The sequence below is a fragment of the Haliotis rubra genome, unplaced genomic scaffold, assembly GCF_003918875.1.
Source record: "Haliotis rubra isolate DU_JTF1 unplaced genomic scaffold, ASM391887v1 Scf379, whole genome shotgun sequence".
NCBI lineage: Eukaryota > Metazoa > Mollusca > Gastropoda > Lepetellida > Haliotidae > Haliotis > Haliotis rubra.
The window spans coordinates 916,186-988,274 of NW_025767056.1; the positions used below are offsets into that span (position 1 = coordinate 916,186).

A 72,089-nucleotide genomic window follows, 5' to 3' on the forward strand; every position below is an offset into this window, starting at 1 on the left:
TATTCTAAAAGTGTTAAAAAAATGTTATGTTGGAAGTTGTTGAGCACTAATTTGTTGTTATGAAAAAGCCATTGTGATATTTTCTCCCAAAACATTAATATGTTGTACACACTGAGTGATGCTATCCACAAAATGTTATGGGAATTAGATAAATCATTCGATATTCTTGCAGGAATTCATTTGTATCCTTGCTGATCCTAAAATGCTTTGCCTCTCAAGTACCATTTCATGAAGGTTTTATTCTAAAGCCATTTATTTGATACTTTACCAATCTAATCTCGGTTCACACAGTTACCACTGCAGAGTTCTTCGTATTTAGATTGGCTACACCAGAGCAGTGTGTGAAGTAGCCACTGGCCTGCTAGCCCATGGCTAGTAAAAATCCAGTCGGGCCAGTGAATCCATGCTGTTACTGGCCCAACTGGCTAGTGAAGTTTGGGGGTCTTTTTTAAATATATCACTCTCTCTCTGACTTGTTAAGTTATAATACACTTTTAAATCATGCATGATTATGGCCTGATAAAAATGTTCATCATATTGGCAGCTTAATGATGAAATCTGTGTCGTGCCGACAATATCTTATTCTCACTTATTTTTGTAATATTTTGCTTAGTTTCTACATTCAAATTTCGGGCCAGTGAATTATTTTGTGGGCTAGTAACTTTCAGGCATAGCTAGCCCGACTGGCTAGCAAAATTTGGAAACTATTTTGCACACTGTACCAGAGTAACCGTAACAGGATCTGTTGCGCCTCGAAAACAAGGCATGCAACTCTTGAGCTACCATCTTTAAAAGACTAAGGGAAACAACCCTGGTTCTGTTACCTCTGAGAAGAGAAGTAACGTTGGATGTATTTTCCTCCGCAATACCTGGGGGAATAACTCTGTATCTGTTGCCCCTCAAACACAAGGCACGTAATTCGGGATCTGATTATTTTTTTACACTGGGGAATAAGAAACAACCCTGGATCTGTTACCTGAAAATACCAAGGGAAGAAACTCTGGACCTGTGTGTTAGTTCAGCAGATCCTTCTGAGAGAGTGTGTACAATGTTGACATTTGTGTCTGGCATTAAGATATCGAGCATTTTGTACAAGATATTTCCGTCCAATTTTAGAATGAAAGTGTTTCTTAGAAGAAGTATTATAGATTTTGTTCTAAAGCTATAATCAAATGAATACTTATATATATTTTGTCATCTCTGAAGTAAAACTGGTTTTGAAAAATGTGTTTTGTTAGTTATTTGCCTGTACATATCATTGGCAAATATCCTTCAGCTAAATTTCTTATTTATGCTGAATCACATTTTCTTCCTACGAAGATATGACAAGTAACCTCTGTGGGAAGAGAAGCTGAATTCTAGAATTTGGATCATTTTGATCACATTTAGCTGATATGCATTGATATACAACCAGGAATGCTATCAAAACAGCATTGCACTAAACACAGTATTCATGCTATGATCAGCATAGTTACCAGGGGCGTAGCTAGCTACCATTATCAAAAAACAGGTTTTGCTGTACAAGCCCACAAAACTATCTAAACATAAAGCTTTGCAACCTATCGGGCTTACACGAAATAAATGGCTTGCTACGCGCCTGGTTACGTCCCTTTGCTTGGGCAGTATCTGCTGGTCATCGGAGAATCCCTGAAACACTTTTGTTCAGGTATGGCTATAAGTGTTTATTTCTTGATCCCGGGATATTGTTATAGGGCGATAGGGTAGCCTAGTGGTTAAAGCGTCCACTCCTCACGTCAAAGACCGGGGTTCGATTCCATGAGTCTAGGTCAAAAGCCCCTCGACCAAAAGCCCCTCTGGGCAAAACCCCACGAAAAATGACCAAAAGCCGCTATCTTAATGTATTAATGGGTTACTAAGATTAAAGATGAGACATGATTAATGGAGTGAAAACAAGGAAATATTTATTGCTTCATAATAATGACCCTAAATATTACAGAGCTACAGATAACTTTTGGGGTCATTGAGTTATGTACTCACTTGTGTTCATCTCAATTGGGTATCCTAATTTTTCTTTGAGTAACCAAATAAATTGTACTCAGCTCACTTAAACTCAATTGGTTTTTTTGCCATTTTCCATTAAATTTGAAAATATAGTGAAGTTTAAAAGTTATTTTTTGTTATTTATATTTGATCTGTAATATGAGAAACGATAAGATAGGATGCAAGTTGTCAAGTTCATGTCCTAAAATAGAACCTCTCAATATACCTGAGTTATTTTATCTATCCACCGGTACACAAGCTAAGATTTGACATCTTTGTGTGCAGGCATGTAAGATAACATTTATTGAGTATTTACAAAAATTCAAGCGTACTTGTACGCAATAGACTGAATAGAAAATGAGTTTTCACATAAATATTTGCGTAATTTACGCAGATACGCAGCTTATCTGTACCTCTGATAGTATATAAGTTCAAGTGTAATTAGCAAATAATTTTAGTGAATAAGAAATAAATATAATGAAACAAATGATAACAAATCAACACGGAATGATTGATGACATAAACAATTGTATTTCATCATAATTAATGTTTAAACAAATCAACACAACCTGAATGCTCTATACTGTCGTACAGTATGCCAACGGGGGGCAGTGGGGTAGCCTAGTGGTTAAAGCGTTGGCTCGTCACGCCGAAGACCCGGGTTCGATTCCCCACATGGGCACAATTAATGTGTGAAGGCTATTTCTGGTGTCCCCCGCCGTGATATTGCTGGAATATTGCTAAAAGCGGCGTAAAACTCAACTCAGTCAGTCAGTCAGTACCAACGGTACAGGCAAGAACGATGCCAGTACTGGCCCAGTTATGTGATGTTAGCTCGTAATGACCCTAAATAATATATAAATTCAAATTTAATTATCAAGTAATTTTAGTGAAAAAGAAATAAATATTATCAAACAAATCAACAAGAAATGATTAATGGCATAAAAAATTGTATTGCATCATAATTAATTATTAAACAAAGACCACAACCTAATGAATGTTGGTTTTGCAAAATACCAATTGCATTTATAGGTTTCAGACCTTCCGAGTAAGAAATTATCACATTTTCTCCATTTCCTTTACATTGATACAAAAAATACTTAAATTTGTTTATAAAATATAAAAGAGAAATGAGAAAAGTTATCATACTTTATAAAATACTTTTTCCTCAAAATACTGTATAAAATATTTAAGAGCAATGAGAAATGTTAATTCTTTTATGAAATACTTGAATCGAGGGGAATAGTAAGGATTACCACGTTCAGAGATGATTGGACAAAACCTATTTTAGATAAATCAGATTGGTTTCCCGTCCAGGGTGTGGTAAGACTTAACGGTTTGGTTAGAACGTATTGATTGGCTATTCTCGGTGCACAGACACTTTCGAGTATTATAGGTCAGGGGACGGCTTTCGAAGCGCAGAAAGCACATTTTGACAGGGGTGTTCAAAATTAGCGAGGGGCTTTTAGTCGGTACTCGATTCCATTCATGGGTACAATATGTGAAGCCCATTTCTGGTGTGCCCTGCCGTGAGATTACTGAAATAGTGCTTGGAGCGGCGTAAATCTAAACTCACTCGTTCTTTTTATGTTCATGAAATAGGTCTGACTGTTTCTGCTAGTGGACTGAAATCACCCAGAGCTTCGTCATAGTCTCAGGCTTTGTCTGTGTTGAGTCACCAACGAATGAAATGTTTGGACCGAGCAAATAAACTTCCTTCTCTGGCCCCTACCCTAACTACACACATTGTTTTGCGAAACCAAGGTATATTTCAAATATTCATCTTTATTTACAGACAGCAGAACCGGCACACTTGTACACTTGATACGTAATTCAAAATTAACGTGGCGTTTTTGTTCCTTTCAACAACATCGGTATATACACTAAAGTGTCGGTGTGCTTTCTGGTCTGAAAATCACTTGATTATGTGCTTCGTTTTCAGCACGGCGTGGCATGGCTGAGGTGTCGGGCAAGACTTAATTAGTGAGGTGTCGGGCAAGACTTTAGTGAGGTGTCGGGCAAGGCTTAATTAGTGAGATGTCGGGCAAGGCTTAATTAGTGAGGTGTCGGGCAAGGCTTTAGTGAGGTGTCGGGCAAGGCTTAATTAGTGAGGTGTCGGGCAAGGCTTTAGTGAGGTGTCGGGCAAGGCTTAGTTAGTGAGGTGTTGGGCAAGGCTTTAGTGAGGTGTCGGACAAGGCTTTACTGAGGTAATGAGGTAACTGCCAGTTCACCTGATGAAGGGACCTGGAATGGTCTCGAAACGTCGTGAGAAAAATTAAAAAGAAGTTTAATCCATAAAAATATTTTCGACATCAATGTACAACTTCTAAATGCCACTGAAAGACAGCATGAGCATCGATCTGCGCAATTGGGAATCGATGACATGTGTCAACCAGGTCAGCGAGCCTGACCACCCGATCCCGTTAGTCGCCTCTTACGACAAGCATAGTCGCCTTTTGTGGCAAGTATGGGTTGCTGAAGACCTATTCTACCCCGAATCCTCACGGGTCTCGTTCAACCTGTAGTACAGTCCGTTTGAGTCAGAAACAGACCGATGAATTGCAAATTTTATCATTGTACAAAATTGCCACATAAATATAAATAGTACACATGTTTATCATTTACTAATACCCAACAGCTTCCTTATATTTGAAAATTTTCCGGACTCCACCAAAAAAGTTGTTTAAAGGTCACATGCAACGTAAAACACAACTTTGCAGATTCTGATACCTTTCGGTATGGACATACCGAAACAAATCGTCAAAAATGCAAATTCAACTTATAAAGTTGAAAAATAACGCGATGAAAAAAACCGCGCGAAATCGGAGTTCAAACGTTTCACTAATTTTCCCCAGACTTTTCTGGGGAAAACGGGTTTCAACAGCTGGGCTGCGCTCATAGCACGTATGCAAGTAAATAGGTTCGCGCAGCTTGGAAGCGGGTTGTCGGGTGAACACTCGGTGAAGGCTTTGGTGTGAGCTATTTTTCTAATGTTTTGTTGATATCTCACAGGCGCGAGCTTTTTATATTTTAAAATTAACTGTTTATATAATTTCATGTGTCTATTTCACCACACGTTCTTCTTACCGAGACACTTTCTCAGTTCGATACTTAAAAGCAATGTCATTATTTAGCGTTGACAGAATTTCTAACTGTGATATAGATATGTCGTTGTCACAGACAAAACTCAATGTCTTGTTTTATTGACACCTGTGTGTCTGATTGCCTGTCTGCTAATGGCAATATTCAATACACAGCTGCTATCACTGACCACATGCAATTTGAACTTAACACCAATCAGGCTATACACCATAAACAAAATGCATTGATTTATGGCCCGAGTTCGGTCTCTGTCACATTATGTAATTACACAGACAGGCAGGTGTGATACTTGAACACATGACATGTTATGATGTCTGTTGATTGCAAAATGTTATACACAAAAATTAGCATGTATTTACAAAACCCAACATCTCTCTATATATATACACACAATTAGCCGTGAAGGCATCTGCAAATGAACCAGCCGTTACACTTGAGTGCACACCCACCCGCTCTGACTGGGTTCGGTATCCCGGCTGCTTCGTTTCTTGGGAAGTAAACCGAAGTACACAATTTTGCACTTTCGATTTGCGATTGTACGCTTATAATTTTGTTTATATATTTTTTCGTAACCAGCAATGTATATTATATGTCATGAATAAGTGATAATTGTGTTTTAATTATGTTTGATTTTTTGGTTGCATGAGACCTTTATGAAACTATCATCATTGAAAACGCAAAAGTTGTTATCTGTCGCGGCGGGGTGAAACCGCAGAAACGGAACAGCCAGTCATGGCGGGGGGGGGGGGCATCTCAAAAGCTATTCCGGGAGACCTGTCTGTTCCTCGTCTGTCGTGTGAATTACGATTTTACGTCAAGACGATAAAGTAGTTCCTCTTCTGGTTGAGCAGCAGGCTTAGCGATACTCGTACATATAGAACCCGGTGTTTCAAAGTGTCTGCGACAACAATCAAGAAAGAAGTTTTTTCTGGATATATGTACACATTAGCACTAATTACCAACCCTCTGAATCTAAAGGCAATATTTATATGTGGGTCAAAAAGGTGGTCATACCCAGCATACTGGAATGCTGATGTAAAGCACCTGCATCACACAATATATCATGCTATGTTTTGCATGTTACCGTACTGAATGGGATCCCAGCACACTGACATACACATTATACAATTACAATATGTGCACTACAGGTATCGATATTGGTTTAAAGGCGACAGCACTACAAATGAACTTTTCTAGACATCGCAAGACGTAGATGTTCAGGAAATACACGATAGCAAATTACTGGCATGCCTGACACAGGATGGATACATGGATGAGCAACTTCGGTATAACAGTGCATCCACATATGGGGCGGTGGGGTAAACTAGTGGTTAACGCGTTCGCTTGTCACGCCGAAGACCCGGGTTCGATTCCCCACATGGGTACAATGTGTGAAGCCCATTTTTGGTGTCCCCCGCCGTGATATTGCTGGGATATTGCTAAAAGCGGCGTAAAACCATACTCACTCACTCACTCAACGGTATCATTGTTGATACAAATCCTCCATGCATATTACCTTATCCAAAGATAATTGGTGCTCCAGATTCTAAATACTCACTCACTCAAACAATCCTTGGTGCTCCAGATTCTAAATGCCTGATTGAGTGAGTGAGTTGTGAGTTTAGTTTTACGCCGCACTGAGCAATATTCCAGCTATATGGCGGCGGTCTGTAAATGATCGAGTCTGGACCAGACAATCCAGTGATCAACAGCATGAGATCTGAACAACTGGGAACCGATGACGTGTGTCAACTAATTCATCGAGCCTGACCACCTTACCCATTAGTCGCCTCGTACGACAAGCATGGGTTACTGAAGATCAGTTCTAACCCGGATCCTCACTGGTCTCAAACAAGTAATGACACAGGATGTCCTGTGTTAACCAAGGAAGACCGAGGAAGATCAGTGCCCATGATGGTCAAATTCTAATTGGTATGGCAAGACGCCATCAAATAACCCATCATGAAGAACCGTACCGGCAATGAAGACTAGGAGTCCGACTCCCCACTGGTGTCAGACGGCGGCTGCGGGCTGCTGGTCTTAGGGTAGGTTGGTTGGTTTGTTGTTTAACGCCATACTCAGCAATATTCCAGGATTTCCAGCTATATGGCGGCGATCAGTAAATAATCGGGCCTGGACCAGACAATCCAGTGATCAAAAGCATGAGTATCGATCTACGAAACTGGGATGACATGTGTCAACCAAGTCAGCGAGCCTGACCACCCGATCCCGTTAGTCTCCTCGTACGACAAGCATGGGTTACTGAAGATCAATTCTTACCCGGATCTTCACGGGTTTAGTCTTAGGAAACTTGTCCCCCTCCTCACATAGAGGCACAGGTACGGGCTCCGAGAAAACCGCAACTTGAGGAGACGGCATAGAGTTCACTGGTTTGATGAAAGTTGTTATCTTGTGGCCCATTATCGACGGTCACTGTCGCGTATGGAGACGTCACAGCGAAGCATTTTACCAGGATATAATCCGTGGTGGTGGCTCAGTGGTGGTGTCGGGTTGCGTATCGTATGACCACATGTTTGATCTCAGTGTAGTATCATGGGCACTCAGTGGTCAACGTTGCCAACTAGAAGTACTGGACTCCACCGTCGTGCCACATTTTGGTAACCATCCGTTTTTCAGTCCGTTGTCATCCATAAGGATGACAATGTCAGATCTCACCTATCTCGAGCCGTCATCGCCCATTTGCAGAACAGCGCCATCGGAAGATTACCATCACCCGCAAGTGGTCTCGATATGAACCCTTCTAACCCTGACTATCAAGGACGCTATGCTCGACATAGAGGTCGTCCTGTTCAAATTATCTGCAGTAACTGGCACTCCACGAGGAAAGGCAGAGGATTCCGATGTTAAAAGTCAACGCTTAACGTGTGAGGATGAGACTAGCAGATGTTATCTGTGATGCGGTTGCAAGTGTTGTTTCCTACAATCACAACAATCATAAAATCACAACATTCAACAATCACAACAATCATGCAATCACAACAATCATACAATCACAACATTTAACAATCATACAATCACAACAATCATACAATCACAACAATCATACAATCACAACAATCATACAATCATACAATCACAACAATCATACAATCACAACAATCATACAATCACAACAATCATACAATCACAACAATCATACAATCACAACAATCACAACAATCATACAATCACACAATCAATCATACAACAATCAACAATCATACAATCACAACAATCATACAATCACAACAATCATACAATCACAACAATCATACAATCACAACAATCATACAATCACAACAATCATACAATCACAATCACAACAATCATACAATCAAACAATCAACAATCATACAATCACAACAATCATACAATCACAACAATAACAATCACGACAATCACAATCACAACAATCATACAATCACAACAATCATACAATCACAATACAATCAATCAATAACAATCATACAATCACAACATACAATCACAAACAATCATACAATCACAACAATCATACAATCACAACAATCATACAATCACAACAATCATCACAACAATCACTAACAATCATACAATCACAACAATCAACAATCATACAATCACAACAATATACAATCACAACAATCATACAATCACAACAATCATACAATCACAATCATACTAATCACACAATCATCAACACAACAATCATACAATCACAACATTCACAACAATCACAACAAATCACAACAATCATACAATCACAATCAACAATCACAACAATCACACAACAATCAACAATACAACATACAATCACAACATCATATCGTAATCACAACAATCATACATCATCACAACAATCACAACAATCATACAATCACAACAATCATACAATCACAACAATCATACAATCACAACAATCATACAATCACAAACAATCATACAATCATACAATCACATTCAACAATCACAACCATCATACAATCACAACAATCATACAATCACAACAATCATATTAATCACAACAATCAAACAATCACAAACAATCATACAACGCCAAATAAATCAATCACAACAATCATACAATCATACAATCACAACAATCAATACAATCACACAAACAATCAATACAATCACAACAATCATACAACAATCACAACAATCATACAATCAACAACAAATAATCATACAATCACAACTACCATTATTTGAGAACTGCGGGACAATCAGATTGATTGCGTTGACATAGTGACCATACATTCCAGCATTGTTGGTATTAACGTTTTGTACATTCCTATCAGATTCCAAGTAATTGTTACCAGTTTAGTTTAATTGTTTAACACCGCTGTCAGCAATATTCCAGCTATATGGCGACGGTCTGTAATTAATCGCATCTGGACCAGACAATCCAGTGATAAACAGCATGAGGATCGGTCTATGCAATTGGGATACGATGACATGTGTCAACCAAGTCAGCGAGCCTGACCAACCGATCCCGTTAGTCTCCACTTGCGACAAGCATGGGATGCTAGAAACCAATTCTACCACATTTCAATTTCAGTTTTGTTGGTTATGACGAGTGTAAAATGTGTTATTTACCGTTTTAAAAGGAAAAGTTTGGTGTCCAAGCACATATCAGCAACATGTAGTGTGTTCGTACTTGATTAATAGACATGTGTATGTACTGGCTGTGATGAGGGGTGGTGGGGTAGCCTAGTGGTTAGGTCCTGCACTCATCACGCCGAAGACCCGGGTTCGATTACCCCACATATGGACAATGTGTGAAGCCCGTTTTTGGTGTTCCACGCCATGGGAATGCTGAAATATTGCTGAAAGCGGCGTAAAACTAAACTCACTTACTGCTGTGATCCAGTCATCATGTAATACTGTTTCAGCTAGGTTTTTATTGTGAATTGCACCATTGTGTCAGAGTATGAATTAGAATGAAGACAACAATAACTGCTGACTTTTCTAAAAAAATGTACTTATTTGTACTTTAAAAACCTGATTCGATAATGGAAGAAATGAAATACAAGAGCTCTTACCTAAAGGATCTATAATTCCTGTCTGTGAAGAGGGCCATACCACAGTGTGTCATGCTCCGTAAATCTGCCAGGGTATGTCATGCAGGGGTATTGTCTTGTCAAACTTTATATAGCGTGTTTTATAGCGGTAATTAAATGGTGGTTGAAAATAGTAGCCGCGCTGTTTGTCTGAGACTTCAAACAGGCAATATATCTGTAAAGTCACGTTTGCTTATTAGGGCGAACCGTGAAGATCCGGGTTAGAATTCGAATTCAAATGCCCATGCATGTTGTAGTAGGTGACTAACGGGACCGGGTGGTCAGGCTCGCTGACCTGGTTGACATGTATCATCTGATCACAGTTGCTTAGATTGATACTCCTGATGTCAATCTTGATTGTCTGGTCCTCTGACTCGCTTATTTGCAGACCGCCGTCAAATAGCTGGAAAATTGCTTTACGCTATTAGATTGTGCATGATGAAGCGTTTAATGTTCGACGTTTCTCATCGTCATAACACTGAAGTTTACAGTAAAAATAACTGTTTTGCCGGGTTTCCTAGCTGAAACAGTAAATTAACCAGATACCTGTCCGTAAAAGACATTACCGTGAAACCAGCAAACAGAGAAATGGCGTACAATTAACGGCGGTATTGTAAGATTAATTGTATCCTTTAGGTTTTCACATCAATACGGGGCGGTGGGGTAGTCTAGTGGTTAAAGCGTTGGCTCGTCACGCCGAAGACCCGGGTTCGAATCCCCACATGGGTACAATTATTGAAGCCCATTTCTGGTGTCCCCCGCCGTGATATTGCTGGAATATTGCTAAAAGCGGGGTAAAACCAAACTCAGTCAGTCAGTCAGTCCACACCAATACACACTACTACAAAGGAATTACATTAAACATAACAAAATAGAGTGGCAGTACAAATATAATGGAGATATCAAGTTAAAGCAGAGATTGTATTCATCAAGTTGCAACAGGGTCAAAATTCCAGAAGTTTTTTTCTGGAATATTCTGTAACACTCATCTCTCATCGTAGTTGATTTCCGCCATTAACTTTATTTATTGTTTTGTTTGGTTGTTGTTTTACGCCGCACTCAGCAATATTCCAGCTATATGACGGCGGTCTGTAAATAATCCAGTCTGTACCAGACAATCCAGTGATCAACAGCATGAGCATCCATCTACGCAACTGGGATACGATGATATGTGTCAACCAAATCAGCGAGCCTGACCACCCGATCCCGTTAGTCGCCTCGGTCGACAAGCATAGGTTGCTGAAAACCAATTCTACCACATTTCAATTTCAGTTTTGTTGGTTATGACGAGTGTAAAATGTGTTATTTACCGTTTTAAAAGGAAAAGTTTGGTGTCCAAGCACATATCAGCAACATGTAGTGTGTTCGTACTTGATTAATAGACATGTGTATGTACTGGCTGTGATGAGGGGTGGTGGGGTAGCCTAGTGGTTAGGTCCTGCACTCATCACGCCGAAGACCCGGGTTCGATTCCCCACATATGGACAATGTGTGAAGCCCGTTTTTGGTGTTCCACGCCTTGGGAATGCTGAAATATTGCTGAAAGCGGCGTAAAACTAAACTCACTTACTGCTGTGATCCAGTCATCATGTAATACTGTTTCAGCTAGGTTTTATTGTGAATTGCACCATTGTGTCAGAGTATGAATTAGAATGAAGACAACAATAACTGCTGACTTTTCTAAAAAAATGTACTTATTTGTACTTTAAAAACCTGATTCGATAATGGAAGAAATGAAATACAAAGAGCTCTTACCTAAAGGATCTATAATTCCTGTCTGTGAAGAGGGCCATACCACAGTGTGTCATGCTCCGTAAATCTGCCAGGGTATGTCATGCAGGGGTATTGTCTTGTCAAACTTTATATAGCGTGTTTTATAGCGGTAATTAAATGGTGGTTGAAAATAGAAGCCGCGCTGTTTGTCTGAGACTTCAAACAGGCAATATATCTGTAAAGTCAGGTTTGCTTATTAGGGCGAACCGTGAAGATCCGGGTTAGAATTCGAATTCAAATGCCCATGCTTGTTGCAGGAGGTGACTAACGGGACCGGGTGGTCAGGCTCGCTGACCTGGTTGACATGTATCATCTGATCACAGTTGCTTAGATTGATACTCCTGATGTCAATCTTGATTGTCTGGTCCTCTGACTCGCTTATTTGCAGACCGCCGTCAAATAGCTGGAAAATTGCTTTACGCTATTAGATTGTGCATGATGAAGCGTTTAATGTTCGACGTTTCTCATCGTCATAACACTGAAGTTTACAGTAAAAATAACTGTTTTGCCGGGTTTCCTAGCTGAAACAGTAAATTAACCAGATACCTGTCCGTAAAAGACATTTGAAACCAGCAAACGAAACTACAACCAGCAAATCCTTTAGGTTTTCACATCAAATGGCGTACTAGTGGTTAAACGTCACGCCGGACCCTGGTTGAATACAGTACAATTATTAATTGGTATCCCTGCCGTGATATTGCCGGAAGGTGTAACACCAAACTTGCAGTCAGTCACATCAATACACACTACTACAAAGGAATTACATTGAAAATAACAAAATAGAGTGGCAGTACAAATATAATGGAGATATCAAGTTAAAGCAGAGATTGTATTCATCAAGTTGCAACAGTGGTCAAACTTCCAGAAGGATTTTTCTGGAATATTCTGTAACACTCATCTCTCATCGTAGTTGATTTCCGCCATTAACTTTATTTATTGTTTTGTTTGGTTGTTGTTTTACGCCGCACTCAGCAATATTCCAGCTATATGACGGCGGTCTGTAAATAATCCAGTCTGTACCAGACAATCCAGTGATCAACAGCATGAGCATCCATCTACGCAACTGGGATACGATGATATGTGTCAACCAAATCAGCGAGCCTGACCACCCGATCCTGTTTGTCGCCTCGGTCGACAAGCATAGGTTGCTGAAGATCAATTCTAACCCTGATCTTCACGGTTGAACGCTCTTCAGAGACCTCAGCTCACTCACGCTCCCTGCGTGACGGGTGCGTGCAGTATGCTAAACTGATGCAAATAACAGTACACACCTGGTGTTTTGGGATTATTTGAAAAGTGTTGTGATTTTGACTGTGGTGTTTTGTCAACATCTTAGGAAAGTCTGTAACTTATATATCACTGTAAAACTCTTTTCACATTTACGTTCTTTTTGGAAAGTAATCCATAGCTCCAGGTGTGTAACGTCAAGTTTATGAATAGATTTTTAACAGATCTTATTCTCATGACAATTTGAAATTTAACCCATATTTTCGCATACAGTTAAACACCTTATGTCGAACTTGAAGTGAATATTTCAACTTATCCGAAGTTCGACACAACTGAAAAGCAATAATAAATACTGATTACGAAAGGATTGTGTTGCTGAAACCGTCTTGCATTATATGTGTCTAAACCTAAGATAAGACTGACTGACCGACTGAGTTTAGTTTTACGCCGCTTTTAGCAATATTCCAGCAATATCACGGCGGGGGACACCAGAAATGGGCTTAACACATTGTGCCCATGTGGGAAATCGAACCCGAGTCTTCGGCGTGACGAGCCAACGCTTTAACCACTAGGCTACCCCACCGCCCCCCTAAGATAAGACATGCACATGCTATTCCGAGCTGGTACATTATGAGTGCGGCGTTCCATTCCCTCTAATGTATGGTGTCTTTTGACATAATATTGTCATGATGCATTAAAACCAGCGTAAAATTAATCACATATACCAACTCACTTTGTAATGTGAAAAGTAGGCAGTCGAAACATGTCATTATAATCCACTTGATACACGACCTAGTGAAATACTTGAAAAAGGTCACGTCCATATTCCAGTCCAAATTTTTCTACGTACTTCAGCATGGCCTTATTATGGTCGTAGCGTTCAGCATCGTGGTGTGTGTGTGATTTGTGGTCGTTAATGACATGTATAAACAACATATAAATAGCATACAGTTGGCGTGCTTGACCGTGAGTGGAAATCTTGAGGTCACGCGACGTGTCACATTTGGCATACCTGTCAAAGGTTAACCGTGCAGTGCACATATGTTATTAACTGTAACCTCGTTGGTGTGGCCCCTGGTAATCTGGATCCTGTTGGTCAGGACCTCGTTAGTGTAGATACCGGTAATCTGGATTCTTTTGGTCGGGACTTCGTTAGTGTAGACCCCGGTAATCTGGATCCTGCTGGTGAGGACCTCGTTAGTGTGAACCCCGGTAATCTGGATCATGTTGGTCAGGACTTCGATGGTGTAGATCCCGGTAATCTGGATTCCGTTGGTCAGGACCTCGTTAGTGTGAACCGCGGTAATCTGGATCCTGTTAGTCAGGACCTCGTTAGTGTAGACCCCGGCAATCTGGATCATGTTGGTCAGGACCTCGTTAGTGTAGACCCCTGTAATCTGGATCATTTGGTCAGGACCTCGTTAGTGTAGACCCCGGTAATCTGGATTCTTTTGGTCAGGACCTCGTTAGTGTAGACCCCTGTAATCTGGATTCTTTTGGTCAGGACCTCGTTAGTGTAGACCCCGGTAATCTGGATCCTGTTGGTCAGGACTTCGCTGGTGTAGACCCCGGTAATCTGGATCATGTTGGTCAGGACCTCGTTAGTGTAGACCCCGGTAATCTGGATCCTGTTGGTCAGGACCTCGTTAGTGTGAACCCCGGTAATCTGGATCATGTTGGTCAGGACCTCGTTAGTGTAGACCCCGGTAATCTGGATTCTTTTGGTCAGGACCTCGTTAGTGTAGACCCCGGTAATCTGGATTCTTTTGGTCAGGACCTCGTTAGTGTGAACCCCGGTAATCTGGATCATGTTGGTCAGGACTTCGTTGGTGTGACCCCGGTAATCTAGATCCCGTTGGTAGGACTCGCTGGTCTGGAATCTGTTGGTCAGGACCTCGTTAGTGTAGACCCGGTAATCTGGATCATGTTGGTCAGGACTTCGTTAGTGTAGACCCCGGTAATCTGGATCCTGTTGGTCAGGACCTCGTTAGTGTGAACCCCGGTAATCTGGATCATGTTGGTCAGGACCTCGTTAGTGTAGACCCCGGTAATCTGGATTCTTTTGGTCAGGACTTCGTTAGTGTAGACCCCGGTAATCTGGATCCTTTGGTCAGGACCTCGTTAGTGTGAACCCCGGTAATCTGGATCATGTTGGTCAGGACTTCGCTGGTGTAGATCCCGGTAATCTGGATTCTGTTGGTCAGGACCTCGTTAGTGTGAACCCCGGTAATCTGGATCATGTTGGTCAGGACTTCGTTAGTGTGAAACCCGGTAATCTGGATCATGTTGGTCAGGACCTCGTTGAGTGTGAGACCCTAGTAATCTGGATCCTGTTGGTCAGGACTTCGTTAGTGTAGACCCCGGTAATCTGGATCATGTTGGTCAGGACCTCGTTAGTGTAGACCCCGGTAATCTGGATTCCGTTGGTCAGGACCTCGTTAGTGTAGACCCCGGTAATCTGGATCCTGTTGGTGAGGACCTCGTTAGTGTAGACCCCGGTAATCTGGATCCTGTTGGTCAGGACCTCGTTAGTGTAGACCCCGGTAATCTGGATCATGTTGGTGAGGACCTGGTTAGTGTAGACCCCTGTAATCTGGATCCTGTTGGTCAGGACCTCGTTAGTGTAGACCCCGGTAATCTGGATCCTTATGGTCAGGACCTCGTTAGTGTGAACCCAGTAATCTGGATCATGTTGGTCAGGACCTCGTTAGTGTAGACCCCGGTAATCTGGATTCTGTTGGTCAGGACCTCGTTAGTGTAGACCCCGGTAATCTGGATTCTTTTGGTCAGGACCTCGTTAGTGTGAACCCCGGTAATCTGGATCATGTTGGTCAGGACTTCGCTGGTGTAGATCCCGGTAATCTGGATCCCGTTGGTCAGGACTTCGTTAGTGTAGACCCCGGTAATCTGTATCCTTATGGTCAGGACTTCGTTGGTGTAGACCCCGGTAATCTGTATCCATATGGTCAGGACTTCGTTGGTGTAGACCCCAGTAATCTGGATCATGTTGGTCAGGACTTCGTTAGTGTAGACCCCGGTAATCTGGATCATGTTGGTCAGGACTTCGTTAGTGTAGACCCCGGTAATCTGGATCATGTTGGTCAGGACTTCGTTGGTGTAGACCCCGGTAATCTGGATCATGTTGGTCAGGACTTCGTTGGTGTAGACCCCGGTAATCTGGATCATGTTGGTCAGGACTTCGTTGGTGTAGACCCCGGTAATCTGGATCATGTTGGTCAGGACTTCGTTGGTGTAGACCCGGTAATCTGGATCATGTTGGTCAGGACTTCGTTGGTGTAGACCCCTGTAATCTGGATCATGTTGGTCAGGACTTCGTTAGTGTAGAACCCGGTAATCTGGATCATGTTGGTCAGGACTTCGTTGGTGTAGACCCCAGTAATCTGGATCATGTTGGTCAGGACCTCGTTAGTGTAGACCCCGGTAATCTGGATCATGTTGGTCAGGACTTCGTTGGTGTAGACCCCGGTAATCTGGATCATGTTGGTCAGGACTTCGTTGGTGTAGACCCCGGTAATCTGGATCATGTTGGTCAGGACTTCGTTGGTGTAGACCCCGGTAATCTGGATCATGTTGGTCAGGACTTCGTTGGTGTAGACCCCGGTAATCTGGATCCTGTTGGTCAGGACTTCGTTAGTGTATACCCCGGTAATCTGGATCATGTTGGTCAGGACTTCGTTGGTGTAGACCCCGGTAATCTGGATCATGTTGGTCAGGACCTGGTTAGTGTGACCCCTGTAATCTGGACCCTGTTGGTCAGGACCTGGCTAGTGTAGACTCCGGTAATCTGGATTCTGTTGGTCACGACCTCGTTAGTGTAGACCCCGGTAACCTGGATCCCGTTGGTGACGTGTGAGGACCTGGTTAGTGTAGACCCCGGTGATCTGGAGTCTGTTGCTCACGACCTCGTTAGTGTAGACCCCTGTAATCTGGACTCCTGTTGGTCAGGACCTGGTTAGTGTAGACCCCTGTAATCTGGATTCTGTTGGTCACGACCTCATTAGTGTAGACCCCTGTAATCTGGATCATGTTGGTGAGGACCTGGTTAGTGTAGACCCCTGTAATATGCATCCTGTTGGTCACGACCTCGTTAGTGTAGACCCCGGTAATCTGGATTCTGGTGGTCCAGACCTCGTTAGTGTGTAGACCCCAGTAATCTGCACCCGGTTAGTCAGGACCTCGTTAGTGTGGACCCCGGTAATCTGGATTTTGTTGGTCAGGACCTCGTTAGTGTTTCCCCGGTAATCTGGATCCCTTTGGTTCGGACCTAGTTAGTGTAGACATTGTTTGCCCTTAACCCTGAAAAGGTGCAGGCCCTAAGGACCCAGAACCATATAAAGTACTGGGTCCTGATCAGAATGTCTAGGCTCTATATTTTAGCTACAATATAAGTAATTGCCAGCAAACAAAAAATGTGACAACTAACAAACTGAGTTAAACAGTTTAATTTAACTCTAGTGACTTACTAGTCTTTGCAATGCATTCGGATAACTTATTCCAAGTTAAAAGATCATGTCTCACTAATCTAAATTGCATCCTCGAAAATGATAGTCGTTTCTGACTGATCGAGATAAAAACTAGAAATTACTGAATGGTCTTTTCTGAAAAATATTGCATTTCGTTATTGCGGATGAAAAAGCTGTCGGTCATAAAGACCCGCAGAAAACAAAAGATGTGGGTCCGAGTAGTTTTCAGTTGGCTTCGGGCATAAGTACCGACGTTAATTTCGAACCCTTAGTGTAGACCCCGATCATCTGGATCCCGTTGGTCAGGACCTCGTTAGTGTAGACCCCGGTCGTCTGGATCCCGTTGGTCAGGACCTCGTTAGTGTAGACCCCAGTAATCTGGATCCCGTTGGTGAGGACCTCGTTAGTGTAGGACCCCGGTAATCTGGATCCCGTTGGTCAGGACCTTCGTTGGTGTAGACCCCGGTAATCTGGATCCCGTTGGTGAGGACCTCGTTAGTGTAGACCCCGGTAATCTGGATCCTGTTGGTCAGGACCTCGTTAGTGTGACCCCGGTAATCTGGATCCTTTGGTCAGGACCTCGTTAGGGTGATCCCCGGTAATCTGGATCCTGTTGGTCAGGACTTCGTTAGTGTGATCCACCCCGGTAATCTGGATCCTTTTGGTGAGGACCTCGTTAGTGATGATCCCCGGTAATCTGGATCCCGTTGGTCAGGACTTCGTTAGTGTGGACCCCGGTAATCTGGATCCTTTTGGTCAGGACCTCGTTAGGTGACCCCCGGTAATCTGGATCCTGTTGGTCAGGACCTCGTTAGTGTGATCCCCGGTAATCTGGATCCTGTTGGTCAGGACCTCGTTAGTGGTCCCCGGTAATCTGGATCCTGTTGGTCAGGACCTCGTTAGTGTGGTCCCCGGTAATCAGTCTGATCTACATTAGCCTGGACCGATAATTCGACTCCCGCATAGCGCACACTGTTCGTCAGTTCCTCGTTAATTTGGGTGACAATTACAAGGTTTGTCGGTTTGTTGTTTCACGCCACACTCAGCAATATTCCAGCTATATGACGGCGGTCTGTACACCATCGAGCCCGGACCAGACAATCCAGTGACCGACATCATGAGTATCGATCTACGCAACTGGGATGCAATGTCTGCCGCAGGAATGTGTCTAACAAAGCACATCATGAATATGGCTCGTTGTAATACCTTGTGGAAGTCTCTTTTGTGTCAGGAAATATTGTCAGCCTCGTGATAAACAACATTTAACAAATGTCGATGATAAATTCAGTTCCACAAACGATATGTACCTCGACAAACAGCACCCTGTAATTGTACTTCATTCTTCAAGACAAACCGAAATGATATATACTACCCATCAAAAGTTTAGGCTCGCTGGTGTAAATGTAGCCACGTACTTCAGTCAAACCCGTGAAGGTCCGGGTTAGAATATTGATCTTCAGTAACCCATGCTTGTCGTAAGAGGCAACTAACGGGATCGGGTGGTCAGGCTTGCTGACTTGGTTAACACATGTCATCGGTTCCCAATTACGTCGATCGATGCTCATGTTGTTGATCACTGGATTATCTGGTTCAGACTCGATTATTTCCAGACCGCCGCCATATAGCTGGAACATTGCTGAGTGCTGCGTAAAACTGTTCTAAACTAGATGTCGCAAAATAATCCATGCTGTTTAAAAACAGTTTACACATGAACTGGTGTATTGTTAAGCAAATTCGTAACGTTGAAAGATCATTGTCATGAGTTCAATAAATGATGAAATTCAGTGAAAATTAGCGAATTCTTAACAAAACTTTACACCAAAACGCAGCTGTTCACATGCACTATGTTTGCACATGCTTTTCAACAATTTGATGCATGATCCTCGTGCAATTCATTTGCATAAGGTTTGCAGTTGGTTACCACAAGTTAGAGGAGGAAATCGCCTTCGATGTAACCATATTTTTCTACATAACATATAGTGAGTGCTTTAAGTGAGTCTAAACGCTTGATGGATAGTATATGATACTGTAAACGTCCATTGTGAGAGACAAAGTTTCAATTCAGACAAACAAAGATCATTGCCAAATCTTGACCGCTTTTCAATATGACCTATCTCTTTTATTTCAAGGTGAACAGACTATTTGACTTTTGCACACGGCGTCAGACAAGGTATAAATGTGGAGCTCCTACCACCCCCGTTGTTGGTAGGTGATTGCTCACAGTACCGCCATGAAGTATCTCGTTCTTCTTGCCCTTTGTGGACTGGCCCTAGGGCTTCCTAGCGGCAGACTCGACGAACAGGGAGCGGAAACATTCTTGAAGTAAGAACCATTTTTTTTAATCACCTATTCCTCAGATTTGATTTTGATATAGTACAGGGTATAAAATGACATCAGACATTGTCTACATTACTTGTTTTATCTCTTGTGGGGACAAAGATTGCTACAAAGAAAACTGGAGTGAAAATTTAATGAATGGTAAAAGTACATGCCTTTTAAACAAAATTTAAGATGTGAAATACTTACCATGTGTAAACATAAGGAGCATTAGAAGTCGTTACCATAGTCTCCATCCTGCTATTATGATGTTTTGTAATAATCTTTCCTTTTAAACGTAAATTACAAACTTTGAACATTAATTTTGTAATAGTGAAAATATTGAACATGAATACCATGTCCTGTCTGTATGTGACCTTCACGAGGGAAAACGAAGCGTTAACTTTCTAAATGTCCTTCAAAATATTACTCACGAAGGAGGAAGTTCATATATTCAGTGTTGTGATACATATGTAGCAACATTAGATTTGTGAGTTTATTTAGGTCATGCTTTGATGAGTGAGTGAGTGAGTTTCGTCTTACACCGCTTTTAGCAATATTCTAGCAATATCACGGCGGGGGACACCAGAAATGGAGTTCACATATGGTACCCATATAGGGAATCGAACCTGGGTCTGTGGCGTGACGGGCGAACGCTTTGGCCACTAGGCTACCACGCCGCCCCAGTGCTTTGATGAACAGATATTGTCAGAACGTTTACGTGGAGTACTACTGTTAAGATTATTCAGTTGTTAGATAAACGATATCTGTAAAGTTCTAACTTTTTACATCAAAAAGCACCTGTCAGTTATTGCATATAACTATACTACCCATCAAAAGTTTAGACTCACTTGTGTATTAATAGTGTAGTCACGTACTTCAGTCAACTGTTCTAAATTAGATTTTGCAAAATATTCCATATTGTTTGAATCTACTGTTTATACATTAACTGATGTATTGCGAAACAGATTCGTAACGTTGAAAAGTTTATTGTCACGAATTCAATAGATGATGAAACTGAGTAAAAATTGGCGAATTCTTAACAAAACTTTTACACCAAAACGCAGCTGTTCACATGGCACGATATTTGCACATGCTTTTCAGCAGTTTGATGCATGATCCTCGTGCAGTTCATCTGCTTAAAGTTTGCAGTTGGTTCCCCCAAGTTAGTTGAGAAATTCATCTCCGATGCAACCATATATGTGTACATACTATATAGTGAGTGAGTGAGTCTAAACGTTTGATGTGTAGTATATATAACTTTGTTCATTAATCATGGCTTATTAAATAGCAAACTTGTAATGGAAACTGATACAGGAAATGACGTAACTATTGTTTACTCCTACGCAAACAAAGGGCCAAGAATAAATCAGAATAAAACGGATTAACCGATGAAATACGTGTACCTGATATGCAACCATGGAAATATAAATGCTGTATAAAATTATACAATTACCATGTCAGACTTTATTTTTGTTGCTTAACTTCGTTTGAAGAATGTATGTTGGGTTAAATAAAACGGATTAACCGATGAAATACGCAACCATGGGAATATAATCGTGCAGAAAATGCTGTATAAAATTATACAATTACCATGTCAGACTTTATTTTTGTTGCTTAACTTCATTTGAAGAATGTATGTTGGGTTAAATAAAACGGATTATTACCCATACGGGTGAGGAGATCCCGTGTAATATCTTTTTGATATTTGCACAGTGTGCAATTTAGTGATTCTCGACGTTGATTGGTTGATCGTATATTTGTACATTTTCATTGGATGCCGGAACTACTTTCACACACTACGTTCATTCATAAAGTTTCATCGATTCATTGATAAATTGACAGTAAGTAATGTAATCACACATTCCGAGATCTAAAAAAGAAAACATTTTGGTTAAAGAATATGAATATTATTTTTATTAGACGTTATTACATTGGAATAAAACTGCGTCATAAATAGTAGTCTTTTTAAATTATATAATCTTAAACCACCAAAACAATCGTTTGCATTGTTTGTAAACAAACATGGCCGCCGTTAGGCTAACCCCGATCAAGGTCACTTACCTAGTTAAAGTTGACGGTGACCAAATAGGAAGAGTGATAAGAATTTTACAGCCCTTGAATTCCCAAACCCTGTTTGTTGTTGAAACTGAATTCGGGGAAATAGAAACAGCAAGATCCCGACTAAAGATGTTATCTGAAAGTGTAACAAGTAAGTCGGACACGGAGTCCATGCCATCGAACCATAAAACAGCTCCTTTCTTACCGGAATCAGTGCTAAATGTTCTTCTTCAAGATGACTTTTTATATCCATGCATTCCTAATCAATCCGAGAGGTTGGTCCCAGTAGCCGATGCAGAGATTGACACATTTCATAGACTCTGATTCCGACTAGAGTTATCCTTCTTGGAACTGCTGTACTCCACTAAGACGAGAGTGTAACACGCCTTCCACAGAACAAAATGTTGTTTAATCTTCAAACTTGTTGAGTTTCTTGACAGAAAACTTTTTCTAGATGTATTCGTTGGATGGTTGTCTTTTAGATTTCCCGACTTTTAACCGTTGACTTTCCCAAAAATTGACAGGTTTTTGCCAGAGTGTGTTTCAACACTACAACGTCACCCGTCACTAGAAAACACGTCAGTCGTGAATGAACGATGTTCCGTCGCACTGACTTGATCGAATAAATGTTTAGCTCTTATTAAGTTCATGATACATTTAAAAGATCATTTTTATCATATTAACAAATGTTAATTAATTATTCCAGGCATAATAATTTTGTTGTATTTTAAAGCGATTTTATGATGTACTATTTCCATAGCGTAGTTATGTTATTACCGCTGGAGAAGTTAGGTTTAATACGCGCATGAATACGAATCAGCTGTTTAAGGTCACAAGTCCTGTCTCCGGGTGGTTTTTATTTCGTGGTTCTTCCTTTTAAATTACATTATGGGTAATAAATAGAATAACCAACGAGGTACGAGTGATTACGGGAAATATGCCCTCGTTAAAATAATGTTCAGTGCCTCGCCAAGGCTCGGCACTGTGAACATTATTTCAACTCGGGCATATTTCCCGTAATCACTCGTACCTCATCGTTGGTTATTCTCTAATTAACCGATGAAATACGTGTACCTGATATGCAACCATGGGAATATAAATGCTGTATAAAATTATACAATTACCATGTCAGATTTTATTTTTGTTGCTTAACTTCGTTTGAAGAATGTATGTTGGGTTAAATAAAACGGATTAACCGATGAAATACGTATACCTGATATGCAACCATGGGAATATAATCGTGCAGAAAATGCTGTATAAAATTATACAATTACCATGTCAGACTTTATTTTTGTTGCTTAACTTCGTTTGAAGAATGTATGTTGGGTTTATAATTCTTCTGTTAAAATATACGGGGCGGTAAAGCAATCTAGTTTGGTAAAGCCTGGCATGACGAAAATCCGGCATCTAATGTATGAAACCAATTTCTCAATTTCGTAATTTTGCTGGAATAGTGCTTCAAGCGGCTCACAACTCACAAACTGACTGACTCACTCATGCACTCACTCACTCACTCACTCACTCACTCATGCACTCATCCACTCCGTCGTGATATACCTGGAATAGCAAACGAACGCACGCACCCGCGGGATATGTTATCGTCGTACTGGAAGAAAGATGTTTTGTTCAGTAAATGTAACGTTGAATAAATGAGAATGGTTCGAGTTTTTGGAATGAATATCGGGGGGAAATGATACACTGCCAGAGGAATCCTATTTGGGCTGTAATATTATGTGTAAAACGACGATCTGTCTGCGATACACAAATAGAAGCGATGATGGATATTTCTAAATTCCAAGTCCAAGATGCATGGGGTAAGATAGAATTTCAGTTTGAGCATTTTCTTCCACTTGCAGCCATCGCCTCGTGGACGTGAACATCACCAATGTCGAACAGCAGAACTACATCAACGACCTCGCCAACGTTGGAAACATGGGGGTAAGAAACATACGTCGACGTCGTTGCTGATGTAGATGGTAATGGTATACACCCATGTCGTTCTTCTTTAATCCCATCTTCACGACGGTTATAACGCATGTACGATTTGATCCGTTTAGAATATTGATCTTCAGATACCCATGCTTGTCGTAAGAGGCGACTAACGGGATCGGGTGGTCAGGCTCGCTGACTTGGTTAACAAATGTCATCGGTTCCCAGTTTCGCAGATCGATGCCCATGCTGTTGATCACTGGATTGTCTGGTCCAGACTCGATTATTTACAGACCGCCGCTATATAGCTGGAATATTGCTGAGTGCGGCGTAACACTAAACTCACTCTTTATTACAACCAGAAACGACGTATAGGTTTTAACACCCTTGTTAAGCATCCGATGTACAGGGATGTGACGGGAGGAATAGATACAGAAATGATATTTTGGGGTATTTTTTTAAATTATGTTTTTGGGTGTTTTTACTTGGGCTGCCTATCAATGCGGCGTACAACTAAACTCACTCACTCACTCATGTACGATTTGGCATGAACACAACGCTCATATAACCGAAAGTCAGCATCAGTTTCCTATACGTTGATAACACACGTACGTACCACAACTCAACATCAGTTTAAACCTCATAATGACACTAGATTCCAGATTCTTTATTTCGGCATTATGGGCCAAATGGATTATTGTACAATTACAATAACATTTTTAATCACTTAGTCACGTGATTTACAGGAATTATGTATGAGGAAGACATGTTTCAAGTACAGGGCAACAAATTCAGTGGTGTTTATATTTGTGGAGTTCAAAATTGATAATAAAATTTGCTTACAGGGTTGTACATTATACAGACATGGTAGAAACTTCTCCCAGAGATGAGTATACTATGGGCAAAATATACTTGGTACTGATCTTCAATTTCAAGTAAATCACAATATTTACATACTATATGCACATTATTGCCGTCACATGGTTTTAATCTACGATATCCATTTATCTTTAAAACATGTTCATGCACATTCTTTTTCTTGTTGTACCCCTTCATGCCGAGCGCCAGGCAGGGACCAACAAGTACCATATTTTAACGTCTTTTGGTATGACGTGGTCGGGGATCGAACCCGTGACCTTCTGCTCTCCGGGTGGACGCTCTAACCACTACACCACTGAGGTGGTATATTTACTAAAAGACAGTGAGGACAGAAATATATCTAATTCAGCCCATGCAAGTGTATAATATGTGGTAGGTGAGTGAGTGAGTATGGTTTTACACATTCTTTTCCCACAGAGGTTACTTGTCATACCTTCCTACGAACCTCTGTTCTAATACGGCCCTTTCATGGTGCGAGAGTTCAGGATTCGTGATTGGTTGCAATCAGATTTAGTTGTGCAATCAGCGACGTTGTTTCAAAAGTGATCATTCGCAAGGCCTCGGTAATTTCCGTATGCTTCGGGAAAACTAATAACCTCTTCCCCTGTGCGATGCGCAAACGGTTCTTCTAGACAGAACTCGGTCATGTTATGGCGGATCAAAGGCGTCTCCATCGCCCTCGTTGACAACGGGGAGCGGTGGGGTAGCCTAGTGGTTAAAGCGTTCGCTCGTCATGCCGAAGACCCGGGTTCGAATCCCCACATGGGTACATTGTGTGAAGCTCATTTCTGGTGTCCCCCACCGTGATATTGCTGGAATATTGCTAAAAGCGGCGTAAAACCAAACTCACTCACTCACTCACTCACTCACTCGTTGACAACGGACAAGATAGCCATTAAATGTCTTGTGTGTCTCATCAACAGAAGTCCCCGGCAGAGGAGTGATATTTGTGGCCCCATATTTGCTTATGTTAGTCAAGTTGGATCTAAGTCGATGTAACACGTGTTCTGATTGGAGAGAAAGAAGGGAGATAATTCGCGTTGCGATTTTTTGCCTCTAGGGGATCATACGAGAACCGGGACATATGGCCGTATTAGAACAGAGGTTCGTAGGAAGATATGATTCCTCTGTGGAAAGAGAATGGTTCATGTAATGAAATTCTGAATTTACATAAACTTCTTCTTAAAGACTTATCACTTATGTTTAACAGGTAGTACTCTGGTTATAACACAGATTTAACACTTGCATAAACTGACAGATATTTGGATGAAGAAATATCATTATGCCAATCCTGTTCACATATATCAAAGAAACGTTGTTGTACATTATGTATGAATAGTTTTTCATTCCCAACATCTCGGAAAACTATACGAATGAGAAACCAGAATCAAACAATAAAGAGCGAATTTTCGAAACCCAGTTATGGTTACCACTTTCATCCATTGACATAATAACACTACCTCCCCGAAACCCAGTTATGGTTACCACTTTCATCCATTGACATAATGACACTACCTCCCCGAAACCCAGTTATGGTTACCACTTTCATCCATTGACATAATGACACTACCTCCCCGAAACCCAGTTATGCTAACCACTTTCATCCATTGACATATTGACACTACCTCCCACACGAGGACAGCTCAGGGCGACACTCTACGAACACAACCCTGTTAACCCATGCTTGTCATAAAAGACGACTAACGGGATCGCTGACTTGGTTGACATATGTCATCGTATCCCAATTGCGTAGATCGATGCTCATGTTGTTGATCACTGGATTGTCAGGTCCTGACGCGATTATTTAGAGATTGCCGCCTTATAGTTGGAATATTGCTGAGTGCGGCGTTAAACAACCAACCAACCGACCTACCAACCAACAAAACAGCCAGCAACCCTCATATCAGCTGAACATAAATTTGGCGGCGTAAAACTAAACTCACTCACTCAATTACAACACCCCATCAGGACATCGCAGAGTTTCATAATCAAAACAAGCAAATATTCTGATATTCCGCTTTGCAGCTTGACATCTGGCTGCACCCAACGCTGGAGAACACAGGGCGACTCAGAGTGCCTCCCGAGTCCATTGACCTGTTCATGGAGTTGATGCAGAAGTCTGGAGTCAGCGCCAAGATCAGAACTCACAATCTGAAGCAGTAGGTGGATCCCATACAGGGTACCAAACCGTGAAGATCCGGGTTAGAACTGATCTTCATTAACCCATGCTTGTCGTAAGAGGCGACTAACGGGATCGGGTGGTTGCAGGCTCGCTGACTTGGTTGACACATGTCATCACATCCTGGTTGCGTAGATCGATGTTTATGCTTTTGATCACTGGATTGTCTGATCCAGACTCGATTATGTACAAACAACCGCCACGTAGCTGTAATGTTGCCGAGCGAGGCGTTAAACAGCAATCTATGGCAAATGTGTCATGTATCCTTTCCCGGAGGTTTATGTCGGGAGAAACCTTCTCACAACGTCTATTACCAGTTCAAAGTTCTGTGCCCATTTTCTTAATTTGCCAGCTCTTTTTGTCTAAAGCGTTAGCAAAGATTGAGTTCCGATTCCCAATATATCGAAGCACTGTGCGATACCTATTTCTGGTGTCACGCGCTGTGATGTTGCTGCAATATTGCTGACAGCGGCGTAAAACTACGTTCACTCAAACTCGATGTCCAAAAGTTGACTAGTTTATTTCTGTTTACCTGGGGGCTTCACGCCGAAGACCCGAGTTCGATTCCCCACATGGGTACAATGAGTGAAGCAAATTTCTGGTGCCCCCGCCGTGCTATTGCTGGGATATCGCTAAAAGCAGCGTGAAACCATACTCACTCACTCTGCTTCCCTGCACCGACGTGACATACGTCTCCTACTACTACAGGTTGAACGAGACCCGTGAAGATCCGGGTCAGAATAGGTCTTCAGCAACCCATGCTTGCCACAAAAGGCGACTATGCTTGTCGTAAGAGGCGACTAACGGGATCGGGTGGTCAGGCTCGCTGACCTGGTTGGCACATGTCATTGGTTCCCAATTGCACAGATCGATGCTCATGCTGTTGATCACTGGATTGTCTGATCAAGACTCGATTATTTACAGACCGCTGCCATATAACTGGAATATATGCTGAGAGCGGCATAAAACTAAACTCACTCACCCACTGGATTGTGTAGTATAGACTCGATTATTTTCAATCCGCCGCCATATAGCTGGAAAATTGCTGAGTGCGGCGTAAAACTAAACTCACTCACTCACTCACTCACTCACTCACTCACTCACAGGTTGAACGACGCCGTGTACGCTATGCCATCCGAACCTGTCCAGTACGCCGATTTCATCGAGGGAGTGTTGAGGCACAATGCCTACTACAGGCTGAGCAACGTAAGTTTGGATCAGGAGAAATGGGGCTTCCATTAAAACCATCATGTTATTACGGCGACACGCGGTCTTCATTAACCCATGCTTATAAGATACGACTAACGGGATCGGGTGGTCAGGCTCGCTGACTTGGTTGACACATGTCATCGTATCCAAAAAGCTTAGATCGATGCTCATGCTGTTTATCACTGGATTGTCTACCCGTGAATGTCCGGGTTAGAATATTGATCTTCAGTAACCCATGCTTGTCGTAAGAGGCGACTAACGGGATCGGGAGGTCAGGCTCGCTGACCTGGTTGACACATGTCATCGGTTCCTAATTGCGCAGATCGATGCTCATGCTGTTGATCACTGGACTGTCTGGTCCAGACTCGATTATTTTCAATCCGCCGCCATATAGCTGGAATATTGCTGAGTGCGGCGTAAAACTAAACTCACTCAATCACTGGATTAGGTAGTATAGACTCGATTATTTTCAATCCGCCGGCATATAGCTGGAATATTGCTGAGTGCGGCGTGAAAAACAAAACAAACAAATATGGCGACGTGCATACAGATGTGCATGTGTCTCGTTGTCCATGCCCGGTCCTATACCGGTTTAATATCCCTGGACTACTCATGTAGAGCCAGATCGCCTCCATGGTGTAGTGGTTAGAGCGTCCGCCCGGAGAGTGGAAGGTCGCGGGTTCGATCCCCGGCCGCGTCATACCAAAAGACGTTAAAATATGGTACTTGTTGGTCCCTGCCTGGCGCTCGGCATTAATGGTACAACAAGGACTGGTCGGCTCGGAGTCAGTATAATGTGTCTGAGTGGCGTATTCATGCTTCACTGCGGCATGGTATCTCAGTGGGCTAGCACTATAAAACCAGCTTAAGTCTAGGCTAGTACAAGCAGCCGCACATACACATACACACGCATGCACGTCGTCATATGAGCGAAATATTCTCAAGCACGACGTTAAACCCAATTTCACCTCACCTCACCTCTTGTGGAGCCATCTTCAGTAACAACCTGATGTCGTTGGTGAAAAATGCTGATAAAATTTCAACGTAACCTAATCCGGGACTGATATTAGTATCATCTCAATGAAAACCCAATGGTTTTGGTGAAAAACGCCAATTAAGTTTGAAGGTAACTGTCGCTGGTGCTAAATGTTAGTCACGCGTCAACGTAACCAAAGGCGTTGGTGACAATAGCGTTCAATAAACCTGATGTTTATGACAACAAACAGCGTTTCAATGAAAACACGACGGCGTTGGTAAAAAACGTGATTAAGGTTTCAAGGTAAACGATGTCTTTGCTTATCACAGATCATAACCCATGGTACTTGCTGTCACGTTGTCCATGTCGCCAGCCCAAGATTGGAACTGCTTTGTAACTTGCATCCACATTGGTCAGTTCAGTTAATAGGGCTGAAAATCAAACTAATTAAAAAGAAGGGTGGCCAGTTTGAGATCCAAGTGGAAGTAAAGGTGCACCGAAATTCGAGCCTTGGCTATTTTAGATCAAGGGCGGACACTTTGAGATCCTGAGAAAGCATCCAGTGGTTAGTTAGTTACCGAATTCGAGCCCCGTAGACAAATCTGTTATAAGCTGGAATAATGCTGACTTCTGGGTTCCCTTCTTGAAGCCCATTTCTGGCGTCCCATTTCTATTGCTGGAATATTGCTAAAAGCGGCGTAAGACTCTAACTCGTTCATTCATTCTGGATGCCGTCATGGCTTGGCTGTAGAATGCTAACACTGGCACTATAAGCTGGGTTGCAAACAAGTGAAGCAAACAATTTCTCGTATGAACTTTTAATTGAATGGGTCTATTGGTGGTGTGTGATCCTGTGCATAGAGCTCAGGTCACAAATCAGTTGAAGTTTAGCAACGTTGGGCGCGGAGAGTACTTGGATGGGTGACAGTGTTTGGCAGCTAGACTCCTGAGATTTTCTTAGACTTCAGTCCTGGCGCACAACGAAGCACATGTGATACGTGTGGTCTCACCTTGGGCAAGTGAGCTTGTTCAAAATTGCCTCTATTCACCCAGCAGAAAATGGGTACCATGTGGGATTAGTCATGTGACTATACCCATCCCGCGCCTCAGAGGCAGCTTGGGTTATCCGGAGTAATAATGACCTGTCTGATATATGAACATGCTGTCGGTGTGGATTTAGCTCAATATAAATGGACTAATTATTATTATTATTATTGATGTGTTGTTGTGTTTTGACAGATCGACTCCTACACGACAAACTTCGGCTCCTTCAGCGGGGTGAGCAAGTCCTACCTCAGCAGACAAACATACGAAGGACGGACTATGCCATTCGTTGAGGTAGGAGTCAAGCCTTCATTATCTGTTTTTTTAAAAAATAACATTCACATGTTTTCGGTGGACTAATTTGTGATTACTTCAGATAATGAATTCTAGCGCGACATTGTGTGTGATACTCGATTCTGACTGGCTGAGAGCTCATCAAAACCGTACTTAAATGGCAGTTTAAGACCGCTAATTAAAGTGACCGATTCACCGCGTATGAATACAACGAACTCGTTGACCCTGTAACCAAACATGTCGGACATCGGCAATTTCTATCTCGGCAGCATCTTTGATGTTTTTGAAGTAAAAAGCGAATGGATTGAAGAAGAATTTATTAACCCTAATCCCAGTGAAGAAACTACGAAGCTGGAAAATCCGTCAGCAGCGCAAAAGCGTCAGCATATTCAAACCGGGTCCAGATCTACGTGTGTCGACGTCGACAACACACGTCGGCCCACACGTCCTAACCTGACCACTTCCGTCCCAGTCCCATGCCCAGTCCTTCCACTTCCACTGTCCATGTATCCCTGTCAGGTCTTTTCCAAATTGGGAATAGTGGGGTTGTTGTCAACAATTATTTCCGTGAATAAAGTTAGCGGCGACTAAACTTAGCGAGTTAACGGCTTGAATTTGGGCGAGTCGATTGTCATACAGTAGGGGAGATCAATAATTCGCTCCAGAAAAATCAAATAATTGTACTTGGTCACAGTATAAACTGTATTTTCTTTATTTATGTATGCTACTTGTTACAGATACAATCATACTGGTTCCTGAAATATAGCATTTATGTTGTTGAAAATGCCTTTCCAGCGATTTCCAGGAAAAAGGCCCGTTCGCGCCTTGTGTTCTTGCGCGCCAAACAGTTCGGTTTCAAAACGCTTATCAGTCGTGCTAAAATGAAGATAAAGCTACTCTGTTTTCAATTTTGCGGTCCTTTATCGTCAAAACTCACTGCAAGCACCTTGCTTATGTCTGTCCTGATTTTTAGATTACTGGTGGTTCTGGCTCAAACAAGAAGAGCATCTTCATAGAAGCGGGCATGCACGCTCGGGAGTGGGTCAGCCCTTCATCCGCGATGTACTTCATTGACAGGGTAAATATAACTATGGAAGCCTGATGGTGCCACTTTTGTAGCATCAATTATATCTTAACAGAAATGTCTCGTTATGTCAAATATTGATGAGGAGGTTTATTTGTCAAAAGCTGCATTACACTAGACTGTCATGCACGTGCAGAATAGTCAAGTCAGCATTGCGTTTATTCAAACAGTTTGTCATGCACGTGTAGACATGGTCATGACAACAGCATGTTTACTCTTGCAGCTTCTCCATCGACGTGAATCTGACAGTGACGCCAACTACCTGTACAACAACTTCAACTGGTACATTGTCCCCGTCAGCAACCCCGATGGCTATGAATACTCACATACCTCCGTAAGTTTACACCATATTACCCCGTACGTGTACTCACATACCTCCGTAAGTTTACACCATATTGCCTCGTAAGTGTACTCACATACCTCCGTAAGTGTACACCATATTACCCCGTAAGTGTACTCAAATACCTCCGTAAGTATACACCATAGTACCTCGTAAGTGTAGTCACATACCTCAGTAAGTGTACACCATATTACCCCGTACGTGTATTCACATACCTCCGTAAGTGTACACCATATTAACCCGTAAGTGTACTCACATGCCTCTGTAAGTGTCCACCGTATTACCCCGTAAGTGTACTCACATACCTCCGTAAGTGTACACCATATTACCTCGTAAGTGTACTCACATACCTCCGTAAGTGTACACCATATTGCCACGTAAGTGTAATCAGATTCTTCCGTAAGTGTACACCATATTGCCACGTAAGTGTAATCAGATTCTTCCGTAAGTGTACACCATATTGCCCCGTAAGTGTACTCAGATACTTCCGTAAGTGTACACCATATTGCCACGTAAGTGTACTCAGATACTTCCGTAAGTGTACACCATATTGCCACGTAAGTGTACTCGGATACTTCCGTAAGTGTACACCATATTGCCCCGTAAGTGTACTCAGATACTTCCGTAAGTGTACACCATATTGCCACGTAAGTGTACTCGGATACTTCCGTAAGTGTACACCATATTGCCCCGTAAGTGTACTCAGATACTTCCGTAAGTGTACACCATATTGCCACGTAAGTGTACTCAGATACTTCCGTAAGTGTACTCAGATACCTCCGTAAGTGTACACCATATTGCCCCGTAAGTGTACTCGGATACTTCCGTAAGTGTACACCATATTGCCACGTAAGTGTACTCGGATACTTCCGTAAGTGTACACCATATTGCCCCGTAAGTGTACTCGGATACTTCCGTAAGTGTACACCATATTGCCACGTAAGTGTACTCGGATACTTCCGTAAGTGTACACCACACTACAAGCGCACAGAACAGATACAACATTGATTTCCTCCCTTACAGCTGTATCTCTTGACATTCATGGGCGGTGGGGTAGCCTAGTGGTTAAAGCGCTCGTCACGCCGAAGACCCGGGTTCGATTCCCCACATGGGTACAATGTAAGAAGCCCATTTCAGGTTTCCCATGCCGTGATATTGCATGACTATTGCTAAAAGCGGTGTAAAACTAAACTCACTCACTCACTCTGTGTTGCCAGTACCGGTACTGGAGGAAGAACAGGAGGGCGGTGAGCGGGTGTGGCAGCAGCAGAGGCGTGGACCTCAACAGGAACTTCGAGTCGATGTGGGGAGGTAAATACAAAATCGACAAATCAAGTCATCAAGTGAACGTAATCAAACAGCTGAGTTACTGCATCAGAGTTGTCGTAACTGTCAACTTGTCCCAGAGGTGGCACCCATGAAGATCCGGGTTAGGATTGGTCTTCAGTAACCCAAGCTTGTCGTAAGAGGCGACTAACGAGATCGGGTGGTCAGGCCATGCCTCGTATCCCAATTGTGTAGATCGATGCTCATACTGTTGATCACTGGAATGTCTGGTCCAGAATAGATTATTTACAGACCGCCACACATTGTCGAGTGCGGCGTTAAACAACAAAACCACAGGCCGAGGCTAAGAATATCGACAGGCTCGCTCATTTTGTTGAGGGGCGGTGGGGTAGCCTAATGGTTAAAGCGTTGGCTCGTCACGCCGAAGACCCGGGTTCGAATCCCCACATGGGTACAATGTGTGAAGCCCATTTCTGGTGTCCCCCGCCGTGATGTTGCTGGAATATTGCTAAAAGCGGCGTAAAACCAAACTCAGTCAGTCAGTCATTTTGTTGATGTTTATTGTCGTATCACTGGGTTGTCTGGTCTGACTTCATTACACACACCCAGTAGTACATGTGCCAGACCTTTTTACGATGATGTAGTCATTCTGTTTTGTATTTTTTGCATCTGAATCACTTTGTTTGTTTCTGTTTGCTGTTTTACGCCGCACTCAGCAATATTCCAGCTGTATGGCGGCAGTCTGTAAATAAACGAGTCTGGACCAGACAAGTCACCTCTTACAAGCATGGGTTTCTGGAAATCAATTCTAACCCGGATCTTTACGGGTCTGATGCACTTTGAATGGGCTTGAAAGACATACGCTCAGACGTCCAATTAAGAAAACATACACTTGGATTCACACAACAATAACACAGCCCGTGCAACCACGCCTACATCATTGAATCATATCACAGAACGCCACATATGTTGAATATAATCCCAAATATAACATGTGTTGCATTGGACCACATTCTAACAGACCTGGTGTATTCATGTCGGAGAGGGTGCATTGGGGTAGCCGAGTGGTTAAAGCGTTCGCTCGTCACGCCAAAGACCCGGGTTTGATTTCCTACATGGATACAATATGTGGAGCCCATTGTGGTGTCCACCGACGCAGTATTGCTGAAATATTGCTAAAAGCGGCCTAAAACCATACTCACTCACTCATGTCGCGGAACAATGTTCTGTCAATATTGTCTGAATTTCTTCCCGATAAATATTTGTATGTAATCAGGCCCAGATTTTCGAAGCTCTCTTAGCGCTAAGATAGTCGTAAGTCCCATACATTAACATTAACTTACGACTATCTTAGTGCCAAGAGAGCTTCGAAAATCTAGGCCCAGATCAACAATGCACTGAAATCTTAAAAGCTATTTTTTGTCAGCTTCCAGCTACAGTCTCCGTCTATAGGTTATTTTGTTTACGCATTCGGTTTTCGGTCTAAAACCTTCACTATCTCACAGGTTCCGGGTCGAGTGGCTCGTGCTCTTCCGACACGTACCGTGGGCCGTCGGTGTTTTCCGAGAACGAGAGTCAGAACATCCGTGACAAGGTTCGGGAGATCCAGAATCGTGGAGAAACAATCCACGCCTACCTCTCCATTCACTCCTTCTCCCAGCTTCTCCTCACTCCATACGGCTACGCAAGGAACACGTACCCTTCCAACTACAACGACATTGTGAGTACATACAACTTGGCATTCGGATAATCTCGGTTTATTCCGATGCATTCCGTAACCTCCAAGAAGACGGTTTGTCATGGAATATCACGAGTGGGTCACGAATGCCGGAAATCGAGTAGACCGTTCGTCACCAACTCGTGTTATTCCGGAGCAAGCCGACTTCTCGGAGGTTACGGAAAGGGTCGAGTGGTGACGAGTGACAGTAGACGTGTCGTTAAATTACCACTCGCCATTCCCGGCACCGCGGCTCAAATTGTCGATATCAAAGGAAGCAGAATTCAGATTCTGGGCCTTGATTTTCGAAGCTCTCTTAGCGCTAAGATAGTCGTAAGTGCCATACATTAACATTAACTTACGACTATCTTAGCGCTAAGACAGCTTCGAAAATCTAGGCCCTGTACTAATATGCCATTTAACGTGGTGACATTTTCGACTGGTCCCAACCTCTGTTGTGCACTATACATATATAATTGGCTCCCTCAGAAATGACTAACGGGATCGGGTGGTCAGGCTCGCTGACATCCAGAATGAAGATGCTGGCATTTGTTAAGCTGAAGTCAGCATTATTCCAACCTATAACAGATTTGTCTACATTTCCATAGGACCAGGTTAGAATTAGTCTTCAGAAACCCATGCTTGTCGTAAGAGGCGACTAACGGGTGGTCAGACTCGCTGACTTGGTTGACACATGTCATCGTATCCCAATTGCGTAGATCGATGCTCATCAGTCGGTCCCTCAAGACAAATACTTTGTTATTTTAACCTGCACAGTAATTGTTTTCATAACATAGGAATATGAGGACTCTCATTTTTTCATCATTGGAAAATGTAATATTCTTGTTTTAAAAATAAAAAAGTTGTTTAACAATCTATCATTAAAATATTGACACAGTTCACTATTTGTTACGAGGGAGGAGTGCAGAGAAAGGGACAGCCAGGTGTTCGAGAACGGATGGAGACGGCACAGCACAGGTTAATGAATAAATAACTGTCTGTGAACGTGCTTCTCGAACACCTGGCTGTCCCTTTCTCTGCACTCCTCCCTCGTAACAAACAGTGAACTGTGTCAATATTTTAATGATAGTTTGTTAAATAACTTTATTATTTTTAGGACAAAAATTCTGCAAAAACCTCAGAGTGGGTATGATGTTTTGATTATGATCAGCGTTTCATTGAGTATGTTATGTTTATTAGCTTTCGAGTTAGATTGCAATTCATCGGTCCGCTTTTGAGCCAAACGGACTGTACTAACGATAATCACATGTCTTTTTCATGTGAAATAACAGGTCATATTAGCTCATGACCTTCAAAGTTAAAGTTCTCGTGCGTGGCCAGCTCACTCAGGCAATCTAAAACATCGTTGGGTTACTGGGACGTTGGGGAAACCTAGTGGTTAAAGCGTCCGCTCGTTACGCCGGGGTTTGAATCCCTACAAGGGTACAATTCGTGAATCCCATTTCCGATGTCCCCGGTTGTGATAGTGCTAGAATATTGCCAAGGGCGGCGTAAAATCGTACGCACGCAGTCATTTTGAAAGTTTGACCAATGTTGCAATTATCCTCTCACTCGCACATTGCCTTTCCCCAGCTGGACATCACTAACAAGGCAAGGACTGCCATTCTGAACTCTGACGGAAGATCATACCGTGTGGGAACTCCAGCTGATATTCTGTGTAAGTCGGATGGGGTCGCGGTTGGGAAGCAAGTGATCGTAAAATATCCGGGGTATTTTAACAATCATTGGATCAAATCAACTGATCGTAGCTTTACGATTGTTTTAACTTCCATACTTTAAGATATACGTATGACAGTCGTGGCCCTATAGATTGAAAATAGAATTGCTCACAAACGTGTTATATCTGAATTACTCACATATCAGTGTTATGTCCTCTCCCTAGACGTGTTATACCTGAATTACTCACATGTCAATGTTATGTTCTCTCCACAGACGTGTTATAACTGAATTACTGACATATCAGAGTTATGTCCTCTCCATAGACATATTATACTTGAATTGCTCACGTATCACTGTTGTGTCCTCTTCACAGACGTGTTATACCTGAATTACTGACATATCAGTGTTATGTCCTCTCCACAGACGTGTTATAACTGAATTACTGACATATCAGAGTTATGTCCTCTCCACAGACGTGTTATAACTGAATTACTCACATATCAGTGTTATGTCCTCTCCACAGACGTGTTATAACTGAATTACTGACATATCAAAGTTATGTCCTCTCCACAGACTTGTTATAACTGAATTACTGACATATCAGAGTTATGTCCTCTCCACAGACGTGTTATAACTGAATTACTGACATATCAGTGTTATGTCCTCTCCACAGACGTGTTATAACTGAATTACTCACATATCAGTGTTATGTCCTCTCCAAAGACATATTATACTTGAATTGCTCACGTATCACTGTTGTGTCCTCTCCACAGACGTGTTATAACTGAATTACTGACATATCAAAGTTATGTCCTCTCCACAGACTTGTTATAACTGAATTACTGACATATCAGAGTTATGTCCTCTCCACAGACGTGTTATAACTGAATTACTGACATATCAGTGTTATGTCCTCTCCACAGACGTGTTATAACTGAATTACTCACATATCAGTGTTATGTCCTCTCCATAGACATATTATACTTGAATTGCTCACGTATCACTGTTGTGTCCTCTCCACAGACGTGTTATACCTGAATTACTCACATATCAGTGTTATGTCCTCTCCACAGACGTGTTATAACTGAATTACTGACATATCAGAGTTATGTCCTCTCCACAGACGTGTTATAACTGAATTACTGACATATCAGTGTTATGTCCTCTCCACAGACGTGTTATAACTGAATTACTCACATATCAGTGTTATGTCCTCTCCATAGACGTGTTATAACTGAATTACTCACATATCAGTGTTATGTCCTCTCCACAGACGTGTTATAACTGAATTACTCACATATCAGAGTTATGTCCTCTCCACAGACGTGTTATAGCTGAATTACGTACATGTCAATTTTATGTTCTCTCCACAAACGTGTTATATCTGAATTACTTACATATCAGTGTTATGACCTATCCACAGACGTGTTATTACTGAATTACTGACATGTCAGTGTTATGTCCTCTCCACAGACGTGTTATAACTGAATTACTCACATATCAGTGTTATGTCCTCTCCACAGACGTGTCATAACTGAATTACTGACATATCAGTGTTATGTCCTCTCCACAGACTTGTTATAACCGAATTACTGACACATCAGTGTTATGTCCTCTCCACAGACGTGTTATAACTGAATTACTCACATGTCAATTCCATGTCCTCTCCACAGACGTGTTTTAAATGAATTACTCACATGTCAAGTCTATGTCCTCTCCACAGACGTGTTATAACTGAATTACTCACATGTCAATTGTATGTCCGCTCCACAGACGTGTTATAACTGAATTACTGACATTTCAGTATTATGACCTATCCACAGACGTGTTATAACTGAATTACTCACATATCAGTATTATGACCTATCCACAGACGTGTTATAACTGAATTACTGACATATCAGTGTTATATCCTCTCCATAGACGTGTTATAACTGAATTACTCACATATCAGTGTTATATCCTCTCCATAGACGTGTTATAACTGAATTACTCACAAACCAGTGTTATGTCCTCTCCACAGACAACGCTGACGGAGGTTCCCACGATTGGGCTCGCTTGACAGAGAACATCCAGTACGCGATAACCTATGAACTCCGACCTTCCTCTGGGGGTCTGGAGGGCTTCGTGCTGCCAGCCTCTGAGATTGCTCCTTGCAGCAAGGAAGTGTGGGATTCCATCTACGCCATCGCCAGCAACTTGTAACAAGGATCCTAATTGGCTGCAGAAAGCCACATCTTCATAATCATAAGGTGAAACATCTCTGTTTTGAGACTGGAAGCAAACACCGAAGGAAAAGGGTTACCAATGTAGAATTTAGAAGTTCCCTTTGTACAGGTCACCTTGTTCAGAATAAAATTAATAAAATGCTGACGGGAAATCATTTTGTCTGTTTTATATGGAATCCTAGAAGGGACATTGTCCGTTGTCGCATTGTCGCCCTCTCAAAAACAAGTAAAATGAGGCAAAATAAACCAAAACGCGACACGCGACCACGCGACATTTCGCCCATTTGTCGCATTGTCGCGTGTCGCGTTTTGAATAATATTTTTCTATTCCTCCAAAGGGCGACACGCGACATAGCGACAATTTTCAAGGTCAAAATATACTGAAAGCCATTAAAAATGCAATTTGACATTCATACTTTCTTTACTCACACTAATTTCAACATATATAAACCTAACTGGCAGATATGTTTTAAGTGAACATCTGTGAATAATTTCATCTGAAAATGTCCAGTCAACAGCAACATCAGTGACGCAACAACCACATCACACAAAGGAGGGGTCACTTGCAGTCAATATCGTGTGTGTCCACCGTGCGCTGCAAGACATGCTCGCAGTCTTTGGGGCATTGAAAGACACACATTTCTCAGGAACAGCTGTTGGATGGTCTGCAGCCTCTGATGGTCTGTGGTCTGATCATGACACCACCCCCTCCAAAACGATCATGTTCAAGGACACAGTTTGGCGCAAGTCTTTCTCCTCTACGTCGATAAATCTGTTGACGTCCATCTGCAAAGGATAAGTTAAACCTGGATTCATCTGAAAAAATGACATCTGGCTATGTCCTGTTGCCAAGATTGGCCCCATTTGCTGCCCATCGCTGTCTGGCAATTCTGTGGCGATGCAATAAGGTTGGACCACGGTACGGGTGACGACACCGGATGTTGAAGGCAACAAGGCGTCCTTGCACCTTTTGGGCGCTGAAATGACGTTGACTTGTCCCAATTGTCCTCCTTGCCTAATCATAAGCTGTTTGGAACCGATTTCGCAAGTGTGAAACTCGGATATTGCGGTTTTGTCGAGCTGTTATCACAGGTGGTGCACCAGGTCGCGGACGATCAGCAACAATTCCGGTAGCCCGAAAACGTTGTCTGAGTCGACTTACAGTGGATGGATGCACATTGAAGTGTCTGGCAATCATCACATCTGAAGCACCTTGGCTGACCATACCGATAACCTGATTCCTTTCGTCTTGTGTGAAGTGTGGCATTTTCTCAAAGTGATTGAGTTCCACAATTCCTTGTGCTTTTACAGGGCCTGGGTGCAGGTAATGCATGTGCACAACGTGTTTCATGAATGTGGTTGTGTTTACGAGAAACGTCAAAGGTTCAGTTTTAAGTATCAAAGTTCATGTGAGAGGAATGCTCCGGGACTCGAACTCGAAATGGGCCAGAATAACAGCATTTTATCCCTACATCCTCTGTATCGCAGGAAAAAATCTTCAATAGCACTTTTGTAAGTTTCAGGACAACAAATACCAATTGCGTTTTTAATGGCTTTCAGGATATGTCGCGTTGTCGCGTGTCGCCCTATCTAAGGTGTGTAAAAAGAAGCTGTTTTTGAGGTGCTGGATGGTTAAGTGATATTACCATCTCATTCTACCTGGTATCCATCCACTGCTGGCTGAACAGAGGCAGATGTTGGACAAATTCATCAGCGTCGGAGAGGACTATACCAAGAAACTGTCAGGAGCCAAACTGTGGAACATAGTGACCCATTCGTTGACATCATCGTTTTTTCACAACCTGTGAGCTTGATATGGGTGAAATGTGCAAAGTGATGAGTCTGTATGGTGCTGGGATTAGAACCTATGATCATAGTTTTCTGGTGTCACTAAGAGACACAACTCTGCACAGAAATTGCCCCGCCTTGAATGACAGGGCCACCGTGTGCCGTGATTACAATGAATAGTAGCGCTAATGATTTGTCTTGCTGCTAAAACACACTTGATTAGCCAAATACATTTACAATATGTACAATAATTTTCAAAGCAACAATGAAAGATTTGCATTAATTTCCAGAAAAGCAGCCCCCAGTATCATTACGCCTACTACTTCATTGTAAAAACCATTGGAGGTAACAAAAGACCACTGAAGTGTGAAATAGAGTATAACTTTTCCTGCGCATGCGTAGACTAATTGACTTTCTACGTGGGTTGCTAGAGACGAGTTGTACTTACCCAGATCTTCACGGGTAAGTGGGTTGCTAGAGACTAGTTGTAACCCCGATCTTCACGGGTAAGTGGGTTGCTAGAGACTAGTTGTAACTCAGATCTTCACGGGTAAGTGGGTTGCTGGAGACTAGGTGTAACCCTGATCTTCACGGGTAAGTGGGTTGCTGGAGACTAGTTGTAACCCTGATCTTCATGGGTAAGTGGGTTGCTGGAGACCAGTTGTAACCCAGATCTTCACGGGTAAGTGGGTTGCTGGAGACTAGGTGTAACCATGATCTTCACGGGTAAGTGGGTTGCTAAAGACTAGTTGTAAGCCAGATCTTCATGGGTAAGTGGTTTGCTAGAGACTAGTTGTAACCCTGACCTCGGGTAAGTGGGTTGCTAAAGACAAGTTGTAAGCCAGATCTTCACGGGTAAGTGGGTTGCTAGAGACTAGATGTAACCCTGATCTTCACGGGTAAGTGGGTTGCTAAAGACTAGTTGTAAGCCAGATCTTCACGGGTAAGTGGTTTGCTAGAGACCAGTTGTAAGCAAGATCTTCACGGGTAAGTGGGTTGCTAGAAACAAGTTGTAAGCAAGATCTTCACGGGTAAGTGGTTTGCTAGAGACTCGTTGTAAGCATGATCTTTATGGGTAAGTGGGTTGCTGGAGACTAGTTGTAAGCCAGATCTTCACGGGTAAGTGGGTTGCTAGAGACTAGTTGTAACCCAGATCTTCATGGGTAAGTGGGTTGCTAGAGCCTAGTTGTACGCCAGATCTTCACGGGTAAGTGGGTTGCTGGAGACCAGTTGTAACCCAGATCTTCATGGGTAAGTGGGTTGCTGGAGACTAGGTGTAACCATGATCTTCACGGGTAAGTGGGTTGCTAAAGACTAGTTGTAAGCCAGATCTTCACGGGTAAGTGGGTTGCTAGAGACTAGTTGTAACCCTGACCTCGGGTAAGTGGGTTGCTAAAGACAAGTTGTAAGCCAGATCTTCACGGGTAAGTGGTTTGCTAGAGACTAGATGTAACCCTGATCTTCACGGGTAAGTGGGTTGCTAAAGACTAATTGTAAGCCAGATCTTCACGGGTAAGTGGTTTGCTAGAGACCAGTTGTAAGCAAGATCTTTACGGGTAAGTGGGTTGCTAGAAACAAGTTGTAAGCCAGATCTTCACGGGTAAGTGGGTTGCTAGAGACTAGTTGTAACCCCGATCTTCATGGGTAAGTGGGTTGCTAGAGCCTAGTTGTACGCCAGATTCACGGGTAAGTGGGTTGCTAGAGACTAGTTGTAACCCAGATCTTCACGGGTAAGTGGGTTGCTAGAGACTAGTTGTAAGCCCGATCTTCACGGGTAAGTGGGTTGCTAGAAACTAGGTGTAACCCTGATCTTCACAGGTAAGAGGGTTCCTAGAGACTAGGTGTAACCCTGATCTTCTCGGGTAAGTGGGTTGCTAGAGACTAAACGTAACCCTGATCTTCACGGGTAAGTGGGTTGCTGGAGACTAGGTGTAACCCTGATCTTCACGGGTAAGTGGGTTGCTGGAGACTAGTTGTAACCCTGATCTTCATGGGTAAGTGGGTTGCTGGAGACCAGTTGTAACCCAGATCTTCACGGGTAAGTGGGTTGCTGGAGACTAGGTGTAACCATGATCTTCACGGGTAAGTGGGTTGCTAAAGACTAGCTGTAAGCCAGATCTTCACGGGTAAGTGGTTTGCTAGAGACTAGTTGTAACCCTGACCTCGGGTAAGTGGGTTGCTAAAGACAAGTTGTAAGCCAGATCTTCACGGGTAAGTGGGTTGCTAGAGACTAGATGTAACCCTGATCTTCACGGGTAAGTGGGTTGCTAAAGACTAGTTGTAAGCCAGATCTTCACGGGTAAGTGGTTTGCTAGAGACCAGTTGTAAGCAAGATCTTCACGGGTAAGTGGGTTGCTAGAAACAAGTTGTAAGCAAGATCTTCACGGGTAAGTGGTTTGCTAGAGACTCGTTGTAAGCATGATCTTTATGGGTAAGTGGGTTGCTGCAGACTAGTTGTAAGCCAGATCTTCACGGGTAAGTGGGTTGCTAGAGACTAGTTCTAACCCAGATCTTCATGGGTAAGTGGGTTGCTAGAGACTAGTTGTACGCCAGATCTTCACGGGTAAGTGGGTTGCTGGAGACCAGTTGTAACCCAGATCTTCATGGGTAAGTGGGTTGCTGGAGACTAGGTGTAACCATGATCTTCACGGGTAAGTGGGTTGCTAAAGACTAGTTGTAAGCCAGATCTTCACGGGTAAGTGGGTTGCTAGAGACTAGTTGTAACCCTGACCTCGGGTAAGTGGGTTGCTAAAGACAAGTTGTAAGCCAGATCTTCACGGGTAAGTGGGTTGCTAGAGACTAGATGTAACCCTGATCTTCACGGGTAAGTGGGTTGCTAAAGACTAATTGTAAGCCAGATCTTCACGGGTAAGTGGTTTGCTAGAGACCAGTTGTAAGCAAGATCTTTACGGGTAAGTGGGTTGCTAGAAACAAGTTGTAAGCCAGATCTTCACGGGTAAGTGGGTTGCTAGAGACTAGTTGTAACCCCGATCTTCATGGGTAAGTGGGTTGCTAGAGCCTAGTTGTACGCCAGATCGTCACGGGTAAGTGGGTTGCTAGAGACTAGTTGTAACCCAGATCTTCACGGGTAAGTGGGTTGCTAGAGACTAGTTGTAAGCCCGATCTTCACGGGTAAGTGGGTTGCTAGAAACTAGGTGTAACCCTGATCTTCACAGGTAAGAGGGTTCCTAGAGACTAGGTGTAACCCTGATCTTCTCGGGTAAGTGGGTTGCTAGAGACTAAACGTAACCCTGATCTTCACGGGTAAGTGCGTTGCTAGAGACTAGTTGTACGCCAGATCTTCTCGGGTAAGTGGGTTGCTAGAGACTAGTTGTAATCCAAATCTTCTCGGGTAAGTGGTGTGCTAGAGACTTAATGTAACCCTGATCTTCTCGGGTAAGTGGGTTGCTGGAGACTAGTTGTAACCCTGATCTTGTTGGGTAAGTGGGTTGCCAGAGACTAGGTGTAACCCCGATCTTCTCGGGTAAGTGGGTTGCTGGAGACTTGATGTAACCCCGATCTTCTCGGGTAAGTGGGTTCCTAGAGACTAGGTGTAACCCCGATCTTCTCGGGTAAGTGGGTTGCTGGAGACTTGATGTAACCCCAATATTCTCGGGTAAGTGGGTTCCTAGAGACTAGGTGTAACCCCGATCTTCTCAGGTAAGTGGGTTGCTGGAGACTTGATGTAACCCCGATCTTCTCGGGTAAGTGGGTTGCTTGAGACTTGATGTAACCCAGATCTTCACGGGTAAGTGGGTTGCTGGAGACTTGATGTAACCCCGATCTCCTCGGGTAAGTGGGTTCCTAGAGACTAGGTGTAACCCCGATCTTCTCGGGTAAGTGGGTTGCTGGAGACTTGATGTAACCCCGATCTTCTCGGGTAAGTGGGTTGCTTGAGACTTGATGTAACCCAGATCTTCACGGGTAAGTGGGTTGCTAGAGACTAGTTGTAAGCCAGATCTTCACGGGTAAGTGGTTTGCTAGAGACTAGTTGTAACCCTGATCTTCACAGGTAAGTGGGTTCAGCAATTTTGTACATAAAAATATGTTTAAAATTATGCTTAGAAACTATGGGAAGGGGTCATTGATTTTGTACATGACATGTAGGGGGGTCACTTATTTTGCACATAATTTTTTTTTTAGGAGGGGAGTCATTCACACTGTACATGCTTCTCCCAAAAATTCATCATCACCACTCCTAGCCATAAATTATGAACGGTCCCTAAAGTTGTTTTGTACAATGGCACCCAGGGCACATAGGCATAGCAGGTAACACAAAATCCGATGCTGCAGCTAAAGCAGCTCTTGACAAAACGTTATCTTCACTGCTGATCACGTGCAGTGAACTCAAACCCACTACCCAAAGTTAAACTCGGGACCTTATGCAATAAAAGGTGGGACACCCTGGTAGGACTGACTGACTGAGTTTAGTTTTACGCCGCTTTTAGCAATATTCCAGCAATATCACGGCGGGGGACACCAGAAATGGGCTTAACACATTGTGCCCATGTGGGGAATCGAACCCGGGTCTTCGGCGTGACGAGCCAACGCTTTAACCACTAGGCTACCCCATCGCCCCCACCCAGGTAGGAAGAAATAAACTTCACGAATTTAAACCATCAACTGGTTATACCTACACGGGTTGTCAGTCAAGACGTGATAAGGTCACTTTACGACAATGTCCTATTGGCCACAGTCGGTTTAGAGATGGACCTCCTATGTTCATCTCTTGCGATGACGTGTTCACCATTAAGCGTATTGTACTTGACTGTGTGGACTTTTCAAATCCGAGGGATTCCCATTATGAGGCAATAAACCTGAAAGATATGCTTTCCCGTGTGACCTGACATCTCGTGAACTAGTTCAGGGAAATTGTTCTGTCATAAACTTTAAATATGCAATGTGTATGACAAATTTCCTGTTTTTTAAGTTTGGCATGACGACGTTTTCTATTTGTAATAATACTATAATGAAGAACTATCTATTTTACAAAACTCCTTTCAACTTTGTGCTTCAAGTGGTCTTGTGTGTAGGCCTATATGGCTGAAATATAGCGACGTAAAAATTAACTCACTAACCCACAAACTGTGTACGCATTCTGGATCTAAATTCATTATATCATGACATTATTTGTCAAAATTATTGGATTCAAAATTATATTGTCTGACATTGTGTGAAACCAACAATAAGCATGGTGTTTAGTGTAGAGAAGTTTCTTAACAACAGGTCTCTATGCTTCCAGTCTGAACTGGTTGAACTGGCCAAATATTACGAACTTGACATCAAATCTGGTATGGTTAAGGCTGAGGTCAAGAAAATTTTGATGACATTCCTGGTTGAGGAAGAAACTGTGAAGATGCTTTGGTCTTTACTGAAGAGATGTTTTGGCTTTAAGGGAATTAGAAATTGAGAAAAAGCAAAAGTATAGAGAGAGTTTCGGATAAAGGAATAAATAATTCAAGCTGAAAGAGATATTCAGCTGTGACCAACTGATTTACAAAACCATGTCTCTGGAGTGCCTCGACAGATGATAGCTCGATTGATCATTCAAGGCAGATTAGACTTGCTCTGCCATTATTTGAGCGTGATGCTGAGTACGTTTTCTTACACATTGAGTGAGTGAGTTTAGTTTTATGCCGCACTCAGCAATATTCCAGCCACATGGCGGCGGTCTGTAAATAATCGAGTCTGGACCAGACAATTCAGTTATCAACAGCATGGGCATCGATCTGCGCAATTGGGAACCGATGACATGTGTCAACCAAGTCATCGAGTCTGACCACCCGATCCCAATATTCTAATCTTCACAATGATAATCTGAGTCGGTGATGATAATGATTGACAAATATTGTATAAGTATTTTATTACTGTAAAATATTGCTCACAAAAGCACACATCATTTGTTAAATCAGCAGGTGACACCACTGACAATTCAAAATGGTATCAGACAATTACAATCAATCACCAGAAAGTGTTGGAAACAACACGTAACAATCACATTTTACCCGGGTTTGATTCCCCACATGGGTACAAAGTGTGAAGTCTAGTTCTGATGTCCTCTGCTGTGATATTGCCGGAATATTGCTAAAAGAGGCGTAAAACCATACTCACTCACTTCTTACAAAACACCCAGATGAGCTAAATATTCATCCTCCAAAAAAGATAAAAATATTGTTGCATTACCAATTGCATTCTTTGACCACAATAATCTAATGTTTGATTTTCATCCCAATGTTTCAAAATTATTGATTGGAGATATAGAATTTTAATATATGCTGAACATCATTGAAAACGCACCACTTATAAAAGTTCAGATTATTAAAAGCACGTGTAAGGAATTGATATTTTTTGAGTGGATAATAACAGATGGACGACTGACAAAAACAACACAGAAAAGACGCTCGTTCATTGAAATGTTCCACAGTCAGAAAGGATCAAACACACGTGGGGTCAAATCGAAAAGTCAATATCGCGTGTGACCGCCATTTGCATTGACACATGCAGTTCAACGTCTCCTCTTTGAGTCAATAAGCGTCCGAATAGAGTTCTTAAGGATGGTATTCCACTTCTGCAGTAGTGCAGCCTCAAGTTCCCGGATGTTTTGCATCTGTTGTCACCGCGAAAAACTTTGACCAATTTCGTCCCACAAGTGCTCCATGAATAACCTGGATGTGTTGCTGGGCCAGATACAGCATGGGAAGTCTTGTTGCGTGTGCCCGTGCGTTGTCCTGTTGAAAAGTATGGACATCTTGGTGGTGATTGAAGACAGATACGATGTGATTCTGAAGAATCTGCTCACGGTAATAGAAGGCATTAACTCTCCCTTGACAGACATGAAGGCTGTCCTGTGATTGTAATTTATTCCACCCCAGACCATGACGCTCTCACCACCCAAAGGTCTGTCTGAACCACACACTCATCAGCATAACGTTCACCACGTCTACGCCAAACACGTAATCGGCCGTCAGCATTACGTAGGTGAAGACGTGACTCGTCAGTGACTACCAGACCATGCCATTGTTGTAACCTTTACTGAAAATGCCTGCTAGCCCATTGTATACGCTCATTACGGTGTCTGTCAGTCAGAATTGGTCCAACGTAAGGACGTCGAGCATGGAGCCCTGTAGCGTGTAGATGGCGTCGCATGGAGTCTGCGTTGATGACCCCCACGTCAACCTTGAACTATTGCAGCAGTCCTGGCAGTCGGCAGTGTTCAATCACTGATATGGACAAGGTCAATATGGCGATCCTGATGGAGCGTCGTAACGCGTTGTTGCCAAGGTCATTGAAGGTCACGGGTGCTGCCTCTCTACTGATGTCGTCTATGAAGCCTAACGATGGTGGAATGGCCAAGTTGTCGAGCAATATCCTTGCTGCCGGTGCCAACCTGAATCATGCCTAGTGCACGTTCTCTTTCGTGAGGTGTTAACCTCGGTATCTCTGTCCTCGTTTCACAATCATTAGTGAAGCAATGAGAATCGGTTCTCATACACCTGCTTTTAAAGTCACAGTCAGTATGATTTCAGAATGAAATTCGCGCTTTTTTTCATGGCGTTGCTGCATTTTGGAATTAAGAGTCATACTTTGGACAGGAATTTGTTTCTAAAGCATTTTTTCAACTGGACATTGCCCTTCGACTTCATGTTAGTTATATTCATTGATCATTGTCATGCTGAAATTCATCTTGATGAAAATATGGACAATTTTAGACTGGTGTGTTTTCAATGATGTTCAGTATATTTATAACTGTTTTCTATACAAACAGTTCGAGGCAAATGTGATTCTTAAATGTCAACATGACTCACCTCAAATATTTTCAAACGTCATCAGTTTATCGGCAACTTACAGAATGTTCTTTTTCTACCATGAAATATTCTTCCTTTCCGCTAATCATGAAAGGTTGGCACACTTGATATTTTGATAATTTCTATTTGAAGGATAAATCCGGGACAACAAAATGATATAGGAGTGAGTGAGTGAGTGAGTGAGCGAGTGAGTGTATTTTTACGCCACTTTATATGGCAGCAGGGAACACCAGTTATGGGCTTCACGAAATGATATAAGACAGAATGTTAGGTTTGTTGTTCCACCCAATACTAGAGTGACTAGTAGTCTAGACTACCAGTTGTCCGACTTCCATTTTTAATTTTTTTTGTGGAAGTCGCGGTAGCTGAGCTGGTTAGGGGTTGACTTTGTGTGCTGGCGATTAGGTTCCTGGCTCTGAGGGTGTGAGTTCGAATCCCGGATGTGGCTCAACTAAAAAAGTACTAGAATTTGTACTTTACTAAGAAAGTGTAATCCCAAATATAACATATGTTAGATTGTAAATACTTAAGTCATAGACCAGATGATCCTGTGATTTAAATTACGAACATCGAATCACCTTGGATAAAATGACATGCATCAAGCAAGCGAATGAGTGTGACCCCAAATTCCATTAGTTGCCTCTAAAGAAAAGCATGGATTAGAGAATATTAATTCTTCTTGACTTTCATAGAGTTTCAAGGGCTTAATAATAATACAGATCATTTGAAATGCGCTTGACTCCATAACACTTGGCCATGCTCTAAGCGCACACACAAGACAGTCAGAAGCGAAGAAAAGAAATGTCTTTAGATGAAATTTAAAACTTGAGAGAGTTGGAGCAGATTTAATGTCTGTAGGGAGAGAGTTCCACAGGAAAGCAGCTGCATGTTTGAGGTGAGGTGAGGTGAAATTGGGTTTAAGGTCGTGCTTGAGAATATTTCGCTCATATGAAGACGTGCATGCGTATGTGCGGCTGCTTGTACTAGCCAAGACAGAAGCTGGTTTTATAGTGCTAGCCCACTGAGATACCATGCCGCAGTGAAGCATGAATACCCCACTCAGACACATTATACTGACTCCGAGCCGACCAGTCCTTGTTGTACCCATTAATGCCGAGCACCAGGCAGGGACCAACAAGTACAATATTTTAACGCCTTTTGGTATCACGCGGTCGGGGATCGAACCCGCGACCTTCCGCTCTCTGGGCGCACGCTCTAACCACTACACCACGGAGGCGGTCCTGCATGTTTGAAGGATCTATGTCTGAAAGTTTTGAGTTTATATGGAGGCACAACAAGGAGTGATTGATCGGCAGATCTGATATTCCTCGGTGGGACGTAGGGTGAGACAAGGGCTTAGAAATAGATATGATACATGCCCCACACTGAAGCACAGTAATGTGACTCTGTTTAACCAGCAGTCAATGGGTACCCGGCAGGATAAAATGGCAATATGGGTTTAACATTCTAATGCTGCAAAGGCACCTTTGATTGCATACTCCCCAGGGAGATGAGAATGGAAGGGATGACAAATCCCTCAATCCATGACCGATCATTACTTTAAGACTTGATGAGAGAATTTCTGTCTAATCTTTCTGTCTGAATGCAACTTTGCATGCATTTCTTTTGTCACATACACACTCACAAACTTGTTGCCATGGAAACAGGACATATTATATTTTTTTAAATGCGTAAAAGTCACAACCTTAGTCCCTCATTAATCTATATCCCACGTTTCGGCCAAAAATGTTAAATAAAAGTGATACCTACCTCTGTTTCAGCAAAATACAATTTTTTTCCAAGGAAATTGTGTAAAAAATACAATATGTCACCAGCAAAAATATGTAAACACCAAAAGGTGCTTCTTGAGTATCTATATGCCAATCTTTGTTGAGATATGTTGAACAGTTTTCGGGTTGTGCTCTGGAAATGATTAAGGACGCATGAATATACAGATGAGGTGCTGACTATATCCAGGGCTCCAGATAATTTTTCAACATCACGAGTACATACTCCTTATTTGTTCAATATTGAGTACTGGAAAACCTTAAGTGTACATTTAGAGTACTGAATGGAAGCTAATGGGCTATCAGTAATCTTGTGTTTCGTTTTGTATATGCACCACAACTTTGCTACTCTTGTGTAAACAGGTCAATAAACAATAAACAATACTTTTTTTCAGATAAATACGTCTGTAAGTGATTCTAAGACCGTACACCATTGCTTGGTGCATATCTGCTACGTTTTCTAAATTATTTCCTACCGTATCGTGCATATTTTTTATCCGTACATACGCCCGCCCTTATCTGGAGCCCTGATATCCCTCACAGTATGTGCCAGGGGATTATGATGTTCAGAGCTTTACAGCATGGATTTGACACAAAATATTTATTTGCTTTTATCGTTATCATGATTATTATTATTATCTGGCTGCTTTCCACTTCCATCTTGATTCCTGTAGACAAACAGACCTATTTTGCAGCTTTCAGCTTTGTCACCAAGGTCAAATATATGTCATAATTTGACACATAGGCACAGCTTGATTGCCACGCATTCTCATCCCACAGAGGTTACTTGCCATATCTTCCTTCGAACCTCTGTTGTAATACGGCCATATTTCACGTGTCTCATAAAATCCCCTAGCGGCAAAAAATCGCAACACGAATTATCTCCCTTCTTTCTATCCAATCACAACACGTGTTACATTGACTTAGATCCAACTTGACTAATACAAGCAAATGTGGGGCCACAATTATTCCTCCTCAGCCGGGACTTGTGTTGATGTTACAAACAAGACATTTATTGGCTAGCTTGTCCGTTGTCAACGAGGGCGATGGAGACGCCATTGATCCGCCATTTACATGACTGAGTTCTGTCTTTAAGAAACATTTGCACATCGCGCAGGGGAAGAGGTTCTAGTTTTCCCGAAGTAAGGAAATTACCGAGGCCTTGCGAATGATCACTTCAAACAACGTCGCTGATTGCACAACTAAATCAGATTGCAACCAATCACGAATCATCAAAACTTGTGCCATGAAAGGGCCGTATTAGAACAGAGGTTCGTAGGAAGATATGACAAGTTACCTCTGTGGGAAGAGAATGGATTGTCAAGGTAACCTGGATTGTTTCATGACTTGCTGCAGAACAGATGTTTCACAGTAACACATCCGCCAAACTTGGTTGTCATGGAGACCTGGATGCCTTCCACTTTCAACTGGATTGTTGTTGCAGAAGAGTTGTATCATTGGAACACATCGGCTGACATGGATGCGTTCCACTGTCAATTTGATTGTTAAGCACCACATACATCAAATCTTGACACATTAACAAGGCTGGATTGTTATGGCAGCCTAGAGGGACACTGGTGTAGCCCAGTGGTTAAAGTGTCTGCTCGTCTCACTGGGTTCGATTCCCCACATGGGTACAATGCATGAAGCCCATTTCTGTGTCCCCCAGTCGTTATATTGTTGAAATATTGCTAAAAGCGGAGGAAAGCCTCACTCACTCACTATGGCAGCCTATCATTATCAAAGACGAGGCACATCACGACACATCTGGCACAACAGGGCTGTCATGACCTTGACCTTCATCGTCTGACCTCTGACAGAAGTCTTTGATCATCTTGTACACTTTGAGCGACTCGTTGATGCTTTCAGTGGTCTGAGCCATCTCCTGACTGAACTGGACGAACGCCTCGCTGCTGTCATCACTGCGCCGGATGTTGGCGTAGGCGTTCTCCGCCATCAGCATAATCTGCTGCTTTACATCTTCCAATGAACAGTTGCCTTCGTTACTTGTTGAATTCTGATTGGTCAGTGGAAACATGCTCTGATTGGTCAGTGGTGATATGTTCTGATTGGACAGTAAATGTGGCACTTGATCAGCAAACATGTTTTCCGGCAACAAGTCTTGGTGGAAAACTGTGGAATTCTGGGTTTCACTGTGGGATGGAATGTCACTGGTTGATGAATCTGTTTCTGAAGCAATCTTGCTGGTTGATGGATGTGAGATGCATCCTGACTTCTGATTGGCTGTTAACTTGTTAGGGGAGTTTTGATTGGCTGTTGGGAGTGGTGTGTTGATTGAGGGTGTCTTCAGACCGCTCCAACTGGCATCACTCGGCGGAATATTCAGCGCTGAATGAATGAATAAATAAATGAATAAATAAAAACAGAAGAAAGAAAGGGAGGAATGGTATAGATCAAAGAAAACATTTCTTAAGAAAACAGAAAGTGTGAACATAAACATGAAAATCAGAGCAAACAACTGAATGGATGGATGAATGAATGAATGAATGAATGAATGAATGAATGGTATACATCAAAGAACATATGTCTTACACCAATAAAAACCTCGAATAAAAACAACATAAACACTTATAGCACTCAATTTTAGAATAAAATACCTATCAAAATCGGAAAGATAAGTTTAAACTAAATTTTCAAATAAACTTCACCAGATGATGTAAAAACGGTTTCACCTTGTAAAAAAAGCATACCATACAAGAAAAGGCTGCCATGGTAACAGACAACCCCAATCTGAGTTTAGGAAATTCATGGTTTTGAACATTACTTACACTTTAGTTTCTTCCGCTTCTGCCCAAGCCTCTGTGATGGTGTATTCAGCCGTTTAGCCAGATGATCCTGTCCGGTCTTCTTCAAAGAATCGATAAACACCTTGAACCCCCGATCACATCGGCGCACAAGGTAGTTGAGAAGCTCCTCATTCATGGCCTCGCGGGTGATTTTGTTCTGAATACGTTTCACCTCTGTAACCGTGACGATACGATCTGCAATGAGGTCGTTGAAGACCTCATCGGGTGTCATGTCATTGGTCAGGTCCACTCGGTTGTCCAGTATGGCTTGCTTGTTCTCCTCTGCCATCAGAGTGTCACCTGTAACAGCGATATCATTTCTGTCTGTCATCAGAGTGTCACCTGTAACAGCGATATCATTTCTTTGTGTCTTTGAGGAAATAAGCATGCCCATACCTTCTGCTTACCAGTTATACTTGAACCATCACAACAATTATGTCATTTCAATATACAGTCAAATCCCAATGAGTCAAATCGCTGGGGACCAAGTAATATATTTGACTTATCGATGTATTCGAGACATAGGTATGTCTATGAGGGTAGAAAAGAAGATGATCCAGTCCTAATTCCTCCGCCTAAGCATTTGTTTATCTAATGATTTCCCTATCACTAATAGGGGCACCTTATCAGTTCCAGTCTGATTAGCACAGACAGTGATTTCCGTAAAATCACTAATCTGCCTTTTGAACTCACCCGTCAATGTCGGAAAGGTGTGAGCCGCGCTGGTTTGTTAATTTGATCAGTTTGCTACACCAATCATCTTCTCATTGACTGATTTCGGCTTATGTATACAAGATTGCTGTTGTTTGAATCTCATGGGACCAAAGTTCCAGCTCGAGTCATCGTGTGTATTTATGAGACGAATTCGTGTAACCGGAAATCAAATGATGACAACAATAGCAGGGAATGGTCGGGACCGACAGGTACTTCGAGTTACGCATATTATTCGAGACAAAGGCATTCAACTCATTGGGATTTGACTGTATTGTTAATAAGTCAGTAAACATCTTGTAAGCCTATGAACTAAAATACTGATGGAAATAGAAAAAAACTGTTTTTGGCATTGATATCTACAATTTATGTAGTTAATATGTGTAAGTGTGAAATATCTGTTAGACTAAGTTTGGCCTAACTACAGTCTCAGTGGTAGGGAGATAGGAAACGTAGAAAAAGGACTCTACTGAGGAGAGATTAGTGCAAAAATGACTTACAATGTATTTGGAACAGGCCATGGCTTTATGCAAATTAGTGTGCGATGATATTATATTACAAAGGACAATTTTAGAATGTCCATTTTGAAATTAAGCTTACCTTCATTATAAACGATAGCTGACGTAAAAAAATAACTTAATACTGAAACTATATAGGATGTATCAGCCATGGAGTCTCACTATCACCATAAAAAGAAACAGGTAGGAGGGGTCGTCTCAAAAGCAAAACCAGGACGGGTGTCGCAGACGGAGGTTAGGGTTGGGCTGGGGGATAGAGATATAAACTGAGATAAGATAATCCTTTAGGGGGAAGCAAGTGGCATGTCATGACAATTTACAAATAATATCCAGTCCTGTCGATCTTGGGCTGGTCATGCCACCTATATATTTTGAGACATTTACGATGAAATACACAATGCCATTTACAAAGTGGTCAAATGTAACATATGTTATATTTGGGATTACACTTTCTTTGTAAAGTACAGATTCTAGTACTTTTGTTGGGTTGAGTCCCAGCCGGGATTCGAACCCACACCCTCAGAGTCAGGCACCTAATCGCCAGCCCACAAAGTCAGTCTAGACTACCAGTTGTCCGACTTTCATTTTGTGGAAGCCGAGGTGGCTGAGCGGTCTAGGCATCTGACTTTGTGTGGTGACTCTGAGGGTGTGGGTTCGAATCCAGGATAGGACTCAACCCAACAAAAGTACTAGACAGAGCTACAGATAACTTTTTGGGTCATTGAGTTATGTACTCGCTTCTGTTCATCTCAATTGGGTATTCTAATTTTCCTTTGAGTAACCAAATAAATTGTCTTCCCCTCACTCACGCTCAATTGGGTATTTTGCCATTTTCCATTAATTTTATAAATATAATAAAGTTTAAATGTTAGTGTTTGTTATTTATATTTGATTCGTAAAATGAGAAACGCAAAGAAAGACTGCAAGTTGTCAAGTTCATGTCCTGAAATAGAACCTCTCAATATACCTCAGTTATTTCATCTATCCACATGTACACAAGCTAAGATTTGACATTTTTGTGTGTACGCATGTAAGATCGCATTTATTGAGTATTTACAAAGATTCAAGCGTACTTGTACTCAACAGACTTAATAGGAATTGAGTTTTCACATAAATATTTGCGTAATTTAGAATCTGTACTTAACAAGGAAAGTGTAATCCCAAATATTCCTCCAAATGAAACCATTCAAACCCACAAAACGTAAAGTATTTGGTAGACTGTTTGGCAATTTTGGAGCCCCTTATATTGACACTTCCATTTGTAAAATGTTACATAAAACCAACAAAAATAAAAGTATATTTGGCACTTTAAGAGCACATATTGTTGCTATGGAAATCAAGGGCATATAATTCCAAGGGGGCTAACTCTGGATGACCCAATATATTAAACAATCTGAACTATATCGCATACTGTACAACTGTACCGGTAGATACCAGTTTACCGGAAATATTGCACGGCCCGAATAGTTAGTATTGTACACCAAGTAACCCAACACCTGGACTTTCCCAGAGCCCATTTAAAGGAAAGCTGAATTTCTAGTTTACAAATTAATCAAGTTCACTAAATATTATCAATTAAAAAAAATCACAGAATTCTACCTTCTACAGTGAAACTTGAAAGTTGAGGGGTCCCTGTTATGCATTGTCTCTAGTTCAAGATTAAGTGAGTCCTTTAATTTAAATATTTTAACAGTGAGTGGGAGACTTTGGTTTTATGCCGCTTTGAGCACTATTCCAGTAATATCAGGGCGGGGGACACAAGAAATAGGACTCAAATTATTTTGGAACACCGACGATGACACAATGCTCTTTCTGAGCAAAATTGCTTTCTAAATGTTACATCTGTTATTCTGAACAATCAAAGGCTAAATAAAAAATTCACATGAATGACCAATTCCTGATTTGATGATTTTTGAATTTTGACTATTTCAATTCATAACTGAATTCTCATGATTGTTTTCACAACTACCAGGACAATCTGACCCTTGAAGATCCGGGTTAAAATTGGTCTTCAGCAACCCATACTTATCTCCCACGTGAAGATCGTTAAAAGAGGTGACTGATGAGATTGTTTTGGTCAGGCTCGCTGACTGGGTTGGTGTGTGTCATTGTATCCTAGTTGTAGAGGTTGATGCCCACGATGTCAGTCACTGGATTGTTTGGTCCAGATTCGAATATTTTCAGACTGCTGTCACACATCTGGAATATTGCTGTGTTGCTAACAGGATCGGGTGGTCAGGCTCGCTGACTTGGTTGACACAAGTCATCGTATCCCCATTGTGTAGAGCAATGCTCATGCTGTTGATCACTGGATTGTCAGGTCTAGACTAGTTTATTTACAGCCAGCTGCCATTAAGCTAGAAAATTGCTGAGTGCAGCATTAAAAAAACAACCAACCAAACCCAAGACAACCCATACATCTTACCACCTCCTCCTCCTCCGACCTCCCCACACATCAGATCTGCCAGATGACCTTGACATGACTCCCTCAGTGACACCTCAAGAACGGAGAACGCCTTGTCGGATCGTCTAACTACATGATCAAGCAGCTCAGCGTTCATGGCCTCCCATGTGGCCTTGGCCTTGATCCGCCTCTCCTCGGCCAGCGTCAGAACCTCCTTGGCAGACAGACGACAGAACAGATCGTCAGGGACCATGTTCTCCGCCATCAGCGCCCTGTTCTGTGTCAAGAGGTTCTTATGGGCTGCAGTCATCGGTCCTACAAACAGAGGCAGCTCTTCATTTGTTTCTTGATGAACACTGCTGTCACTAAAACTACCTGATAATAAATAGAGGATATTATATGAGTGCCCATGTCATACTATGTTTACGAAACGAGTGTCTAAATGTTGGTATTTCCCGAGCGAGAGCCAGGGATATACCGATATTTAGGCACGAAGTGTTGTAAAACATAGTATGATATGGGCACGAATATAATATTCTGTTTATTAACGAAGTCGTAAAATTGAGGAAAATAAACCCAAATCTACTTTCAAACATAGGTTGGCTACCCGCCATTGCCGCATGTAGAACGCAACGTCACTGAAGAAACGTGACGTCATAGCATTGTTCATGACGTCACGTCACCATGACAAAGTGATATTTTGCCCTAGGGCATCGTACGAAAAATATGAACCCCGATATGTTCGCCCTCTTAGGTAATAAACTTTTCTCAGGAACCAATTCTTTATAATTGATTCAGTAATGCTTAGAATTGTTTTCCAAGACACAGTCAAGAATTATGAACTAAAGGCAATTTTTGTCCCACTTGAGAAGTCATATACAAACTTTGAAACATCTGCGTAAATTTCTTTAACTTGTTCAACTGGTTGACAACTAGCCTTGTTCCATTTTTGGTAAATTTTCTTTGGAAACTATGTGTGAGAGAGTGAGTTTAGTTTTACGCCGCTTTTAGCATTATTCCAGCAATATCGTGGCAGGGGACACCAGAAGTGTTCTTCATACACTGTACCCATGAAGGAATCTAACCTGGGTCTTCGGCGTGACGAAAGAACGCTTTAACCACTGGGCCTTACTGTAGAGACCATTGATCAGATCCAATTACTCTGAAGCTCATTTAAAACAAATGGAAACTGAAGTCTTAGGTCTGGCTATCTATATAGAACATAGAGATTGATAACTAAATATCAATTGAATCTTGATAAAAACTGGAGAAGTAACTTTGTGCAAAAATGCCAACAAATGAATATATACTGAAGGAAACAATTAAGGGAACACCACTTCATGGCAGGGTTCCTTTATTTATTCCAAGATTTCCTTCCATAGCGCTATTCAAAGCTGGTGATGAAAACTGGAAAATATTAAAGGAACGCTTGAATTTTCAAGCGTTCCTTTATTTGTTTCTCTGAGTATATTTCATTCCACTGGTGAGTGGTGACATGTTGATGCATGGACTGCAAACAAAACAGTGACCTAAACATACGTTAGGAGAAGCCGTTGAATAAACTCCTTACTCCGTGTATTGTGTTAGCAGTGTATGAAATAAGCCAAAAATCCAGCCAGACATCAGGGCTGGTAACTTCAAAATGTTACCAGCCGAAATGGATTTAACTAGACCAAATATGGTGAATTTACAAAGATGTATGGAACATCTAAAAATTTTACCAGACCATCGGGTTGGCTAGCTGTAAATTTAGACCGTCCGTTAGAACTCTAGCCCGTCTCGGGTGGTCTGACTGCCTTATTTCATACACTGGTGTTACTGAGGAATTTAAATCTACATTCTATCACAAATGTTTATGCACGATATTATTGCACACATAATTGTCACATCGATAATCATTATTATTATCCATATGTGAATCATAACCAGTGTCATATATACCATATGTGCACATGTGAACACATCACTTTTGCCTAGCAACCATTGTTTGTTTTCCGGCGTCTGTGACGTCATTACACAATGGAACGTGACGTCAATTAACTGGGATGTCACACTTGCTTACCGTGTTTTACTGCACAAATGTACATGAATTAAATGGATAATAAAGAATTATTACACTCAAGCAAGTGTGTCACATGATTTATATGAAACTTGTACAAATTTATGTATTGCCCTTGTTTCATATAAGTCGTATGACTCACTTGCTCATGTAATAATATATATATATAGCTGCCCCCGTGGTGTAGTGGTTAGAGCGTTTCGAGATAAGTCTGGTTTGACTCAACATGTCAAGCACCAAAAGACGCTCATGGTAATAATGGCTATGGGTACAACAAGGACTGGATAGCCTGGAGTCAGTATAATGTGTCTGATATGCTTCACTGCGCATGGTATCTCAGTGGGCTAGCACTATTAGCTTCAGTCTGGGCTAAGTACAAGCAGCTGCACACAGTACCCACGCCACGCCATCATATGTTAAATATTATCCACGTTAAACCCAATTTCACTCCTCACCTATATCTATCGACAAATTTCCGGTTATCAGTCTTCTTTGCCAGCAGCCCCTCCAAGCTTGTTGAATGTAATCAGTGCCTTTCTGAAAAACTGACTTGGCCCTTTAGGGTTGCAAGTGGCAAAGTGGATTTTCAAAAAATGTTGAACCCTGCCCTGGGAAATGAACTCAAGACTAGCAACTGTTGTCTGAACTATCCAGCAATATGGAAAGTTTATTAAAGTGGCATTTGAAAGTTGTTGTCACGAGCAAGATCGATATTCTTTGGAAATGTAACTTCTTCATTACAAAATATGCGATGTACATGCAAACAAGTGCAGGGGTGAATCAGAGGAGGTGTGCACCCCTCTCCTCTTAAACACATTCACTAAGGAGCATTTCCCCCTTACCTTTGGATTTCATAATTTATGTGCACCTGCCGCCCCTTCTCCAAAATCCTGGATCCGACACTAAAGTGTTGTACAGTAGTGTAGATAAAACATATACTGTATTAAAAAAGTTGTATATCCTTAATATCATACCCCTTGTTCAAAATGGAAAAGATAGTGGACATAAGCACAAACCCTCTTCAGCTGAAGAGCCTCCCTCAAAGGAATCTTCATCAGCCTCATAGTGCTCTTCATCACCTGACCTTTGACCTGGAGGGGTCAGCGTGTCATGACCTTCATCCAACTTCCTCTTGGTATGTTGTGCCATGGTTCACCTTCAATGTCCAATACCGAAAATCCTCAGCAACCCAGAAAATGTAACATTGCCTATCGTTTTAAAAGTTTACTTATATTCATTATGGGGGTGAGGCGTCAACTTCAATTTTCAGGGATTTGACGACTTTTTAAAATTATGTACCCTTGCAGGCAAATTGAAAAAAGTGTTTTACATGAGTATAAGTTGCACTGCTGCACTTTTATATGGGTACACAGAGCCTGGACTGCCTCTTAGCACATCCAAGCCATGTTGTAATATCATTAGTGTATTAAGATAATAATTGCATCTACAAAAAATAACCCGTGAAGATCCAGATTAGATGATTTGATCTTCAGTAACCCATGCATGTCAGCTCGCTGACTTGGTTCACACGTCATCATATTCCAGTTGTGCAGATCGATGCTCATACTACTGATCACTGGATTGTCTGGTCCAGACTAGATTATTTACAGACTGCTGCCATATAGCTGGAATATTGCTGAGTGTGGCATTAAACAACAACAAACAAAACTTAACACATCCAGTTATAGCAGACTCAAAGGGACCACTTACTCTGTTTCATTATAACTGTAGCTTGATAACACTGAACATACAGACAGTACAGTGAGTCAGTGAGTTTAGTTTTACGCTGCTTTTAGCAATATTCCAGCAATATCATGGTGGGAAACACCCATGTGGGAATGGGCTTCACACATTGTACCCATGTGTGGGAATTGGACAGTACAATGTGAATGGAGAGTTTATCATTCTGTATACAGAGGTCAATTTCTCTTTACAAAGATAAACATTGTGAAGGTTGTTTCCAGATCAGTGTGTGAAATAGTTTCCAGTCAGGCTATCAATGACTGAAAGTTACTAGCCAACAAAATAAGTTAACTAGCCTGAAGATGTAGAAACTGCTACACAATGCTAAGCTGCTAATATGACGAATATTTTTATCAGGTCATAATCTTGAATTTTTAAAAGTGTATTATAACTTCAAAAAGTGATATATTTCCAAATGACCCCATGTAGAGAGGGTGATGGATATTTGACCCAAATAAGGCTATGGCTATTTTGGTAATACAAAATTCATGTAACACACATATTCAAAGACACACGTCATAGTGTTGAAGCTAGAACAGTTACTTGTTGTTACGATTCACTACCCTGGTCATTGTCATGATACATTATGGCTAGAATATGTGGAAGCCCATTTCTGGTGTCCCTCGAGTTTCAATTTCAGTGAAATATTGCTAAAAGCGTCGTAAAGCCATTATCAGGCATTATCAGACAGTGATAAATCAACACTGTCTACTTGTCAGAACATGTAACAGAAATATATTGTTTCACTAAATCAACTGGTGGTTTGTTATTGCATTTGTTACCCAATGTTAGTGATATTGATTTTAATCGCCTCAGACGGATTCGTTGCAGTCCTAATTGCGATCCTGATTTACTTTGCAAGAACTGCACAGTACTATAAAACATCCATGACAATGTATTCAATCCACTTACTTGAGTCTGCCGAGGTGATTGTCACAAGGGCCAAGTCATCTAGTTACATCAAATCCAGAGATATTGCATCCAGTTTCAGCCATGTGCGGTTTGAGATCGCCGCCATTTTCCTTAGATCTAATAGAGTCACCTCCCTTATTTGTCGTACTTCATTTGCTGTATGAAGAAATGCTGTTAGTACATCATCAATGAATCCAGTTGGACCATCATCAGCTGGACGTGTACATTGTAATCCAGTTATCATAACTATTCAAGCAAATATCAGGATTTAGGATTTCACATAAATATCGTCACTGCTGCTGTATTTGTGGTTTTATTTTTCATGTTGGAAAGAAGAAGATCACTATACTACCTGCAATTGGGCCTTATGGGAAAATGTTTGCTGACATAGGGACATGGATGGAAGCCAGATTATACATATATACAGGAAAACGACATTGGATATTGTTAAGTATTTCTTCAGCAATAATTTGCATTGAAACATTATTTTTTCTATATTTCTTTCATTCATGTTATATTAAATTCATCCAACCATCTACCCGTCTGCCCGACCGCTAATTCCGTCCGTCCATGTGGTGGGGCAGGTTTCCACATCAGCATTCGTCACCAATCGTTCCTGACCGTAACCTCCTGGAGTGAGTGAGTGAGGTTAGTTTTACGTCGCACTCAGCAATATTCTACCTATATGGCGGAGGTCTGTAAATAATCGAGTCTGGACCAGATATTCCAGTGATCAACAGCATGAGCATCGGTCTGCGCAATTGGGAACTGATGACATGTGTCGACCAAGTCAGCGAGCCTGACCACCCGATCCCGTTAGTCGCCTCTTACGACATGCATGGGTAACTGAAAGTTCATTCTAACCCGGAACTTCTCGGGTACCGTAACCTCCTGGAAGATTCGGCTTATCCCGGAATAACACGAGTGGGTCACGAATGATGTTTACGGCACAGTAATCAATGAAAGTGAGTGAGTGAGTGAGTTTAGTTTTACGCCGCTTTTAGCAATATTCCAGCAATATGACGGCGGGAAAAACAGAAATTGGCTTCTCACATTGTACCCATCTGGGGATCGAACCCTGGTCTTCAGCGTGACGAGCGGAGGCTTAATTAACCAATAGGCTACCCCACCACCGTTAATCAATGTGGCGCACTCACTGCAAATGATCCGCGTTTGAATTGGTCTTAACAACCCATGCTTGTCTCAAGAGGCGAATAACGGGATTGAGTGGTCAGGCTCGCTTACTTGGCTAATACATGTAATCGCATGCCTACTGCGTAGATCGATGCTCGTGATGTCGATTATAGCAAACTCTGGACTAGACTCCATTATGTACAGATATATGGCTGAGGGCGGCGTTAGAAGACAAACAACACTGCAAAATCAGTGACCGAGTGCAACAATACACGAACAAACAGATCTCACGTTACAATCCCATCCTCATCACATATTCAACTCATCGCTGCCTCCATGGTGTTGTGGGTAGGGTGTCTGTCTGGAGAGCGAATAGTCGGTGGTTCAAATCCCGTCTGCATGGTATAGTTATCTGGCAGTGGTATTCATTGTGAAACAATCTTTCCAAGTGTAATATATCGTGCATGTAGTACATGAAAGGGGAGATATAAATACGTTTTTAAAACCCCAACTCATTTAAGCTTTGTGCTTAAAATGTCCAAGTATTCAGACTTGATCTCGTCTCTATATGGCTGAAATAATGCCGATGCGACGTAAAACTCAACTCAACTCAGCTCAACTCTGCTATTACCTGTTACGACATCTCAAGTTACCAGAAGACCAGCATCGTGTATGGTGACCATTATAGCCCGCCTAGGCCTAGTTTGCATGTTTAGGGCGGTGGGGTAGCCTAGTGGTTAAAGCGTTCGGTCGTCACGCCGAAGACCCGGGTTCGATTCCCCACATGGGTACAATATGTTAAGCGTATTTCTGGTGTCCCCCGCCGTGATGTTGCTGGAATATTGCTAAAAGCAGCGTAAACTAAACTCACTCACTCACTCTTCATAAGACGTTTCAGGGCTACTTCTTGCTCCTTCGTGAGGTGGATGGTGCTGTACTGTCTGTTCTCACTTGTTTCCTCATTTCCATGTTGATGATGAAGAAGCAAGAATTGGCTCTGAAACATCGTATAAAGAAGTATAAAGAAGTCGTTATCCATAACGTGTTCAAGATGCAGTCCGTTTGATAAAATAAATACACCAAAGATTATTGTCATATTGTTTAACATATTATGAAACATAGAAGTTCATAATTACACTACACCTTATTACATGTGAGTGAGTGAGTTTGGTTTTACGCCGCTTTTAGCAATATTCCAGCAATTTCACGGCGAGGGACACCAGAAATGAGCTTCACACATTGTACCCATGTGGGGAATCGAACCCGGGTCTTCGGCGTGACGAGCGAACGTTTTAACGATCAGGCTACCCCACCGCCCTTATTACATGTGAAATTTGATGTTGTGAAGGAATGTCAAGAGAAGTTGTTTAACAAACCAACATGTAAATGTTTCTATCCTGTCCACAGTAACAACGAGGGCGTAACAGCAAACGACAGAACAGCCACCTGCAGAACAGCACGTGGTGCCCGCGGCAATCTGACATGGATGAATGCGTACTGATGTTTTACCGCTGATTTGATTTGATTGTTTGTTGTTTAACGCCGCACTCAGCAATATTCCAGTGGTATGACGGCGGTCTGTAAATAATCGAGTCTGTGCCTGACGATCCAGTGATCAACATCATGAGCATCGATCTACGCACTTGGGATACGATGACATGTGTTAACCAAGTCAGCGAGTATAACCACCCGATCCCGTTAGTCGCCTCTTGCGACAAGCATTGGTAACTGAAGATCAATTATACTAACCCGGATCTTCACGGGTCATGTTCATTCCTGAGCCCGGCCACGTGATGCCAAAAGACGTTAAAATATGGTACTTGTTGGTGCCCTGCCTGGCGCTCGGCATTAATGGGTACAACAAGGACTGGTCGGCTCAGTGTCAGTATAATTTGTCAGAGTGGGGTACCCATGCGGCATGGTATCTCAGTGTGCTAGCACCATAAAACCAGCTTAAGTCTGGGCTATACAAGCAGCCACACATAGACACGCATGCACGTCGTCATATGAGCGAAATATTCTTAAGTACGACGTTAAACCCCATTTCGCCTGACCTCACTCCCTGAGGTTAGGCCACTCATGTACATGGTTGTACGTAAATTACAAAGCAGAATATCGTCGATTTAGAGCATTTTATACAGTAAATAACTATTCGAAACATGCACTTGGTGCATTGGTTTTGTCAGGAAATAACTGAAATAGTTGGTGGCGAATAAAGTCAACAGCCAGTCAACACAAGGGGGTGGGGGGTGGGGTGTAACAGCGATAATCGAACAGCAGTTGTCTACCAATGTTTTGTTTGTTTTTGCATCGGAAAGATAAATCGCAAAAGAAGGAAATACACATATACTTAAGTGATACCACAAGTAATAATGCCCAATTGCGTAGAACGATGATCATGCTGCCGTTGGTCACTGGACTGTCTGGCCCAAACTGGATTATGTATAGACCGCCGCCATATAGCTTGAATATTACTACGTACGGCCTTAAACAACCAACAAACAAGCGTAGTCAGAACACTGGTGAAACAGCGAATGTCATGTTGGCGACATTGCAGCTTTCAGGATCTAGTTGTCATGGTTACCCGACAAACTCGTGTCACTTTAACGTGAACAATCAAGCTGTTACAAGCCACCCCGTCGGTTCACCGGAGAACATCCCTGTAAACACACTGTTCCAAGTTGAAACAAGAACATAACCAGAACGACGTAGTATAAAATGAAATTTAGAAAGGGGTCAAATGTAACGTGTTTGGTTTGGGATTACACATTCACAGTGAAGTACACATTCTTATATACCGTGAAGATTCGGGTTAGAATTGGTCTTCAGCAACCCATGTGACTAACGGGATCGGGTGGTCAGGCTAACATGTTTGACACATGTTATCATATCATAATTGCGGAGGTGGATGCTCATGCTGTTGATCACTGGGTTGTCTGGTCCAGACTGTTTACCATATAGCTGGAATATTGCTGAGTGCGGCGTTAAAGAACGAACAAGCAAACTAATTAACTAACAAATCCAACAAAATAGCAAGTTTAGTTATCATGGACACCTAACTCAAAACACCGAAGGTCCCAGTCATTGTTTTATCGTTCTAACGTTGAACGAAAGGCAGTGTAATGACTTTTGCTTAGTAACGTCATTTGGCATTACGTCATTTGACGTCGCCAGAGGATCAAACCACCGACCTTCTGTTGTTCATACAAAGACTTTATCCACTTAACCAAGGAGGTGGGTGGTCCTTATCCATCAAATGCTCCATCACAACGAAATTCACACATTCTGCATTGCTGGTAGGTCATTGGTACCTTATTGAAACTCACACATTCTGTATTGCTGGTAGGTCATTGGTACCTTATTGAAATTCACACATTCTGTATTGCTGGTAGGTCATTGGTACCTTATTGAAACTCACACATTCTGTATAACTGGTAGGTCATTGGTACCTTATTGAAACTCACACATTCTGTATTACTGGTAGGTCATTGGTACCTTATTGAAACTCACACATTCTGTATCACTGGTAAGTCATTGGTACCTTATTGAAACTCACACAATCTGTATTACTGGTAGGTCATTGGTACCTTATTGAAACTCACACATTCTGTATCACTGGTAAGTCATTGGTACCTTATTGAAACTCACACAATCTGTATCACTGGTAAGTCATTGGTACCTTATTGAAACTCACACATTCTGTATCACTGGTAAGTCATTGGTACCTTATTGAAACTCGCACATTCTGTATTTCTGGTAGGTCATTGGTACCTTATTGAAACTCACACATTCTGTATTACTGGTAGGTCATTGGTACCTTATTGAAACTCACACATTCTGTATTACTGGTAGGTCATTGGTACCTTATTGAAACTCACACATTCTATATTACTGGTAGGTCATTGGTACCTTATTGAAACTCACAGATTCTGTATCACTGGTAAGTCATTGGTACCTTATTGAAACTCACACATTCTGTATCACTGGTAAGTCATTGGTACCTTATTTAAACTCACACATTCTGTATTACTGGTAGGTCATTGGTACCTTATTGAAACTCACACATTCTGTATTACTGGTAGGTCACATTCTGGTAGGTCATTGGTACCTTATTGAAACTCACACATTCTCTGTATTACTGGTAGGTCATTGGTACCTTATTGAAACTCACACATTCTGTATTACTGGTAGGTCATTGGTACCTTATTGAAAACACATTCTGTATTACTGGTGGGTCATTGGTACCACATTCTGTATTACTGGTAGGTCATTGGTACCTTATTGAAACTCACAGATTCTGTATCACTGGTAAGTCATTGGTACCTTATTGAATCTCACACATTCTGTATCACTGGTAAGTCATTGGTACCTTATTTAAACTCACACATTCTGTATTGCTGGTAGGTCATTGGTACCTTATTGAAACTCACACATTCTGTATCACTGGTTAGTTATTGGTACCTTATTGAAACTCACACATTCTGTATCACTGGTAGGTCATTGGTACCTTATTGAAACTCAAACATTCTGTATCACTGGAAGGTCATTGGTACCTTATTGAAACTCACACATTCTGTATCACTGGTAAGTCATTGGTACCTTATTGAAACTCACACATTCTGTATTACTGGTAAGTCATTGGTACTTTATTGAAACTCACACATTCTGTATTACTGGTAAGTCATTGGTACCTTATTGAAACTCACACATTCTGTATTACTGGTAAGTTATTGGTACCTTATTGAAACTCACACATTCTGTATCACTGGTAAGTCATTGGTACCTTATTGAAACTCACACATTCTGTATTACTGGTAGGTCATTGGTACCTTATTGAAACTCACACATTCTGTATTACTGGTAGGTCATTGGTACCTTATTGAAACTCACACATTCTGTATTACTGGTAGGTCATTGGTACCTTATTGAAACTCACACATTCTGTATCACTGGTAAGTCATTGGTACCTTATTGAAACTCACACATTCTGTATCACTGGTAGGTCATTGGTACCTTATTGAAACTCACACATTCTATATTACTGGTAGGTCATTGGTACCTTATTGAAACTCACAGATTCTGTATCACTGGTAAGTCATTGGTACCTTATTGAATCTCACACATTCTGTATCACTGGTAAGTCATTGGTACCTTATTGAAACTCACACATTCTGTATTGCTGGTAGGTCATTGGTACCTTATTGAAACTCACACATTCTGTATCACTGGTTAGTTATTGGTACCTTATTGAAACTCACACATTCTGTATCACTGGTAGGTCATTGGTACCTTATTGAAACTCAAACATTCTGTATCACTGGAAGGTCATTGGTACCTTATTGAAACTCACACATTCTGTATCACTGGTAAGTCATTGGTACCTTATTGAAACTCACACATTCTGTATTACTGGTAAGTCATTGGTACTTTATTGAAACTCACACATTCTGTATTACTGGTAAGTCATTGGTACCTTATTGAAACTCACACATTCTGTATTACTGGTAAGTTATTGGTACCTTATTGAAACTCACACATTCTGTATCACTGGTAAGTCATTGGTACCTTATTGAAACTCACACATTCTGTATTACTGGTAGGTCATTGGTACCTTATTGAAACTCACACATTCTGTATCACTGGTAAGTCATTGGTACCTTATTGAAACTCACACAATCTGTATTACTGGTAGGTCATTGGTACCTTATTGAAACTCGCACATTCTGTATCACTGGTAAGTCATTGGTACCTTATTGAAACTCACAGATTCTGTATCACTGGTAGGTCATTGGTACCTTATTGAAACTCACACATTCTGTATTTCTGGTAGGTCATTGGTACCTTATTGAAACTCACACATTCTGTATCACTGTTAGGTCATTGGTACCTTATTGAAACTCACACATTCTGTATTACTGGTAGGTCATTGGTACCTTATTGAAACTCACACATTCTGTATTTCTGGTAGGTCATTGGTACCTTATTGAAACTCACACATTCTGTATTACTGGTAGGTTATTGGTACCTTATTGAAACTCACACATTCAGACCTAATTTTACTCACAGGTTTTTTTGCGTAAAACATAATAACATTTGGCGTACTGGTGGCGGCGGTGTGTGTGTGAATCCGAAATATAGTCAACTAGATATAATAACGAAAATCGTCAGATTAAATAGAATAGTTTGCTACCAAAGTGGTACACATAGGTTTCCCTGAGGCATTGCTAGCTTTAGGAAACGACTCACCCATTCAAGTCGCTGAACAATAATTCATAATACACTCTCTCAAAAAAGAAACGCAACCCCTGTTTTTTTTGGTAATGTTTATATCAATTTTAACTGATTATTACATTTGTATTTTTAAAGATAATGCCATGAAATTTGACATGGTGAACCTTAGGACAGCACGGTATAAGGTAACAGTTAATGCAGGTCAGTATCGAACTCTCAATTTACGCTAGGGGGGCGTTGTCTTCAGTATCTCGTTGTAGAGCCACGAGCTCTAATCACAGCAGTGCACCTCCTCGGAACAGAACGAATCAGACGGCGGATGTTTTCCTGGGGGGATTGCTCTCCACTCTTCCTGGAGTGCTGCGGCCAGTTCAACCAACGTGTGCGGTTGTGGTGTACGTGCACGAACACGAAGATGCATCTGGTCCCACAGATGTTTGATAGGATTGATGTCTGGCGATCTGGAGGGCCACGGCATCACGTTGACGTTTGAATTCTGTAGGAATGCCACTGTTGCACGAGCTGTATGAGGGCGGGCATTGTCATGTTGAAACAACTCCCTCTGTTGGTCGATTATCGGCAGAAGATGTGGCTGTAAGACGTCATCAATGTACCGTTGTGCCGTCAAATTGCCACGAATGATGACCAAGTCTGACCGTTGGTTGTAAGACATGGCTCCCCATACCATGATGCTTCCTCCTCCAAATCTGTCGACCTGTCGAACGCAGTTCGGTGCAAAACGTTCATTTGCTCGTCTATAGACACGTTGTCTACCGTCACGTCGTTGAAGAAGAAAACGAGACTCGTCACTAAACCAGACTCTTCTCCAGTTTCTTAGGGTCCATCTCCTTACGTTAGTACACCACCTGAGACGTTGGCGTCGATGTTGGCGTTTCAAGACGGGCCCAACAACTGGTCTTCTTGCACGTAAATTTGCCTCATGTAAACGGTTCCTGATGGTTTGGGCCGATACTCTCCTCAAACCTGGCACCTGTGTTGCAGTGATGGTGGGTGTGGCATGCCGATTACGTAGGTGGCTGAGTCGAATAAAGCGATCCTGAGCCGGTGTGGTGATCCTAGGTCTACCGCTCCTGGGACGATCTTCAATTGCATGGAACTGTGTGTAACGATTCCAAAGTCGTGAGATTGTTGTTTTGTGTACGTTTAGATGACGGGCAACTGTTCCAAAGCTTTCCCCGGCCTCAATGCGACCAATGGCAATATTTCGATTTGCTGTACTCAAACGGGGCATTTTCGAACTTGATTTGCAGAGCAAATTATGAGAGAAAAATTACAAACTACGCGTGCTTTTAAAACCCTCTACATGAACTGTGTTTTCAACGATTTGCACGTGCAACAGGCTTTTTAGCATTTTGTACATGACAATTTCGCACTTTCTCAAATAACACGGATACAAAGGTCATCATGTGTGAAAATGGTTCCGTTTGGGAGCTTATACTGATCAGATGGGAACGTATTAACAGTATTTTGAAGAAAATTCTAATTTACATTCTCCATCTTTATTCTAGAAATGATGTCAGATATTTAGATAGGGGTTGCGTTTCTTTTTTGAGAGAGTGTAGTATTAAGTGGGTGAGGTGGTGGTGTGCGTATTTACGAGTATGTCTGGGTATGTGCGACGTGTGTGTGTGCGAGATATGTTTGTGTGTGTGTGGGCGTGCGCGGTTGTGTGGAGGGGAGAACGAGTGACCTGGATTCAGGTGAATGTTGAAGTTCAGTTGGTGGGTATTAGCATCTAACAAAATAAACAGAATACATTTTCGATTTAATCACTTTAATAACCCACAGTGAAGTTGTGGTAAAAGCAGCGAGATTTACACTTCCTTCTCACAAATGAAGGGAAACCTGTTGTAACATTGGTCATCGTTCCATTGATATTGCCAGTCTGTCTTCAACATCTGAAGACAATGTTCGGTTCCATGACCATTGTCTGGTTGTCCTGGACACCAGTTGCTGTAGACCATCACATGGCTATCACCCCACTTCCAAACACCTTCCTTGTGGATGTCGGTAGCACCAAGCCAGTAGACGTTTGCTAAAATATGCAAATTAACCAATATCTATATTCCACGACAAGCGATCTTGATATTTTAATTAGTTAAATTCTGGTTTATCGTTTACACCGGCTGCTTTCCTCGTTTGAATGGTTACCGATGTGTTAACACGATTTCTCATCCTCAGGTCAGGTCAGGCGACACTCAGGTTTATGACAAAATATGTCCATATTTATACACCAAAGTGACTCCATCGCTTGCACTGCATAGGGCTTCGATGACAGCACGTGTAGCCGCATAATCTATGTAAACATAGGATCGCTACGCAAATCGAAGTAGTGTTGCACGTAATTGGATATTTCCTCAGTGAAAGAAAACCATTATATTAAAGATTGAGTGAGTGAGTTTAGTTTTACGCCACATTAAGCAATATTCCAGCTATATGGCGGTATTTCCTTCACGACGTTTCGGGACCATTCCTGATGAAGGGACCTGGAATGGTACCGAAACGTCGTGAGGGAAATAAGAAAGAAGTTTAATCCATAAAAATATCTTGGCCATCTATGTACAACTTCTAAATGCCACGGAAAGACATTATATGGCGGTGGTCTGTAAATAATCGAGTCTGGACCAGACAATCCAGTGATCAACTTCTATTAAAGAAGTTTAAGTAGATGTGTAGACTCGTAAAAAATAAATGCGTTAAAACTTTGTAATCGTCACATTTCTAGCCTGTGACAGAGGTATTACACAGGTTGCATGGAACTCTGGGTAGAAGAGTGGTCTTACCCCTCTTTACACGCTTTAAATGGTTGTTTCCAAATTTTAAAGGAACGCTTGACTTCTCCTGTGTTCCTTGATTTGTTTCGCTCAGTATATGTACAGGGACAGATGTTTAATGTGGCTTACACTGCCGGAATCAGACGGGGACTCACCTTTTGCCTGTCTATTGAGAAAGTATTGCTCACACCTCGTAGTTACGATGACGAGGTGACTTCCTATGTGGTGACAATATTGCTGAAAGTGGATTTCGTTATAATGGCAATAGTACAAGCGAAGTGATACATCAAGGCACAAAATTATCGTGGAACTGATTTTCTTGTAGTAATGCTTGTTATTAGGAACCGGCGAGGAAATTGAGTAAATGTCAATGATATGATATGCATTTATAACATAGCAACAGGACAGAATGTATACAGACGTTTCAACCAAAATATATTGCCATGTGTGGAATCAGGAATTCAGCATAACGTCATTTTCGAGAAAATAGATCTTGAAGTATAGAACAATAATATTTTCAAAACTATTCGATCAGATTCTTTG

General features: G+C 41.9%; 5 protein-coding genes across 6 annotated transcripts in view; 2 read left to right on the forward strand and 3 right to left on the reverse strand.

Moving 5' to 3' along the window:
- The window catches only part of LOC124286214, a 7,220-nt gene extending 7,159 nt beyond the window's left edge, over positions 1 to 61 (forward strand). The window contains exon 5 of the mRNA XM_046722556.1: positions 1 to 61. This exon is cut by the window's left edge and continues 2,031 nt beyond it. The gene's annotated coding sequence lies outside the window, so the exon portion shown is untranslated.
- A 14,106-nt stretch (positions 62 to 14,167) lies between these two features.
- LOC124286209 lies at positions 14,168 to 14,551 on the reverse strand. Its single transcript, XM_046722555.1, has one exon. The coding sequence runs from the start codon at positions 14,549 to 14,551 to the stop codon at positions 14,168 to 14,170; it is 384 nt and encodes a 127-aa protein (XP_046578511.1).
- Positions 14,552 to 19,847: 5,296 nt separating this feature from the next.
- Positions 19,848 to 38,995, forward strand: LOC124286222 (carboxypeptidase B-like). Its single transcript, XM_046722565.1, has 11 exons — positions 19,848 to 19,951; positions 23,863 to 23,944; positions 26,840 to 26,973; positions 28,100 to 28,199; positions 30,418 to 30,516; positions 31,490 to 31,594; positions 31,824 to 31,934; positions 33,158 to 33,251; positions 34,733 to 34,947; positions 36,538 to 36,622; positions 38,648 to 38,995. Exons 1-11 carry the CDS (start codon positions 19,860 to 19,862, stop codon positions 38,827 to 38,829), a joined length of 1,299 nt encoding a protein of 432 aa, XP_046578521.1. The 5' UTR covers positions 19,848 to 19,859; the 3' UTR covers positions 38,830 to 38,995.
- A 12,425-nt stretch (positions 38,996 to 51,420) lies between these two features.
- LOC124286221 lies at positions 51,421 to 61,506 on the reverse strand. Of its 2 annotated transcripts, none has more exons than XM_046722563.1 (5): positions 61,387 to 61,506; positions 59,748 to 59,887; positions 56,697 to 56,987; positions 53,022 to 53,339; positions 51,421 to 52,581 (listed from the first exon to the last, which is right to left on the reverse strand). In XM_046722563.1, exons 2-5 carry the CDS (start codon positions 59,878 to 59,880, stop codon positions 51,989 to 51,991), a joined length of 1,335 nt encoding a protein of 444 aa, XP_046578519.1. In that variant the 5' UTR covers positions 59,881 to 59,887; positions 61,387 to 61,506; the 3' UTR covers positions 51,421 to 51,988. The 2 variants fall into 2 exon arrangements, with proteins under 2 accessions (XP_046578519.1, XP_046578518.1); XM_046722562.1 differs by having other exon boundaries at positions 51,422 to 52,581; positions 56,694 to 56,987.
- Positions 61,507 to 70,585: 9,079 nt separating this feature from the next.
- LOC124286201 (perlucin-like) overlaps positions 70,586 to 72,089 on the reverse strand; it is a 5,048-nt gene continuing 3,544 nt past the window's right edge. The window contains exons 3-4 of the mRNA XM_046722546.1: positions 71,702 to 71,783; positions 70,586 to 70,807 (exon numbers count right to left, since the gene is read on the reverse strand). Coding sequence (XP_046578502.1) covers positions 70,587 to 70,807; positions 71,702 to 71,783 — 303 coding nt within the window. The 3' untranslated portion in view covers position 70,586. The remainder of the gene's footprint in view (positions 70,808 to 71,701; positions 71,784 to 72,089) is intronic.

Bases quoted from the DNA above. Each gene is read 5' to 3' on its own strand.
- LOC124286209 (XM_046722555.1), bottom strand. From the start codon at position 14,551: ATGATCCAGATTACAGGGGTCTACACTAACGAGGTCCTGACCAACATG.
- LOC124286222 (XM_046722565.1), top strand. From the start codon at position 19,860: ATGAAGTATCTCGTTCTTCTTGCCCTTTGTGGACTGGCCCTAGGGCTT. The intron at 31,935-33,157 runs GTAAGTTTACAC...CTGTGTTGCCAG, and splicing joins ATGAATACTCACATACCTCC to TACCGGTACTGGAGGAAGAA. The intron at 33,252-34,732 runs GTAAATACAAAA...ACTATCTCACAG, and splicing joins CTTCGAGTCGATGTGGGGAG to GTTCCGGGTCGAGTGGCTCG.
- LOC124286221 (XM_046722562.1), bottom strand. From the start codon at position 59,880: ATGGCACAACATACCAAGAGGAAGTTGGATGAAGGTCATGACACGCTG. The intron at 56,988-59,747 runs GTTTGTGCTTAT...CTCTGTTTGTAG, and splicing joins AGGCTCTTCAGCTGAAGAGG to GACCGATGACTGCAGCCCAT. The intron at 53,340-56,693 runs GTAAGATGTATG...TCGCTGTTACAG, and splicing joins GGTCGGAGGAGGAGGAGGTG to GTGACACTCTGATGGCAGAG.